General features: G+C 31.6%; 2 protein-coding genes across 4 annotated transcripts; both read left to right on the forward strand.

Annotated features, from left to right (window-relative positions):
• The first annotated feature begins 26,335 nt into the window (after window positions 1-26,335).
• Window positions 26,336-30,508, forward strand: LOC134248496 (kremen protein 2-like). The gene is made up of 5 exons (XM_062730890.1): window positions 26,336-26,530; window positions 27,536-27,663; window positions 28,175-28,325; window positions 29,840-30,019; window positions 30,369-30,508. Exons 1-5 carry the CDS (start codon window positions 26,380-26,382, stop codon window positions 30,377-30,379), a joined length of 621 nt encoding a protein of 206 aa, XP_062586874.1. The 5' UTR covers window positions 26,336-26,379; the 3' UTR covers window positions 30,380-30,508.
• Window positions 30,509-40,637: 10,129 nt separating this feature from the next.
• LOC134248494 (uncharacterized) lies at window positions 40,638-60,605 on the forward strand. 3 transcript variants are annotated; one of them, XM_062730887.1, is made up of 12 exons: window positions 40,638-40,777; window positions 43,194-43,355; window positions 43,472-43,591; window positions 44,167-44,319; window positions 48,315-48,434; window positions 49,479-49,606; window positions 50,069-50,219; window positions 57,262-57,441; window positions 57,802-57,941; window positions 58,254-58,290; window positions 60,005-60,119; window positions 60,294-60,604. In XM_062730887.1, the coding sequence occupies exons 1-12, from the start codon at window positions 40,720-40,722 to the stop codon at window positions 60,466-60,468; spliced, it is 1,539 nt and encodes a 512-aa protein (XP_062586871.1). In that variant the 5' UTR covers window positions 40,638-40,719; the 3' UTR covers window positions 60,469-60,604. The 3 variants fall into 3 exon arrangements, with proteins under 3 accessions (XP_062586871.1, XP_062586872.1, XP_062586873.1); XM_062730888.1 differs by having other exon boundaries at window positions 57,826-57,941; XM_062730889.1 differs by having other exon boundaries at window positions 40,649-40,781; window positions 60,294-60,605.
• The last annotated feature ends 361 nt before the right edge of the window (window positions 60,606-60,966 follow it).

Below are 60,966 nucleotides of genomic sequence, written 5' to 3' on the forward strand. Positions count from 1 at the left end.
ATAAAGTGCTCGGAATAAAATGATTATTTTCTATATAAAACAAGTCAAAAATTAATGAAAATTATATGCAACACAAATAAAAAGGCTATTATCGCTTTCTGATATTTAAAGTAACGCTTACTATATAGACATTGAAAATACTAAACTAAACCCGTAACAAGTATGTGTCAAAACTCGACGGAAAAAGCGACGTCGGCCGTCCGCACGGGGCAGCGTCCAATCAAAAAATTTTGTTTTAATACGGTTGTAACGACATAAGAAATAAACTATTTATAAAAACAACCTAAAATGATTTAAATATATTTAGTTTATTGATTTGAGATTAGTATATACGATTTTTCAACGGTGTGTACAAATTCAAAGACACTAAAAGAATTTAAAAACACATGTAATTTGCTGAAAATGGAGATTTCTATTCATGACGTTGTTATAAATCTAGCGCAGCGTCGGAGTTGGCTGTGCAATTTGTGTATATAAACTGTTTATGTTGGTGACGCTGATAATTTTTTGTGCATTGTTTTGAATTTTAAAAATTAATTTAATTATAATTTATACTTAAAGATTATTGATAGTACTTGAAAGTGTGTTGCCATAACAAATAAATGTAGTGTCTGTCCATGAACATGTGTTAAAATTCAAAATCCAAATGTTGACGTTATAATGAAACTAGCTTGACGTCAGACTGGTCCGTGCGCACTATTTGCGACCTTTGAAGACCCCGATTTTTACAAAAATATAAAGTTCCATCAATAAAAATCAAATCACTCTGACTTGGTTTTTCATAAGAAATAATTTGATATACAATAGATTTATATAGAATCATTTATTTTAACAAAAATGTCATTGTCCACGAACTTTTTGGACAACTCTCGTTCTTTCGGTTCATTATTTTTGTTGACTATGTTTTGACGGTAGGTACCATAGACGGGTGTAGTATGTAAGTTATTTTTAGCGTGAGATGTGAGTATAAAAGTGACCGGTTGGCCAGAGTGGTCAGATGAGGGAGCGGTAACAACACCAGCCGGATGCAACGTTTGTACTTGCCCTATACGTTCTTGGGGTGTGGCGAATACTACAATTTATAGGGACTGTTTAATTGTAGCCATTAGAATAAGGAAGGCTTGTTTGGACCGGCAAATTTTTCTCATTTTCTTACCTCACTAGCCGGTAAGCGTATTTGTTTTGTTGGTCATTTTTCACTGTTGTAAGTATGTTCTTTTGTTTGGTTTTTTCTATGTGAAAAGTTATTCTAGGGTTAGTTACATGTAAATGTATGATATTTTCAGTGCGTACAGTTTAGTTAGGCGTGAGGAGTGTTTGGTAAATTTACTTGATGAAGACCTATAAGAGACCTATACGTGGTGTGAAGTTTCAGTATGGAAGGTCATGCGGGTGCTGAGGGTGTATGGTTTTTAAGGACCTAGGACGTTCTTTCAAAGCCGGAGGGTGAGATCAGTGAGTCCGGGCCTCCAACTACCGTGGTGAATCATCTATTTTCGATTGTCCGCATGTGTGATTATCGGGGCAAATCAGCACGTGGTGGTGGGAGTCTTCCAGCGTGACTAGTGTCGTGATTAGTGAATATAGTGAATAAATTTTGTGAATAAAATTTGAGAAAAGATATTCCAAAAACTATTTTACAGATTATTTATTAAAGTGAACTTTTTTCTAATTTCTAATATAGAACAGCTATTTGTAAATATTTGTATCTGATACGGGAATTGAACAAAAAGACTGTTTATTAAGATATATGTGTAATTTATTTCTGTTTCATATTATTTTATTTCTTTTATTTCAGCCGTACAAAATTTCAAAGAACTCATTACATATGCCCAAAACGTTCAGATCGAGTATATAATTGTATTAGGAACGAAATATCAACTCTACAGGTAGCAGTGTTCATTTATGTCCACCAAATATTCTACTGACGTTAAAGATAAAGTAATTTTATCATATCAATATGAATTTTGTTTACTGAAAGAGACACCTTGAAGCACAATGGTAAAAATCGACAAATGTAGAATATTTGCATGACCCCTGTTAATTTTGTTCAATTCCTAAAATGTATAAGGTTTCAGAAAATTACAGATTTCAGAACCTAAAAATTCTATTTTTATGTAGAAAAATAAAAGTAAAAATAATTTCATTATGCCCCATAACGAATATTTGCTAAATACTTCCTCCTCCATTTTGCACTCACGCGCAAAAATGTTGAATAAATTTCCATGTAACCATGGTCTCAAGTACCTAGGAATGAATGTAAGTAGACCAAAAATGTTGATGCAATCTTTTTAAAACGTTGTAAGAACATGTAACTCACCTTTGCATGCTCCATTTGAATATTTACAAGTTTGAGCTAAAAATAAAAGTGGCGTGATCCTGACAAATATGAAAACAACGAAGCGGTACACCGTTATCGTATATACCGTATTATATACGAATATAAAGCATTTATTTTCCGGCACTTATTTTGTGCAGTTTTATCTAGCAGTTGAAACGTCATATCTTAGCCACATGCTCATAATTTTCAAAAGTCCTTCTCAGTATGCTACAGATATCGTAAAAGATTTTGACTCATTGTGTTTCTTTGCAATTTTTATTGTTATAAATAAGTGTCTTCCTTGAATGTTAAAGTCTGAAACATTGTTTAGTAATGTATGATATGGTTAAACTTCTTAAATCAACACACATATACGAACCCTCAGTCCCTCACACACACACCCTCACCAAACAATTATTTATAGATTTTTCACTATTCAGAAAAAGTCTATAAATGATCTAAGAGAGATGCACAAGATACATTAGAATGGTTTTAATATACAAATTTTATTGATGTAAGGGGTGTTAAGAAAGATTTCAAAGTAGTGCTTAACTAAAAAGGTGGATTTTTAAGTCTGACATAACCACAAGAGTGTACTTTAGATTTATAGCAATTCATTTCTTGTTAGAAGTTATAGGATTTTTCTTCAATATGAGAATAAATATAACATATCTAAAGCACCTGAATGACAGAAATGCTGGTCATTTTGAGTGGAAATAAAGGACAATTTACTTTTGTTACTTCTTACATATAGCTCATCTTGCATCAGACAAGCTGATGAGCCTAGGTAAATGTATAAGAATGATAGATCACTTTTCAAAAGAATAGGTTTGTCATTTTAAAATTTTTCACAGATTTGGTGATTTTTGCACAGAATTTGAAAGGATTTTTACCTGTATCCTTAATATATCTCACACATATGTGTAATCTCTATTTCTTCTGAATAGACTTTATCTGTTTTAATACCTGCCCTCTTTTTATTGATTCAACGAAAGACAGTAAAAACCATATCAGTAGCAAGAATGGACTCTGTAAACATGAAATATCACAAATTCTAAACATCTTCTCATCGTATTTCTTTTCGAAAATGTGGAACGAACTTTCTTAACACCTTTTCTATGCATGAATATCAATTTTTTTTGTAACGGAATGAATTCTTTGGATTCCTTTAGACATGAATGGCTATTATTATGCCTTATAAACATTAGCATTTTTTTATTTATTTATATTTCATAAAAATAAAAGTTCTCTTTTGTAATTGCGTTTGTTTTGTGAATTGTTTTTCGTTTTTAGATGATTTTGTCTGATTACTGGATCTGATTGTAAACTCCGGGATCGATCTGCGCTTTTAGCATGTGAGAGGTGTTAAGGTCCAGGGAAAATATTCCTCTAATTCCCTGGTCTTGACCAGACAGAGTTTATTAGGTAATCCATGTCCAAGTTCACATCTAGTCTCCCTAGAATTTATTTACTCTCCTCTCTTTCTGCATGTCCAGCGCATTACAGATTATGGGGAGTGGCCATGTTGCCCAACATGTATAAATGTATGTAACCAGAAAGAGACAAAATCCAGCTTTCCACTCTTTATTAAAGTAAACAATCCACTTGAACATCTATAATTACAATAAATAATTTAACAAAAGATACTAAACATAATTATAAATATAACTACTTATAAAATAAAAAAGTTTAACCTGTTAATAAAATAAGCCATGTGAAAATTTAATAATTTTGACCGAAACGCGCGCACGTCTACAAAATAATCTTACTTGTATAAATTTAAATGTAACCAGAAAGAGACAAAATCCAGCTTTCCACTGCAGAATTGTCTTACTGAGCTACATTTATACCCCCCTTGCGTGCCCTGCATATTTTAGTATTTCTTTCAAATTTGCAATAATTATTTTTAATCTGAATTTGAATTTGCAATTACTTTTATTCCTACCTTCAGTACTTTTTAATTTTCTAATGCACTTTTAAACATGTTAAAATAATTAACAATCTTTTGCAAAATCTTGAAATATTATTTTCCGTCGATAATTTATACAAACACTTGAACTCTGTTCACCCCCAATCTCCTTGGTTGCTTCTCCCTCCTAACGAAATACATCTTCCGATAATCAAGTAAACAACCATATTCTAACATGTCTAATGAATGGTATATTTTGGGAATCGTTCAGGTTAAAAGGTGACCCTAGTGGTTCAGACGCATCTGTTATCTCTCTAAGCTGAATAGTGCGGATACACAGAAATACATAATGTTACAATCTTATTTTTACAGAAATTTTTGTTATGATATACATATATATGCTTTTATACAAATTATTTAAACAAGTATAAGAATTATCTTGTCCAATAGATACTTATCTCTTGATATTGATTAAGGCAATAATACGCATCGCTTTAGATATCAATTGCTTGTGTCACAGGGTTAGCAGTTCTAATTAAGAGTACATGTATATATTGATCATCTTTCACTTTCTGCACACTATATACTCACATAATATGAAATTACATATTTTACAGCTTTCCATTTAAAATAAATTTTGAAATCGGTTCGTTTGTTTTAGATTTAACTTGTCTTCAAATCTGTTTTAAAGAGACTGTAAGATGATGGAACTAAAGACATACTTGTGTATTAATTCATAGTATCATACAGTGTATGTTTGGGGACCAGTTTCAGGCAGTAAATTTTTATGTTCATTATCTTTATCTTTTCGTTTGCAACAAGAACAACAGCTTTTTATATAACTGATCGATGACTGGTTTTCTTTTTCCTTTTTTCCTTTGTTTTTATCTGTATTTGCAGTCTTATGATCTGTTTTTAAATATTTTTCGTAAGCAATTTTTATTTCATGCTTTTGCATTTCCGTCAGATAATTATCCTTATTTCCTTTTAAGAATGCAGAAATTGCATAAGGGCCGACCAGAACTAATGCAAGTTCAATTATTTCTTTCGTGTGTATTGCCGATACACTTATACCAGTAGTGACAAAAATCTCGAGCAGGAATATACAACAAATTATTGCTACAAAGGATTTCATTATAAAGAAGTGCACTCCTTTTCTAGTTATAATTAGTTCACGAGAAACTGCATCATAAAGATCTTCTTCAATCAAATCATCGTATATTTCTTGGTGTGACACAGTCCTTTGTAAATCCTGAGTATTAGATGAAGTTGATGTCTTTTTTGATTGCAACTCAAATAAATATTGTAGTATTTCAGATTTAAGATTTACGATGTTAACGAGATATTTCAAAATGTAAGTGACTGTTGTTGCAACTATCAAAGTATACCTAAATAAATTAAGTCTAATCGGTAGAGTTACAAACATAAAGTAGGTTAATAACCTAAAAATAAATGTGGCAGATGAAAGCAAAGGGCGATAAACAAAAACATAGAAAAATACATATGCTAACATCTGTACAATACATGTAACAAATTTAATGAGACATTTCTTACAATTACTTTCATTTTTTTCCCCGCCTTGTCCTGTCTGATCTCCTTCTGTCTTAGCTTTATCCCTATCAGTACCAGTTTCTTCATTCGATAATTTTATCTCGCTCCCACTGGTGTTTGAGGAACCCATCCCCTGTTCATGTATATCCTCTTCTGTCGGTGCTTGCGTTCCACAAGCACCCCTTATTTTATGTCTGAGCAATTGCAACTTGGATATCGTTTTGTTTTTTAATTTAATGATTCCATTAAAGGTACACTCGGAAATAATGAAATGAGAAGCAAATGAAAAAATTGGAAAACAACTCAGAAATAAATGAATACAGAATTCTAAAGAAAAAACACATTTTTTTTTACAAGTATACCTAGGTTTTGTACAACACAAATCGCACATTCTTGACATCTTGCCCAATCTGGACATAAAACGATTGCTTAAACCATTGTATTCTCCTTCCGATATTGTAGGATTCGTTTCTTGATTAAATGCTCCTTCCGATGGCGTAGGATTCGTTTCTTGATTAGATGCTTCTTCCGATGTCGTAGGATTCGTTTCTTGATTATTCGTTTCTTGATTAGATGCTCCTTCAGATGTCGTAGGATTCGTTTCTTGATTAGATGCTCCTTCCGATGTCGTAGGATTCGTTTCTAGATTAGATGCTCCTTCCGATGTCGTAGGATTCGTTTCTTGATTAGATGCTCCTTTCGATGTCGTAGGACTCGTTTTATTTTTAGATTTCGTAGTTAAATCAAAGATAGTGAAATCATCTTCGACATAACTTCTGTAAACACATGGAATAAACAATATGAAGAACATAGATGAAATGAAACAGTAGATTAAATCTAGGGCAAAACCCAAGGTAATGTACTCTTCAGTCATAGCAGAAATTATTGGTTCACTAGTTCGGACAGTTTTAGCACTTTTTTCTATAATTGTAAGAAATCCAAAATACCGGGCAAATGTGCGATAAATTCCTATACACAGACTTATTATTCCAAGAATTAAAGACAACCTGCATTCTGGTTTCCGAGTATTACAGCAGCTGCAGCAACTGGAGCAATCTTTATAAAACAATTTCAAAATACATCGGTTTAGCCCACATGGCCGGTCAGACTTCTGATAAAAAAATTTTGTTTTATGTTCATTAAATTTTTTTAGGAAAGGGTTTGAGGAAAATGGAATAAATCTGTCGTCTTTGTTTTTCACATATTTTACATCCAGTGCAGAAAAAATCCAGACAACTTGAAGAGAAAGTAAATAACATAATATAGAACTAACATAAAATATATTCTTACTCATGACTTTACGGCTTTCATAGTCATTATTTGGAGAATAACACAACAAATCATATCCGAGCCAGATTGTAGTAATGTAGCATAAGGTTTCGCGCCAATAATCAATTTCAAATTGCCTTCTACACAAATAATGACCAGTATCACTGTTATTTAGTAAATCACTCCATAACAGAAACTGAATTTCTTGAATCGCTGTTTTCTTATCCAAAATGCACTTTGAGCTGTTAAGATACAGATTTAATTGAACTGACTTCTCCTCCTTGTCAACTTGGAATAGAAATAAAGATATCAAATCAAAATCAACCGGTAATTGAGCTAAAATTGTTTGAGATTTATCAATGATTTGCCAATACAGTAATTCTCCTGAAATTTCACCTGCTGGTATGACATCAGAGGAACTACGTATGTTGATATAAAAAATATAAGCAGACTCCATTTCTTTCATTTGTATTTCTCGTTTGAGTGACTTAATTTCGCTTGCATTGAAGAAGAAATGACAAACTGGTAAATCCGACATATTTCTAAATGAAGTGTGTTGACTTTTGGCTTCTTTTGAAATGCTTGGTATAACCTCATGTAGCAAATTTGTGTCTCTATGCATGGTTTGAGTTTTAAAAAAGTCAGAAAACGACTTGTTTACCTCTCTTTCTGTGGTATATTCACGAATTTTCGGATGCTGTGTTGCTGTGCGTCTTTCGATGTCCCTCTTATTACTGAATTTATCAAACAAGAATATCACTACAAGCTCAATCATTAAAACAACAATGACCATCATCCACAACCTTGCGTGACTTTTCATGTCTATAATAAAAAAAATTAAAGTATTCATGAAATCAGATTAAACTATTATACCCGGTAGTTATCGCCATGCAGACCTGTCTTCTAACAACACAAACTATCAATTATTATCAAAATAATTCTATAAGTATATTGTTCGCTTGAAAATCGGAAAAAGGTCTTATTTGACATTGTAATCATTACAAAAACCTTTACGGTAACTAATTCGGTAGAGCGCTCTCATGACAGGGGCGATAAAGATATGCCATTGCGCAATGACCCAAGTGCCGAGCAAAGGTCTAATTTTGAAGCCAATTAAAGTATATGGTGACGTCTCTATACACTTAACAAAAACTTTTAAGTGTTCATTCAAATATATGTATATAAGAACTTTTTATAGAATGGTATAATATTTTCAACAAATGAGATTTTTCAGCAATTTTTGAGAAAAAATCAAATACTGTAGACGTACTTTTTTCCACGGGGTCATAATTCCGCGGAATCTCAATTTCTGTTTAATCCACGGGTAGAAAATTACGCGGATTTTCTAGATTGTCACTATATGCCTTCCATTTATATTAAGTACGCTTGGACAAATTTCCGCGGAAAATTTGTGACCGCGTACATAGCGTAAATTAATACCACGCGGAAAAAAGTAATTCTACAGTATCTGCGATGAAAATTAATGTTCCATGATGAATCTTATACACAATAGATCTGTACTTTGCGGTTGGTGTTTTCTGTAATTAGCATATTTTTTTAGATCATTATCAATTTTAAAAAACAGTTTTTACATAAACACAAAACATTGGCTAAATGATCATTGAGAAAGATGTAGAGCCGTTGAAGTGTTGATATCTGGATAATCCTTGCACCTACGTTTTACTCACTTTCATTTTAGCTTTTAATTGTCCTTGATATTACTTTTAAAAATTATGAACAAGTATCAAAATACATTTTTCTATAGGGTTTGCGTCATTTTCATCGCTAATTAATCACAATGTTTAGGATTTGGACAAAATCAACCAAACTGGAAGTGACCTTGATCCTCGTCTGAGGCCAGGATTTTGAGTCACATGAGGTTGAAAGAGTGTTAAATTGTCCTGAAACAAGTTATAAAACAAGAAAACAAGTTCAATTGCAAAACAATAATTATCTGCTTATCCATAAAACTTCTTTACTCTTCATGTTGTGTGGATTTGAACGCTGTTCTAAAGAAATTTAGTGTAGTTGATCTTGATTCTGGTTACATCCACTCTTTACAATTATTTTTTGTGGCAAAAGTTTGCTTTCTAGACTTCTCCAAAGACTGAACTGCCTCCTCCCCGAATAAGAAATTAGGAACAAGACTTCTAATATTTAGAAAAAATGGCATATAAAACCATTTTGTCCATTGAAATAAATCTGTCTATGTGTCTATAAAACAGATATTTGATTGCTGTTAAGGATGACGTTTACTCAGGTTTCAGAAATCAGAAAGGAAATTTCATAAAGTATAATGTGTAAAATCAAAAATTGTTCTAAATGGATAAAATAACCAAGTTTTATCTCAATATCAATTTAAATATTCAATATTTTATTATATGAAGAAAATATACAGGAACAAAAGTCAATATATGGTAATGCAGAGGAAATTCGGACTAAATTTTTATTTTTTTTTTCATTTTTGTCAAAATTTTTATTTCTTGCAATATTAATCACAAAGTATAGGTTGCATATATTTTTAGACATCATTTTGCAAAAATTCTATGTGTTAAAGCTCAGAGATTATTTCAAATGATTTAATGCTATATAATAAAGAAATTCAAAAATATGTACACAACTATTCCAGACAACATACAATGTATATCAATAATTTGATCATTGACCCCATATGACGTTAATACCATGAGAATTAGGGCAACAAATTAACCTTAGGCTATAAATAATTAAGAGTTCTTGTCAGTCAGATTTTTGTAAATATTTGCTTTAAAAATGGTAAAAAATATAAATATGACAGAGGAAATTCGAACTGAAATAAGTATCATGTTTATGGCCCAAACTCTAATCAATTCTTTACGTGAAGCAACACTGTTCCATTGCTTTAATATGTCATTATTTAAAGAGTTTTGTTGCTTGTAATATTTTGTGAGTGAAGAAAAAATTTGTCACATCGTGGAAAATTTAGGTATTACCCGAGAAATAGGGTCACTAGTATGAAAAGTAGGTCATTGACCTAGTTGTTTGAAATTGAAATTTAGCTCAAAAATCATAGGTGTACAATGTGCAATAGTTGGTTTTTCGTTCTTATCAGGGGAATTTTTAGTCATCTGAGTAAAGGTTTACCTTAAGGTCAAGATCTAGTAAATGAAAGATGCCTGCAGATTTATCAAATTTGAGAGCTTTACAACTTTAGCTTGGTCAAATAAGGTATTTAGGGGGCATAATTTGTGGGTAAAGAAGATGAAAAACCATATCTTAAACTGTCGTTTTCATTGCAAAGTTAAGAAAACTAGTCATATATGAAAGTTTGTTATATTCGACAAAGGAAACGTATCAGAATCCCTACAGTCTCTCAGAAAATGACAATTTATATGTTCATGGCATCGTCTTTTAAATAATATCAAATTAAATATAGGTTTCTGGATTACTTTTAATGATTAAACCCGTACTTTCTAAAGAAACTTCGGGTATATTGTTGTTATGTCCGTCCGTCCGTCCGTCTGTCACACTTTTCTTCCCTGAACTCCTCCTACATTTTACACAGTACTCTAATCATCTTTTAGGAGATGGTTGTTGGTGTCATGTATATGTGCAATGTGCAGTAAGGTTTCGGAATTTTGATGTTTCCCCGGGGGGTCAAATGGGGGTCGAAAAATAACGTTTTTTATGCAAAAAGCCCCGTCTTCCCTGAACGCCTCCTTTAATTACACAGTAGCCTAATCATCTTTTAGGAAATGGTTGTTTTTGTCATGTAAATGTGCAGTAAGGGTTTGGAATTTTGATTTTGCCCAAGGGGGGTGGTGGCAATTAGGGGTTGAAAAATGTCATTTTTTATGCAAAAAGCTTTGTTTCCCCTGAACTCCTCCTACATTTTACCCAGTAGCTTCATCACCTTTTGGGAGATTGTTGGTGGTGTCATGTAGATATGCAGTAAGGTTTCTGAATTTTAATTTACACCGAGGGTTCTAATGGGGGTAAAAAAAAAACGACGTTTTTATGCAAAAAGCCCCGTCTTACCTGAATTCCCACATTTTTCACAGTAGCTTAATCAACTTTAGGGAGATAGTTGGTGGTGTCATGTTGATGTGCAGTAAGGTTTCGAAATTTTGATCTTGCCCTGGGGGGTCAAATGGGGGTCGAAAAATGACTTTTTTATGCAGATAGCTTCGCCTTTCCTGAAACCCTCCTACATTTTACACAGTAGCCTAATCACTTTAGGGAGATTGTTGGTGGTGTTATGTAGATGTGCAGTAAGATTTCGGAATTTTGATTTTGCCCCTGGGGGTCAAAGGGGGCTAAAAAATGACGTTTTGTATGCGAAAAGTCCCGTTTTCCCTGAACCCGTCCTACATTTTACTCAGTAGCCCAATCACCTTTTGGGAGATGGTTGGTGGTGTCATGCAGATGTGCAGTAAGGTTTCAGAATTTCTTTTTTGCCCCTGGGGTCAAATGGGGGTCGAGAAATGATGTTTATCATGCAAAAAGCCCCGTTTTCCCTGAATGAACTCCTCCTACATTTTACACAGTAGCTTAATCATCCTTTAGGAGATGGTTGTTGGTGTCATGTATATGTGTATGTGCAGTAATGTTTCGGAATTTTGATTTTTCCCCGGGGGGGGGGGGGGGGCAAATGGGGGTCGAAAAATAACGTTTTTTATGCAAAAAGCCCCGTCTTCCCTTAACTCCTCCTATATTTACACAGTAGCCTTATCATCTGTTAGAAAATGGTTGTTTTTGTCAGGTAGATGTGCAGTAAGGATTTGGAAATTTGATTTTGCCCCGGGGGGGATCAAATGGGGGTTTGAAATGCCGTTCTTTATGCAAAAAGCCGTGTTCCCTGAACTCCTCCTATATTTTACACATTTGCCTTATCATCTTTTAGGAGAGTTAAATATTTTGAAAATCAGGTAAAACATCAACATCAAGGGGTAAAAAATCATCGCATGCTGGGAAACATCTTGAATTCTTATGAGCAATTAATGTCAAATGTGAAAGTCATTATTTCTTCTTAATCAAAATTTATAAGCAACTGCTACATTTTTGAAAAGTAAGTTAAGCTTCAAGGTCAAGGTCACTGAGACAAAAGTCATGATTTATTTGGAAAGGTCTAATCACAGGTAATAATAATCATGCATGTATCATATGAATGCCCTAACTTTTCTCTTTCAAAATAATGAATTTAAAACATGTAATTTTTTTGCAAGTAGGTCAAACTTCAAGTTAATGGGTAAAAAAAACCCATGCCATTCTCACATTTAAATACAAATACATATGTTTAATATTAATGCTTTGTCTCTTTTCATTCAATAGATATGACCATGATGACCAAGGTTAAATTTATTGAGACAGATGGACAGACTGACATGCAAATGTACATATTTCTATGTGAATTGGTTAAAATTGGCCCAGTGGTTCCAGAGGAGAAGTTAAAAATGGTAAAACTTTCCAGACAAACAGATTGTCGGCAGACATAATGTGATACAAGGAAACAAGAAAAGCTCAAATTGAGTTTTTTGAAAGGGTTACCATGGTTACAGTATTTGAAAAGTTTTTTTCTTGCAATTTTTGAGAAGCTGAAAATGTATGATATTTATTCACTGTTAAAAAAATTGAACATTTCAGAAAACAACATGATTTAAAAAAAGCTAATCAAAGTGTTTTGAGTAGCAAAAATAAAGCTAGTAAACTTTTATAGCTAAGTGAACCTCAGAACTGAGTCAATTTTAAGATGCACAACCTTTTCAACTCTTAAATTAATTATTTTTAAAATATTTATATCATCATTTCTGATTCAAGGGAGAACAAGAGATTTGACCAACGTGTTCATGTTTTATATTTCTTTTTTGTTAATTTGATTGTTTATTGTGAAAACATCTCTCTCGGGAAATTTTTCTCTAATATGGAGACACCACCACTTTAAAATGTGTTTGTGAAAAACAGTTGCCCCCGTATTGCAGTTTATGGTGAAGGTTCAAGTTTTCTAAAACGTATATCAAACACAAAGGTCAAAGTCAAAGGGTTAAAATTGTTGGTACCAAAAGAAAGTCATGTCACAAGGAATACATGTGAAATACGAAATCCCTACTACTTCCTGTTCAAAAGTTAATTGCCGAGGTTATTTTTTTAAAGTGGGTCAAACTCTATGGTCAAGGTCAAACATATTTATACCTGTTGAAAGTTCACAATGAGTACGCATGTTAAGCATGAAAGCCCTAGCACCTACTGATCAAATTTAGGCCAAGTTTAAAGCTTGGTATTGTCCTTGTCAAAATGAGCAAAAATGCAAGGTTAATGTCAAGAGGTCAAAATTGGTGATACCCAAATAAAAGGTCTTGTTACAAGGAATTAACCTATGAAATATTGAAGCCATATGTAGCCAATCCCACTTAAAACTTATGGGCAAGGTTAAAGCAGAGGCATATAAGAGAGGGACCGCAGCACAGTTAAGGTTACAAAAAGGAGGCGGAGCCTAATTTGTACAGGAAAACTTGACTATGACATCATACGCAATATACATCATACAACATTTCTTTAAAATACCACAACATGAGTTTATCTGCTTATTTAACTAGTAAGGAATCATCAAACTACATAAAAACTTACTACAGCGTGTTGTTTTCCCGTTAGTTAAATCCCACATAACAAGTTATAAACAAGTCACTGATCGCAATACACTTTTCAATATGACGTCATTTCTTACAACGTGACTTAGTTTGTATGCAGTGGGAGACAGACTAAGTAATATTTTCTCAACTAAATATGATTGTATTCTCTAATTTAAAAAAATATTATTTACAGATATTCTATGGGCCAATAACTTGAGTTTAATGTCTTCTTCACTATTTTATTAATATATTTTCTGTACATTACGTATTTAATTGACACTGCCGTATATCTGTATGCAAGTACATCTGAGGGTAATGTGGGGGGTCTTAATAAATCAATCTAGTGCAAGGGCATACACTCTATGAATCAAAGTAAGCTTTTACATTTCAACTATAGAACTATTAAGGTATCTGAAAAGTGCTGCGATCCTGATGAAATCTTAAAAACAATTTAATTATATCAATATTTCATGCCGCCGACCAGCAAAAAATATAGCATTCGGTCAAACAAGTATAATTTTAACAATGGAATTGCAGAATTAAGACAGGATCGCATCACTTTTTAGAAACTACAATGCGTATTGAAAATATTTATACATGTATACTAAACTTGGAAATTTAACTTGGTTATGCCCTTGCACTGGTGATATTTATATGTAACATCAATGCTTCAAGTCAATGTGCTATAATCGCGTGACTGTCGCATCACATGACTAGTCTAAATATAAAATATAATCGTCCTCCATATGTAGTTATCAATCATAATTACAATTATCTGATATAAATAATGGACTGAAAATAATCGCCATCCCGATTACGAATACATTTTTAAATACCAAATTTAGTCGATATTTCCATTGCGCACCTTAACTGTATTGCGTCATTTTCGCTCCAAATTATCTTCATGTTTTCGCAGCGCCCTCAACGGGAGGCATAGAAAGACTTCCGGTCGTATTAGCTGCCGTGTGTTCTTCGCAGACTTTGGGGTAAATATTGCTAATATGTTGTATATTTTATTATTTGAAGCCTGTTCGTCAATGATAATTTACATAAGGTGGATATCTGTGATGTATTTTTGCAGCTATAACGAGATATTAAAAAAATAACATGTATGACATGAGACCATGCATCAAGATGTATACAGCATGTCGCTGTCGGTACAATATCATTAAATCTGAATAAAAATGTTCTCTTTTTGAAAAGATGCTTCTTTTATTTTCATAAACATTGTAGTCTCAGCCCCTTAAGAATCGGTGAGCAAGGGGGTAAAATTAGCAAGTATACAGGAACGTAGTTAATTTTTTTTTTAAAAGGGGGGGGGGGGTATGTACATTTTCAACTGTAAATATTTCATACCCCCACCCCCTTCAATACAATGCTTGTATGTGCTATTTAAACATTAGAATCTACCTTTGCTTTAATGTTTTCCTTAAATAGATATTTAAAGTCATATGTTTTTGGATTTTTTTGCTCAACTAAGATTTGTCCCCAAAAATGAAATTCCTTCCCACAGAAGGGGCCTGAGACTTTCTGAACATTTTAAAGACTTGATCATAGTATTGAGATCTATTATTTACTTTTTTTCTTTTTCCAAGAATGTATAATAAGCATGTTAATCTTAACATCATGTAAATATGAACTCTTGGTTGTAATCTCCAGGTACGAAATCACTCTCCTCAACAACAGACACAGATTTCACGCAGAGGAAAAAAAGAATGCTTAATATTTTATGTGAGAATTTATCCTGACCACCATAAATCTATTAAGTAAGTGGAATTTTCTCTCATTTATATCACAATGAATTTTAAAAAATGTATTATTTTGCTTCACGACTGTTAACATCAAAATTTGCATCAGGATCAATATAGAATATTACCTTGATTTAAAGAACGGTAGTCTTAATCATGTTCTTTCCGAGGGGATGCTCCGCCTTGCAGTGCCCTTGTTCATGGGGATTGTCGATCATTTTTAACTGCTTTTGCAGTGTTTTTTTAATAATAAATTTTAATGAATAATTATTATCCCAGGTTTTACAGGTATATTTCATTGGGCTATTAAATTCTTTTATTCATTGATTTTGCCTTTTTCATATTTTCAGATACTACAATACCTCTCTTGATTGATTCTACAAGATTCTGAATTTTTCCAAAAAGACCTTGACCTGTTTTAAGAGAGATCTAAGGATGAATAAGACAAAGAATAGTTGTTCAGTGAGCTGCGAAGCTTACAATTGTGTTGCTGCATCAAAAAACTGCACATAAACAAACATTGACATGTTGTGTGGTTTTTCAACATACTGCCTCTCTCCAGAGCATATGAAAAAAAAAATAGGACTTCAAAGAATTCAACAAATGAATATTCTATCCAAATGCTTGGATCATTGTAAATTCTGAGTAAAGAAATATGTGATGAACATTTCAAATTTCAATGTGATGAATAAAAAGTGAAATATACTACATGTACATATACAAGGCCTAAATGTATGACAATCAATCTAACTTAAACCTAGCCAATGCATATTTTTGTATTTTTGAACACCTAGTTTTTAGGCTCAAGTTAGCTTTTCTGATCACGTTTTGTCCGTTGTCAGTCCATCTTAACTTATCACATTTTCGACTTTTTCTCAAGAACCTCTGGAGGAATTTTAAGCAAACTTAGTACAAAGCATCCTTGGATGAAGAGGAGTTTAAATTAAAGTGAAGGGTGAAGTCCCCTCCCAAGGGGATATAATCAAGAAGAGACAAAAATAGGGTGGAGTCTTGAAAAAAACTTCTCAAGAACCACTGGGTCAGAAAGTAAAAACTTATGTGGAAGCATCCTGGGATAGTGTAGATTCTAAATTGTTCAAATCATGACCCCCGGGACTTGACCGGGGCCACAATAAAGAATCAAAATTTTACATAGAAGTATTTAGAAAAAAAAATTAACAATCTTCTGAAGTTGAAGAACCACTTGGGCTAAGATTAAATTATAGTTTGTTTGAAATTTCCCCCGCCTCATTGAAATGCCCCCTCTTGAAAAAAAAATTATTGACCAAAAGTAGGAAGATTTTTTTAAAATCATTTTTTTTTTACCCATTACATGTATCACATGCACCATACAAAACACTGAAATATAGTGTCATATCTATGTAAAATTAGTTTTTTTGTTGTTGATGGTAGATTTTTTTTTTAAAAGTCAGGTGTAACGAATGCGACGAGTACACCCTTGTATTGATGTATCGTAGATAATGCTATCGAAAATTGCGTGTGCCTATTTACGAGTCGTGTTCAGCTTTAATACAATTTTTAAGGTCTCATCCGAAGTATCACTGAATTTGACTTCTAATGCCGTGCGCTAGGCAAAGGAACGTTCAATACGTAGCTCGGTGAACGTTTTAGTCTTAAAGTGGCTGGACTGCTTTTTTTGTTTTTGATTTACAACCAACTTCATTGGTGTTGTATTTCACGTAAATAGCACTTTTGATTTCAAAGTCATATCGGAGAAGTATGAGTAAGACGGAAATTCTCATATTATAAAAGGATTTTTTATACCTTTAAAAACTGTTTCTATACAATACAATGTACAAATATATATAAAAAAGTCTAACATTTCTAATAGTTTGTTGAACGGGCATATTAAAATGAATGTTTGACCGCTAATTGAGATGTTGGACCTGTCGATGAGATGTTGGACCGCTTACGTCACAGAATGGACGGACATTAATCTCATTTTCATTTGTTGGGGTTCAACAGTGACGACAGAAAATACAAAATGCATGTATGTCAAAAAATAAAATAAAATAAGATGAAAGGTATAACAAAACATTCGTTGACTGAGTCGAGGGCAAAATGCGTTTAGTCCACCCTTGAACCAAACTGTATGACTTTGGACTATGGGCCTCAGGTAGACAGGTTGGTTTTGGGTCCGGAAAAACGCATGTTGCCTTCGAACTCAGTCAGTATATAGTGGTCATTAACTAGTAATATGTACAGCGTAAAGTCAAAAAAATGATAACTCTGTGATGTTTTATTTTTTTTTTTGTTTTCTTTTCTTTGCTCAAAAAACATAAATAGAGGACATGGATTGTAGAAATGTTATAACGTGTAGATATTTAACTTAGTATTGAATCCAGAGTTGGTTTGATTTAAAGATTTTTGAGAAAAAAGATATTGTATGCATATCTTTAGATCCAAATGTAAATTAACATTTCAACTCTGACAAAAAGGGCGTTCATTCTACAGATGCTTTTTTCATTTACATTGAGTTTTGTCACATGATGCTGTTACAAACATGATGCCAATTTCCATGATCACCAGTCTGGAAGATTTCAATTTTTAGTGTTGCACAAAAATGAAAGGAATTTAAGCAACATTTTCAAGTGTTCAAATTTTTTTCAAAATTTACTTTTTCCAGCAAATATAGCTACATGTAGAGTCTTAATTTCATTTGAAAAATCGATTACTGTCAGCCCTCTAATAAATTGCAACTTAAAAGCAGATATTATCTCTTGTAGATTCCTAAAAGGCTATGAGGAAAGAAAATATTTTTACATGGATAAATATTTCCTTGCAATTTCATGTATGTAAAATTGATTGATCTTTAGACAGAGGAAGAAAATTTAAAATGCTTAAAATAAAAATTCATAAGACAACGTTGAATTTCATATCCAAACACGGAAGTTTACAGGAGTCACATATTTGATAATTCATCAAACAACCGTGCTCACCCTAGCGCTGTCGCACTGTCAACATATTGCTTCAATACATCAGGACATTTAAATTCAAAATAATTGGGATGAATAATCAATATGCTTAGCGCTTCCCAGTACTTTCAGTGCTTTGATTTCGTTATTATTTTGTGTGATAGAAGGTTGAAAGCATTCTTATAAGTGTGTATTATATATACTTTGACTTGGTTCATTGCAGCCGATGCTTGAAGGGTCTGTAAGGCACAATAACAGCATTTGTGATGTCTCCTTTTATCACTACTGTGATATAGGATAATACGTACAGGTACTATCTCGTATTTTAAAGGGGCATAGACACAGTTTCAGCTAAAATTTCTAAATGTATTTTTCTATTTTTACAAATATTTAACTAGAGTCTTTCTAATGATCATCAAATATTTGAACGTCAGTTGTGTAAATACAAGGCAAATTTAGAGTTCCAAACCTTTGTTATGTAAACAAGGATAGTGTCATGTTTTTGTTTACACAGGTTAATATACTAATATATGTTCGTTCAAAGTAGATAATTTCAAATAAAAGTTAATCTTAAATACGATTCGACAGTTATTATTGATTTGCTGAACTTCATGTTGTTATAAATATGATATTTTCTAAATGTGAACAAAAACAAGGCACGAGCATTGTTTACATTTTGAAGAACTTTAAATTCTTTATCTTGTTTGTTAATCAACAAATGTTCTAATTTTGGCTAATCAATAGATGATGCCTTAGGCAAGAATTGTAAACATTAAAATTGGTTTTAAAATATCAGCTGAAACTGTACAGTCCCCTTTAATAGCTGAACACTAAGATATGTTGATACACGTTATAAATTAGGCAAAAAGTGAAATTTTATTTACACACAATTATATCAGTTATCACATCCTTTCCTAAACACAGACATACAATTTAATATATATTTTATCATCGTTCATATGTAGAAAATTTACCTTTAAAAACGGAAAATAGAAAAATCCTACCTATTCGGCAAACCAATTTGCACAAATTATATTTAGCTTTGCAACATTTCCTGTACTACAATGACAACCTTTGTTTCCCTTATATGGCTATTGTTATCAATGCGCGCAGCTGATCTTACCACGATCAATTGACCAATCGTTGAGTGAATATGATGTGTCCCCGTTTTGCACATATTAGTACATACATTTACATACCAATTACCAATTAGCAAGTTTTACAAATTATGTTTTGCTAAAAAAAAAAGAATAAGCAATTCAAAGATTACAGTTCCCTGTTTTCGGTGTCTTAGTGGATTAGAGTTGCCAATAGCAATGGTGATGGAATTTTTGAAAATTAAGTCAAACGTGAAGGTCAAAATCACGGGGACAGTTATCATAATACATTGGAATCATTTTGACACAGGTGACGCACTTGTCAAATATATCATACATATCTATATCATTCAAAAGTTATAACCAAAGTTTTTTTTTCTTTTGAAAATTAAATCGCTCATAAAGCCAAAGTCAATGGGTAATAATTCATACCATGCTCGGACACATTTTGTCACGGGTAACAAACAAAAAAAAATATAATTTTTGAAAAGTAGGTCAAACTTCAAGTCACGGAATAAAAAAAAAACATAGTACATTTTAAAAAGGTCTTGGTTCAAGTCATACACATACTTAATAAGAAAGCACTATTTTTTAATTCCATTCTTTTTTACAAATCTAGTTATATTATTTTTTTTAGAAATAGGGTAAAAATGTTACATGTATCATGATGTTTCTCAATAAAGTTTAATAAGCCATATCTTTGTGTGGTACAAAAGTTTGTTAAATATGATTTTGATTATATTTATTCATATCATTCACATTAATTTATATGCAATGCTTGATTCGGTATAAAACAATTTATTACATGCTTTTTCGGGAAAAATGGAGATTTCTTCAACCAAGAAAATGCTGATGCACTCGGGGATTCCATAGTTACTAAAGGACCAAGGGACAAAGTATTTCTGAATAGCACAATTAAAATATTGGTGATGAAGCGAAAAAGAATCCATAATAAAGCCGTAAAAATCAAAAACTCAACTTCACTTGGAAAAGTATATATACCTACGCAATCAAGTCGTAGATGGAATTAGAAAATTTAAGCAAAGTTTTTATGAACAGTACATACCAAAAAAAAACCAATACTACCTGGTAAATGGTAGAGAATCGTGAAATCAGTACCCAAATTAAATAATAAGTAGTGCCATTTGGAAACATTTACATTTACAGATAAATAAATATTAGATCAGTTACAAATCGCCAATCTATGTAATACGAGATGATGTTTTTCTTGAATCTAAAACGATTTTGCAAAAGTAATCAAAAACCCGCTGACAAAGTTGTTTTATATATCACTGAGCAATTGATCACGTCCTTTGGAAAATTGCCACAATACACCTGTTTATAAAATAAAGGAAATGCAGATTATGCCAATAACTATTGACCAATATCAATAACATCTGTTGTTTGCAAAAAATTATTGTTAAGCATCTGCATATTTTTACAATTAATTATATCAGTTTCAGTCTGCTTTTCAAACAGTTGATTCAACCACTTATCAATTAGTGGCAATCTATATTATTATGACTGTACATGCATCTGTTGTTTGCAGAAAAATTAATGTTAAGCATCTACACATTTTTGAAATAAATTATATGAGTTTCAGTCTGCTTTTCAAACAGGTGATTCAACCACTTATCAATTAGTTGAAATCTATATCATTATGACTGTGCACGAATATATTTTGCAAGCTTAGAAGTTTTATAGATGATGTGGAATTATGTAACTTAATTAAGCAAATAAACTTCCATCGTATTTTATATAATTAATTTGCTGTTTTTACATTTATTATTCTTTCCCTAATTTTTCTCATCAAACCCGTGATCCTTTGCAACTTTCCCCCATTTTTTTGCTTATTTTAATCAATATTGTGTTACTATATATTATTGATGATATGAATCTGTAACTATAAAAAATTATGAAGTATTATGTATAATGAACCCATGGTCAACTCTCAATCTTGGTTAACCTTCTCTCAGTTGTTATACCTGAAATAGTTAGTTTTTTTCGAAAAAATGTATAGTTAAAACAAACCTTTGCAATACACAAACAGTTTAACTTACATATAAGAAGAAGTGTCATTGCTTTACTTTAATAAACTCATTGTTTTTCAAAATGTTTTAATCAGGAGAATGTGCCTGCTTCGAAGGCCCCGTTTTTACAGAGACCATCTCATCAGACCATTGCAATAAATCATGTTATGATGTCGGAGATAAAGGAGCAATTATATTTTTAGAATGTGGACGAGGGTTATCCGTAAAGTTCGTGGGCAAGCTAAGAATTAAATAAAAGTTGCGTCATTGATATTTATTATTAGCATATTCCTAATCCTTTACTAAATGTGAACTATGAAATGTAACATCTGATTCAATTTCAAATGTTTAATTACAATTATGACTTCATAATTAGACTAGGAGCATGCCAAATTATACTAAAAAAATATTTTATCACGTTATAATTTATAAATTTCATTTGTATTTTATAAAACTCTGCAGAAATCTGAATGACTTTTACATTATGAGGTTAACAGAAGTTATCACTTCAAACCTGCAAAATTTGAACATTCAAAGTTGTAAAATGGATGAGCAAGCAAAGTTAGAACATACTAGAGAAACACCGACATCTTACGAACGAATGTAACCAAAAACGGGGATCAGTCATTGTAGTCTTTGTATTCACGGTTGCATTATTGAATTCTTCAATTTTATTGGAATTTCGATAGATAGAATCCCCACAAGATACCTCAAAGCCACGTCTTGTCGTAGTCGCTACCATGACGCGTGAATACATTTCAATGGACATTTAAACGAGCAAAGGGGTTCGAGAAGGGAAATGAAAAAGAAATTTTAAAATGTCATTCTGTAGCATGAAATAAAAAATAATAGTATGTGCGGATCTAGTAGGGGTCGTAAGGGGGGGAATTTACGAAGGACAGTCGGGACAATAAGGAGTTATGGTCTAAAACTGAATTGCAATATCCCAAAATCTTTATAGAAATTCTTGTTTAAAATACTATATGCTGCGAAAAAAAAATTAATATGGCTTTAATACACAGGTATTCTAGCCATATTATAAATCCATGGGGATGCCCATTCGTAATTTGTCAGTTGATAAAGCTTCTTCTTACAAACATGTATCTTAAAAATATTCATATAATTCTCACGGGTGCTAGTGGACAGGACCCCCCCCCCCCCCCCCCCACCCCCCCCCCCACCCCAACATTTTAGACCCAAAGCTATTTTTTTAAGATTTCGCTGTAAAAGCTAAAAGGCTTCTCGAGATATTGCTTGAAACAAAAGTGTAACAGACGGACAGACCGAATTTAAGGGTTCTTTCTACTTTTAATTAGACCTTTCTGAGAAGTTCGAAGAACCTTGAATCACATTGAGAAGCATATAATAAAAATTGTTGCATGAAAAGATATAATATTCAAGCTTCATTTAAAGACTTCTTGAATTAAATTATAAATTAAAGAGTTGTCCTTCCTGGCTGAGGGTCGGAGTCCCTTAATATCCCCAACTTTCGGGAGGGGGAGTCGGTGCAAAAATGGAAGTTTAGTGAGTTTTGTTTTTTTGACATAATTTGAGATATATGAGAGCAAGTTCCATATTAGCATGCCATAATAGTACCTCTGCCCCCTCCCCTCCCCAAACCCCTGGAAAATATATATAAATCCGGGTTAAAGATATTTTTGGCTTTCTTTCATTAATAACATCTACAATTTACAACAAACAAAATTGATACCTGCAGTTAAAAAGTTAGAGGTGATTTAAGATACTACGGGCATGATCTTTTTTTTTATAAAAAGTGAATACTATGTAATTTTTGGATTGTTCATATGAAATGCATTGTAAATATGTTAATTTATGAAAGAAGACAAATATGATTATCTTGGGACCCGGTATGTATATTGGAGGTGGGTATGGGTAGGTTGTCTGGTCTACATGCACTTTTGATTATTTAGCATATGTGTGCACATACTTTTGAAGGATGCCAAGACAACTAAGTGACAACTAAGTTTTCATATTATTCACACTTTTAAAAGTCCGGTATCTTTTTGTCTGTATTCTGGAATCAATCTTTTTCTTCTTTTACAACAGGATGGTGAATATATATTTATAGTTTTTCTATGTATATTGGACCTTCGGTCAAAATAACTCTGTGTGTGTGGCAAAAGTATAAAATGTATCTTCTATAATTTTATATTTTGACGATTCATGTATGGTTAACAAAACAATGACATTGAGGAGCATAACTTTAACACAAATGCCTTTACTAAGAAAAATGCACCACATAAATAAATATTTTCAACCTTTTTAATAATCCACATATATAAACAGATACACACCATGTACACACGTTCGTATATAGGAACGGGGTTGAGGGGCTGGAGATACCCCCCCACCCCCCCACAATGAAGTCGATAAATAAACAATGAATTATTATGGACAACTTAGCTACTGTATACTTGTGCTTCCTCAATAAAAAAAAATTTCATTTTAACTTCCTAAGGAATCGTTTGGTAGTGATTCTAAACTAAAATTGCTTGGTCTATGTCTGTTACAAATATAAAATAAAAGCAGCCAAAGATAATTTAGTTAAGATGGCAATTTAATACATCATTTAAGAAGATACTGTCTACCATGAATGCTCGTCTATTTCTTTGAAGTGATATTTTATTAAATAAAAAAAGAATCTCTCTCTCTCTCTCTCTCTCTCTCTCTCTCAATACAAGACATTTTAACTAACTATTTACTTGATTGCACGGATTTATTTTATTTATTGTAAACGTTTAATCACTGACGCATGACAAACGTGTTTCCTAATCCGTCTAAAGTATTATCATGGTGTATTTGCTTCTATTTGTTCGCTTTTTTTAAATTAAACATTGTAAGTGATTACAATAAATTTGACATAAGCAATTTTCAATTACAAAGTGGTTAAAACACTATCCATTCGATTTTGCACATATACTTATTTCTTCCGATTTTTAAAATTTTGTATGGGTGCAATCACTGGTCCCGAGGAAACAATCGAGATTCGGAAGTTAGGGCAAGTTACGTTCGCTCGTAAGATGTCGGTGTTTCTCTACTAAGACGGATTGGAATTGTTGAAAAAACGTTTTCGGAATAGGTGGAGCAGCAAGAAGTGATAAATTTTGCGAAGACATCGGATCAACACCTACAGAGACTAGTACACTTTGGAAATAATCGGGAAAACATAGTAAAAGAAATGTACATTAGTTAACAAGTGGCACATATTTTCGGAACGGTAAGGAACAGTTTACAGTATGACATGCGCGAAGGAAGACCATCATTCCGAGATACAGTCCTGTAAAAAATGAACTTCGTAGCGTGACTTTACCGTATTTCTGTAAATAAAATCGTTTTTACGCGAACAAAGGTTGGAGGATTGCTGGATATGAGAAAGACATTGTTAAGAAATATTATTTTACGTATGGAACCTGAACATTTTGTGCACACATTTATGACTGGTTAAAGCGACATATAAGAAATGTATTGAGTTAAACGCGGTGACTATATTGAGAAAATTTACATGTACTCGTATAATGCTTTTGACGTCGGGTAACGTCAAGAATATTCATTTTGAGTGCTTGGTATTAGTGTATGTCTTTTTTAATCTGATAAAAATATAACTATTTGTGCATTGTATTTGTTGAAAACTTGCATATTAATAACATGAAACATGAATTTAATGAAAAATAATAGTTTCATATATCATATCAATGTTTGTCAATAATTATCAATGTTGTCCACGACCTTAACGGACAATCTCGTACTAAGGTATTACAAATTCAGTTCCAGCATTTCAATTTAACAATCTAAGAATATTTACACTGTATGAATTTTTTTCATTCTATTTACATGTATAAATCTTTTTTGATATCCATCATTTTTTTTTTACAATTTTAATGAAATATATTATGGCCCATTTTTAATTGTTGTAACATTTTCATTTATGAAAACAGTCTTTCTTAGGTTAATTTTAAGAACATTAACAAAAACTTGAAAAGTTTGATTTATGGCTACTGTATCTCTACTTGGCAATAATCATAAGGTTGAATATACATTGAAACAATATAGCATGCTAGAAATCTGTATTTTTTTTCATTTCAATTATGTCTGACTTTATTCAGAAGAGTTCTGGGTTTTCATATGTTTAACATTATAGTAAAGAGATTACAGACAAGAAAATAGAATTTAAAGATAATCTTATATATATCTATATTTCAGTTTTAATATCTCATTGTACCCCAGTCTGCCTGGAGGTCATGATTTGAAAAAAAAGCTTGATCTTCACTACATTGGTTACTTCCGTAAAAGTACAACTACGATATAATAATTTGCTTTTTTTGGAAAGCTATTTTTAAAGTTTCGTACAGTATGCACTGTATTCCAGTATAACCGTTTATTATTCATTGTGGTGTTTGCCCTTCCACCAGTAGTCATGATTTAAAAATTTACAAACAGGGGATGCTTACATTTAAATATGACTAAACATTGTTTTTCATTTTTGAGAGTTTTTATCCTGTTTGCTCTTGCTGTGTCAACTTCCTACCTCTGGGGTCAAGATTCGAAAAAATGATTCTACGACAAACATAGAAGTTATTACATAAATATAATTTTTTCTTTCCAATTGGTTATTAAGAAGATTTTTAAAGAGTGATATTAAATATTTATCAATACTTAATTATATACCCTCAAAAGGAGGTGTGACTTCATTTTTACAAACTTAAATCCCTTCATACAAGGGTGCTTTGGAGTTAATTCGGATGAAATTGGCTATGTTGTTCCTGAGAAGTTGAATACGTGAACAATTTTCAAACGACTGACAGCAGACGACGGGCGCACTTCGATCGGAGGAGTTCACTATAGCCTCCTGCTAAGATGAGCTGAAAAGTTCTGTTTCAAATAACAATTTTATAAATGTTAACAATAATATTTCTTTCAATATCTATAGAAGCTGACAGAGTAAAAAGAGGGGCAACACGTCTTGCAGTAAACTGTGGTTCCGTGCAGAAGTTTTCATATTCTTCGGATTGTTCTGAGTCATACTTAGGAACCTGTGTCTATAAAGGTAATGTCCAAGTACACGTACATATCTTATAAAAACAAAGAACATAAAAGATTGGAATAAGAGATTCCTTTGCATGCACCATTCTCTATGAACACCAGTATGTCTAGCTTGTTAGGTACTCGAATCCTTTAAAAGGTCGCATCATTTCTCAATATTTCATAGCGTAGCAACTTTTCACATAGATATGACCGGTTTTGGTCATACAAAACTGAAAATTTACACCACTGGGAGTTCCCTGGGAGGAAGGCTTACAGAATTACTATGAGTTTCCTATACCTGGTAGTAAAATAAAAACACATGTTAGCATATATCTGTCATATATTCTATTAAACAAAGGTGGAAATCAACATGCGAAAATTTCCCTGTGTACAGTATTTACAGCTCAGCTTTCTTAATTTCAATTTTGCCTTCACTTATAATGTATAACAAATATCACTCTACGATCTATGTATGGTGGCATCTAATGTTGACAAAAAATTATATGGGTGGCATAATTGTTCAACAATATCGATCAAATAATCCGCAATTCTAAAAAATATGTATTTCAATTGAATTCTGATTTTCAAGTAAATAAAAATTGTTAAACCCTATACAGAATTTTTCTACAGTAGGAGTGATCTGCCATTTGGTCTTAATATCAATACATAGAAATTTTCAGACTATTACTCAGTTTGTAATCAATTAAATTATTCTTACCATTTTAAAGGACTTAAATTAATCAATTAATTGAACATGTTAATTTCATGTATCTTATCAATGGATGTAATCTTATACAAAAGTTATTTCTGTTCATTAATACATAGTTGTTTTTAAACATTTTTCATTGGTGTAAAAGCCATGTACCATATATGAAAATTGAATAGATAAGCTTTAACTTTACACTTTTATTCAATGTAATTTTCTTAATTTCCAAAAACATTGTGCACTGATGTAGAGAGGGTCCTTAAAGAATTACATAGCAATTCCATATGAATGTTCCATTGATTTCGTTCCTGTCTTTTATAGAGTATCTAGGATGCTTTGAAGACAAGCCAAAACGAACCTTATCTGGAAGCAGCCGTCACGATGACTCTGAATTGACTGTAGAAAGCTGTAGGAAGTTTTGTGCAGATTACCAATTTTACGGAGTTGAGGTTTGCATTTTGACCCCTGCTTTTACGGGGGACAATATATTTCATTCATCTGTCATTCCGTCTGTTAGTCATTCCGTCCCTTTGAAAAACTTTAACCTTGGTCATGACGAAAAGATATGACTTCTCCTTTCACTTATACATTACCTGCGACAAGACCTTACCAAATATACAATGATTTTTTACCGTGATTTTGACCTTCAAGGTTTTCCTTTTTTTAAAATTTATTTTATCTTAATGTTTTAATTTTTACCCGTTGATCTTGATCTTCATGTTTGACCTAGTTTTCAAAAATTTAAACTTTAAGTTGGTTAAAACTTTTCAATGGTATTTTAGCAGCCGTTCACATCTGACACAATATACCAAAAAATATTACATCCCATTCAAGACATCCAAATCAGTGGATCACAATTCTTTGAACTTGCTTGTTTGTTCAATTGAGTTATGAGACGTTTTTTCAGTTATGAGAAATACGTATTCCCATTAAGAATTATGAGATTTCTTTTATTTACAGTTTGGCAAAGAATGCTTTTGCAGGAATTTTTTTACATCATTTATCAAAAAGCCTGAATGTGAATGTAATGTGAAATGTAGTGGAAACAAAACGCAAACTTGTGGTGATTTCTACAGGATCAACATCTACAGTAATGCTAACTACGAGACAGGTATATATTTTTTCAAAAAAATCTGAAAGACGTGTTTTGCATTTATCCCACTTTCCAGCTTAATTTAAATTTTGTTGGTGTATTCATTTTTTTTTTTTCGAATTCATTCACTGACAAAAAGGTTGAAGAATGAAATATTTTATCAGAGAGGAATGCTTTCTACCTTACATTATCTGTTTTTCTTTGTGGGGTTTATATTTCTTAGGATCCGTTCTGAATCATGATATAGGTTTCACAGATTTTATCTTTAATAAAATCAGAACTTAATTTCAAAAGGCCATTGAAGCATTACAAATTTTGGGCATGCTTTTGCGTATCGAATCAAGTAAGACATATAAACTAAACATATGCATATAACAATGGTATATTGACATTTAAATAAGGGAAGGTGACCTTAGGAAATTTCACTTGATCACTATATAATGTTTCATAGCAGGTTGCCATTAACGTCTATTACTTGTAAAATATCCAAATATAAAACATATGTGCCAGGCACTGCTGTATCCCTTTTTTAGGCTCAAAGGGATGTATGAAAATGAATTTTATTTTTTGATAAAACATCGTGGATACATCTTAATGTTGAATTGTGGATGCATGTTAATGTTAACTGAAAGGACACATGACGTAATCTGATATTTTCCCATGATGAGGTTTTTAAAATATATATATTATACTACCTATGAATACAAAGTACTTCTGTACTGTAATAACGGGACGCAGTTTGTCCAAACGGGATTCTATCAGATTGTTGGAAGACTTAATCTCAAAAACATACATAGACAAAATCTAACAAAAAAAACTTAAGCATATATTTTTATATCAACTTTGGAGTATCAATTTTTAAAAAAAAATGAAACTTATAAAAATTAATATATATTTTCAAATGACTTATGACAAGTTAAGCAAATTTGCTAGCTCATTTCTCTTGAAAAAGCAATGTCTATTTTATCAGAAATCCCGACCTTTCATTACGAGTTACATATTATCTAGTAGGGTGAAAATCTACAAATAGGCAAGTCAAAAAAATACATTTACATTAGATTAATAGAAAATAAAATAAGAGTTTATTTTTATTATTATTATTATTTTTAAGAGGGGGATAAGTGTGACAAAATTGTATGATCATGTTACAGATTTGAGTTTATATATGTGTAGGTTATTGGCTTTATTTTCATAAAAGTTGTAACACCAAGAACTCGGGACATTTCAATAGTAATACAAAGCAAGTAATGAATTGACATGTCTCCCCATCCTAAGGATCATCTGTAAGTTAAATGTTAAATGGAATCAAAAGTTAAATGGAATCCATACTTTGTGCTTAACACCTTATTTTCATTTTAAAAAAAAATATGAGAAAAAATCTCGACTACCTCAAATATGCAATTACGATTTTTACTGTTGAATTTTTTGATTGGTGGAAATATATTTACCTGAATTGTCTCAGTTTTTTTCATTATCTCTCCCCATTTTTTCATGTGGACTTTTATATTTTCACATAAATATTAATCAAGCAGAGATAAAAACAAACTGGACATCATCAATGCAGATTTGTAAAACAAGGACTCCCTCGTCTTACTTAATTGGAAACGTCTCCCTGACTGACGCCACTTTGGCTTGTAAACAATTACAAAGGAAAAAGAGAGGGCCATCCTGGCTTAGCATCGCAAAAGAAATGTATAGTGGGTATGATCGAGGTAAGAAAGCTATAATTTATTATTATATTTTCTTTTTTTTACCACTACACCATTCCTACTACTTTTTTTAATCTTATGAATGTCAAACATGAGATTATATTACCCCCTTTGATAATAATTGAAATGTAAATGGCGTAAACGATTAAATATATTTTCAGTACAGGCATACAATTTATACTTGACAAGATGGATACGTATATAAGTACTCTGACATTTGTTCGACGTCTTTGTGATATCAGAGGAAAGAAATGGAGCAAAAATGCAACATTGTCGAATTTTTTTATCCAGCAAACAATTATGGATTAAATATTTTCATCACAAATAATATCTACAACATGAATTTTATTAGCTGTTCTATAGAAACCCGGCTTAATTTTCTGACAGGTGTTGCTGTTGAAATCCAAGAAAAACAAACGTTTCATCAGTGCCAAAAATGCAACCGGACTGGCTGTGAATTTGTCGATTGTTTTGAAAAGCTTGATAATTTAGTTTGTGAAAAGTTAATGTAAAATTGTATTTCAGAATTCTTTTTTTTTAAAATTTTATTCTTTCCTTATTAATAAGAATCTATAAATTACCAACATTCACATTTCAAAACGTTCATGAAAACTTACGTCCCTTATTGTTTCCGATTTTCATTACCTTTTTTTTAGATAACATACATTTTCCGATAAGCAAATATGATTTTAATTAAAATTGAAAAGCATATGTAATGTGCTATGGTTTTGCGTGAACTACATTTGGTCAATCAATTTATCAATCTATCTACTTTTGGATATATTTTTTCAGGACTCAGGTTTTGAAATACCTCAAAGGAAAGCGACAGGTTAGCAGCCAAACATCGTTTCTGATCTGTATTTGTAATAAAGGTTTAAAGATCTTCAAATCAGAGAAATGCTTGTCAAATATTCATCATTTATTCCTTTTTGAAAAAATTATATTTTGTACAAGCACGAATATTCGTTGTAAAGAATGATCAACGAAATTAAATCCCACGCAGATTTTTTAATTGGGTTTACTTTCAAAACAATTAATTAAGCTTTAAAGATCTTCAAATTAGAGAAATGCTTGTCCAATATTTATTATTTTTTTTTGAAAAAAAAATTATATTTTGTAAGAACACAAATATTCGTTGTAAACAATGTACAAGCACAAATATTCGTTGTTAACAATGTACAAGCTTATCCCTCAAACATTTGACAAACTGCTTTGCATATGTTGTGAAATCTAATACCTATCCTATGCAATTGGAGAAAAACTCGGATTTGATCCCTTGTCATACATTTTATTTGAATTATTGTACTTATATTAACGTCAATTTAACTTTGATTGACGTGCCCTTTTAAAAATTAGTCTTATTACATGTATATATGTAACCGATAACATCTTTTAACTACCAAAAATTGAACATAGGTACATTAAAAGCTCTTGGTTTGCATTTTCACATTAGTTATCAAATTAGAAATGTATATGTGTGTGAATCGAGTAGGGACATGAACAGAATTTGGTGTTTACTTCGCATATCTATTAATATGAACATGCAGAAAAAATACATTTTATTATTGGAGAGAGAGAGAGAGAGAGAGAGAGAGAGTTTTAAAACAGTGTATGGAATAATTATAATTGTCAATAAACCCCTCCCTCCTAAATCGTTACACCTGCCGGTATAAATTAATAGTTTTTTTATGTAATTAGATATTGTTTCTTTGTCAGTTTTTTTTATCTTTTCAATTCTTTGAGGCAACGAAGTAAAATTAAAGCTCCTCATATATTTTATATATTTTTGTTTTCCAAATTAAATTTTAGAATAATGCTCATGATATCTGGTGAAGGTATTTATACTAAATTCAATTAATTGGTAATACAAGGAAAATGTATCATAAAATGGTTTAGAAGGTAGGTAGGTTTTTAATATAGGTGTACGTTTGTTTCCCTTTCAATATAACTTTATCTTTTTTGTCGTGAAATTTCTTGCCTAAAAATACGTAACTACATAAGTAAGTTATCTGCTTGAATTATCAGACTAACATTTTCCGTTTTTTAAAGTTCTTCAATCTTGTGTTTGGATAAGATCTTACGTCTTAAACTAAATTTAAAAATTTACTTATATACAAAAAATGATTTTAATATAAAAGGTAACAATTTTTGCCACATTTTTTCTAAATTAAGTTCCAGGTTATCTTTGAAAAATCCACTGAAGTGTTATAACTTAAAGTTTCTACATAACTAAATTTTCAGATTCCTTGAATAACCAAGGACTGCTGACCGGAGTGATGATTTATGGTATACCAGTCGTTATATTAACTGGGATCGTCATCTTCTTAATCATCTATATTATAAGAAGTAAGAAAAGGTACAATGTTGCTTTGAATATATTTTGTTGTTTATTTCGGAATTTTGTACCAAATAAATGGAAGGGTAATGTTGGAAATGTTAGAAATCCATCAAATCAGAATAAATAACCCTCAGTTACGCTGATTTAATATCCAATATTTTATTCAATGGCATTCATTTCTTTTCAGAACGCGTTCTTCTGACAATAACAAGAACTATACAAGCAAATTTTCAACTGTTGTAGAAACCGGTCGTCCATCGTCAGCCTATACCATATTAAATCCAGGTCAAGTAAATGACATAAATGAACAGCATTACACCAGATTATCGAATGTTTCTGAGTATATTGAGATTCACTAATTGTTCGTGGTCACATGTACATTGACAATTTTGTTAAATAATGCAGCTAAGATGAAAGTTGTTTTAATAAAAATGAAGATAGAAAAAATAAGGATGAGAAAAGAGACAAACTAGACAAGAGGGAAAGTTTTTGACTTTTATTTGGAAAATATTGAATAATAAACTTTTATTTCACCCTTAGTTAGGTTCCTTTGTAATGCTTCACTCTGCATAATCAATGATCGTCTGAACCCTTGCCTGGATTTACGCATGGAGCAACAAAGATAAATATTTTGTTTTTACTTTTTCTGTAACGATATACTCGCTTTTTGCATTTTAAATACAGTAAAAAATTAAAGGTTATATCAAAGTCCTTGGGATCTGTAAATTTAATTGGTTATAATTAAATCCGCAATTTGTTTTATCCGGACCAAGAATTCGTATAACTACAGTGTATGCCGGTATAAAGCAAATTTGCAATATACATGTTTTCTAGTAAGTATCACTATCAAATATTTTAGGGAAGCCATTATTCCAAATAACATTTTGTAAAGCTGAGGTTTTCCGATGAAATGAATTTTATTAACAAATACCTAATGAAAAGAATATCAGTTCGATTTTTCAAATTTTGGGATCTTTGAAAATTCGTCATAAAAATTTAAAGATGTAAATTTCATTAAATTAGATAACCTTTAGGGTATTCAAAATCCGTTTCATATAACACTATGATTAGTGGTTCAGTTGCCAATTAGATCTCAAAAACACTCATGCAAAACAGTAAAATTTCAAATGATGGAGAGACCTGATATATTATAATACATATGTCTTAGTAACAATCAGTTCTAAGATATTTTGAGGACGAAATATGACGTACCTTTCGAAAGCACCTTCTTGTAGGTAATAAATACTGTGTAGTAGTTAATAAAAGTTTACTAAATTTTGCTATAGTTTCACGTTTTTACTTAATATTAAGTAATTCAGTGTTTTAATGCAGTAATATAAAAAAGCCATATTTATTAATAAAGGTATTTATTCTACTTTAATTGCAACAATCGTATATTCACATACTATTTATTAATTTTACATTACTTATATCGCATTTAAGTTATTTGTTCTTTGAAATATCAATGAATAAATGAACAAATTATTTGAAAAAATTAGAAAATTCATATTAAATCAAAGTGAAAAGGGCTTTTCTTGAGATGATGTATGAGTTTCTTAAGTTAGTTATATAACATTCTTGATAATTAGGTAGAAAGAATGATGTCCATCGTGTTTTCAGGGAACAATTTCATAATTAAGCACCCTTCCTGACTTGATCAAAATGTTCATCGAATAAGTATGAAATAAATGGAGATATCAAACAGCATTCAAGCTCAAAAATCTATTTTTCAAAAATGTAGACAAAAAAAGGAGCAGAGAATACCTCCAAAACATAAGAGGTGAGATCAGGTGCCATGGAGGAATGAGCATTACCTGCTAGACCCGTCACACCGGACCCGTTGTGTGCTCCTTGTCATGATTGGAAAATAACGGGAAAAAAACAGTCGTCAATTCACTGTTTAAACAATGGACTAACAATAAGTATGAGAAACATCAGTCAGCATTTCATTAAATGATTGTATTTGCTGACAGGGTCATTGTATCGATCATAGAGCTTACAAAATGATGACTTTTGTTAAACGAGACTGCTGTTATTCTTGTTTCATCAATTTGTTTGTCAAAAATTTTCCCCTTATTAGAAATTGTTTAAACGAAGAACATGGTTTTTCATATCGAATCAGCTAAGATATATAAAATCCGTTTGCAGTTGATGAAGGTATTTTGCTGCATAGATAACTTAAAGGGTCGTTGACCATTTAAAACTTAAAGTTCTCGCGTTTATCATAAATCCTGGTTAAGTCAAAAGCTGACTGATGTTTCTCATACTAATTGTTACTCTAATACTTACATACAGAATTGAAGACAGATTTTTCCGTTATTTCCCGATTATGACAGGGAGCACACGGCGGGTGTGACCGGTCGGCAGGGATGCTCACTCCTCCATGGCACATGAGCCCACCTCCGATGATTTGGAGGTCCGCGTTTGCTCTGTTTCTATTTTGTATTGTTTAAAGACTTTTGATCTTGAATACTTTAAATTCCTAAATAAAGTAATGGATTTAATCATCGTGTGAGAAGCGCCGCACGCGAAATTATATCACTCGCCTTTATTTTTAGGTTGCTAAAATTTATGTAAAATCTCTTGATCAACCGTCAATTCGTGAATCATTATTCTTGAGATTTGACGTTGAAGATCCAATTCGCAATAATAAGTACTCGCGAAAAATAATGAATCTACAGTACTGTTCGTTATCTCCATATGTTTAATTTTTCATTAAAACAAATGAGGCATTAATTCTCTCAGACTTAAACCTTAAAATGATTCATCGTTAAGTTTTTTTGCTTAAAATTTATAAATTTTCAGTTCTTTAAAAACAATAAACCCATTAATGCCTTTTGGTATAACGTGAGATATTAGAGATAGAGAGGAATGGAAAGTTTTTAACTCTTTAAAGTCTTTTGTAAAGTTGATGTTTTTAGAAAACAGATTTATCAACAATGTTATATTTTCATCTTATTCTCGATTTTTACATTTAAAGATGAAATCATTTTTAAAACACCTTCACGATCCTGATTTTGCGATTTGAATTTAAAATGCAACTCAAAGCGGGAGTACAAAATCAACAAGGAGCCAATTTATTAATCCATCAAACATTCCAAAATTAAGAAGTTTGCATCTCAGTTGTCTAATAATTTAAACTCTATTCAAATTAATATAAATGGTTTTCTGCATAATAAATTGTATTTCTAGAACAAAATGGACTTTTTAACTGAAGGAAAAGCCGAGGAAAACAGAGGAAGCATGATACCTGTAAATAATATTCCAGTTACCCAAAAGAAAATGAAATATTATCTTGCCCACTTAAAACAGTGTTGTTCAGGAAACTTAAAGGGAAAATATAACAAAGAAAAATACTAATGAAGAAGAAGGGTATAAGAAATAATTTTGTGTTTTTCGTGAAAAAAATATTAAAAATAATTAAAATTACATTTTATTACATTGAAAGATTGGATTAATTCAAATCCTTATAATTTATGTAAAGAAATACTGAAAATGTATTATATTTAACATGTATGATATTTGGCGGAAAATAATTTTTGAATAATTTGTCGTAGATGTGTTTCGTACATTTCTTCATTTTCTTAATTATGTGTATACATGCAGGACCGTTAGCATTGTACTTGATTTGGTGGTTGCTGGGATCCGCCAAAGCCCCTAAAAAGAATACACAGCCAAATTTAACACGTTTACAATATTTAGGAGAAATTTTATCTGGTATCCCATACCACCTACTCGAACAAAAGACTCTATCACTTATCACTTATCACAATACTTATTTAAGGAAATCTGGTATTACTTGTATAAGACCTAGAAATTCAAATACAATTATTATACCTGACAGCCAAAATATTTGCGATTTGCATGTCGAGCACATATAGTGTCTGTCCCTAACAAAAAAATACTATAGTTAACTATAGTAAACTATAGTTACTTAAAACTTTGATTTACAATAGTGATAACTTTGACACTTTGAAAAACTTTATAGAAAAATTTGACACTTTGAAAAACTTTGTCGAAACTTTGACACTTTCAAAAACTTTGACAAAAACTTCGACGCTTTGAAAAACTTTGTCGAAAACTTTGACACTTTGAGAAACTTTGGCGAAAACTTTGACACTCTGAAAAACTTTGGAAAAAATTTTGAAACTTTAATTTACTATAGTTAACTATAGTAAACTATAGTTAACTATAGTTTTTTTGTTAGGGGTGTAACCTTCAATGGTTTCATATATATGCGGTTTCCTCTGTGTTGACACATTGACATAATTTGGCCTTCAAAATTATAAAAATCTCTTTGGTATATTCAAAATATAATTATAAGCAATTTTTAGCATTTTGTATTACGACGTGTATCATGTATCCAAAACATAGAAATATTTCAATCTCACCCTTTATGATGGGAATCTGAAATATCAAACAAATGCTAGAATAGTTTAAATCAATAGATACATGGATTTTGAACACCTTAAATAATACTAAAAGGAACAAGGAAATTTTAAAACAAAGAATTATGGTCCCCTGCTATCTATGTCCTTGAGAGTAGGACGTTATCATTGTATCAAATCTTGTCACAGGTAATGCACATTTTGAAATATGAAAGCCCTATCTCTTCTCAATTAAACGTTGTAAGGATGTAAATCACTGATGACTTTTTAATAGGTCTGATGATAAATATTGTTAAGTAAAAGAATCTAAAAATGTATTTTTTTTCTTTCTTTAATCATGATTCAATATTCAAGAAATTTTGACAAGGGCAATAACTCCTTCTGAGGTATAGTCATTCTTTATTGTACTTCTAATGTAAAATAGTTTTCCTGATATTCAAACTTCAAAACTTTCCTAAAAGTACCAAGTATTTTGGAACTTTCAGCATTAGAATTTTGCATTTGAACCAGTTTGTACATGATTTTTAGAATATTGTTCATAAAAAAATTGCGATTTTTTATGTTGACATATACCTCTGTTAATATGCGATATTCGTATATCTCCCATTTTAAATAACATGACAACCTATACCTTTTGCATTAACTGGTAAATTTAAACTACATTAAATGAAAATAACTACAGTTTTAATTTTGTACTTTGAACCATTAAAATTGTAAGTGTGGAAAAACATTAAATGCAAATATATATATTGGTACGCAAAGTAAGGTCTCCTCCTGTTTAGAAGATTTGGCCAAGGATACGTTTTTGAAAATTAGGTCAAACTCGAAGGTCATCTGAACTGTTCAAACGTAATCATCAAGGTTATAGTATTTAAAATGTACGTAAAACTTTAAATTTCCACGGTCAAAAGGTCATAGTTATTGGTATCCAATAAAAGTTCATGCATCAAAAATTTAAACGTGAAATATGAAAGCCCTAGTGTCTACCGTTCAAACATTAAGGCCAAAGTAAAAGTTTGGAATTTTAGTGTCAAAGTGGGTCAAACTCCAGTTTAAAAGGTCAAATTAGATGGAAGGTCTTGCCACATATACATGTATGAGTTGCGTCAAGCGAAAAGGGACTTTCGTGACAAAATTTTCGAAAGTCTTTTTTTTACCGATTCTGAAAGAGCTAGTTTTTCTGAATATTTTGACATCAAATTTTTTATTGTATACCTTCTAAATTTTAATTCAAACTCAAAATGAAAGCAATGCAATTTTAACCAGATAACGCTATAAAACATTGACTAATGTCACATAACGTTATTGATATTTGGAACGTTATTATTGTATTAGTAAAAAATAATTTTATCTACATGTACCTAAGTTTTTCAATGTCTTTCCCCCCACATTTTAGCATTTATATGATCGTATGCATTGTAAAATAGCGATAAGGCTGTTAAAAACACGTTTCATATATCTGTATATGTAGGCCAATATTGAAATAATAAAGAAAGTTGTAAGTTTTCAAAGAATATATTCTACGACACCATTTCATCTTTTTTTCTACAACATGAACATAAGCATGCTTTAATCTCTGAGAAATTAGTATTTCAAAGGATCCTTCACAAGGGGATAGATTGATGCATGTGTACAAAACCAAACAAGTTCCTACTCTAAAGTTATCTCGCAAGGCATTCGTAACAACACGGATATTTTCCACGGGAGAAAAACAATATATGGTCACGAAAATGAACGAGTATTTACGATTGTGTTCAAGGGAGTAAAATGAATAATTTTTGTTCATGTAGTAAGGTCTTAACTAAGGATTGATCCCGGTCAAAGTTTTATTATATTCCTTTCGCTATAATCAGCTATCTCATGATCGGGAAAACCGAAAACATCCGTCGTCAAATTAGTAAATAAATAATGGACTAGCAATAAGAATGAAAAAAAAACGTCAGTCGGCATTTGACTCAGTGCATTTAGCTATAATATTTTATACATTTGTTTTTGTCTTGCAATTTACATGTACCTAAGACAACATGCCATTTTAAGTCCAAAATTAAAAAAAAAACATTACATTGAAAACCTCCTATTATTTTGGCCTGTCTCACCTTTGGAGTTAAAATTATGTTGAATTTATTACCGACTTCCAATATTATCTCACATTCTTTGTTTCTTTACTCACTCTGCCAATATCAGATCCGATGGAGTTCAAAATGTGTATTCTAAGTACATGTGTATGGCGCAGAATTAAATCTTGGTCAGTTTACTCAGATATTTAAAATTTTGTGGAGCAGTGTCATTCGGAAACCCTTGAGGAGGGTAGATGCAATTAGTATCAATACATGAAACGCGGAAATCATTTTTCCTTACGACAGGAAGATTAAGACTCGAACAGATTAAAATATCTATGCTACATGTATCATTTTTTCCGGTATAGTTAAACAGTAACTACAAGTACATGCAACATAGACGTATTATGCAGGCGAACTAAAATGCAAAGTTGAGATCTTTTTTTATTTCAACAGGAAGATTAAAACTCTAGATTCATATATGTATGCTACCATTTTTTCCGGGATAATTAAACAATTATACATTTTCTTTTGTTGATGCATGTACAGTGCCGATTAATCAGAGCATATCATAGGAATTGGAAAGACTGTTTTCAATCAATAATTCCCAATATTCTAAACATAGTGATTGCTATCTATATTTCATAGTTGATTGCAATCTCAAAAGCCTTTTGCATTGATTGCAGTATTACTTCTTAATAAGAATAAGCAGTAATTTTGATTTTAAAATGCTATCGTTTATAATGATTTATGTCGAAAGTAAACATTAATTATTTTGACGTAAAATCCATGTAAATGTTCCTATCTTTTTATCCATTAACCACCTCTTCATTACTTTTAAAGATATATATTTGTTTGAAGACAAGTTTATATTTTTGACCATGCAATCCAAGGTTCGAGGGTATATGATTTTTGTCATGTCTGTCTGTTTGTCTGTTAATCTGTTTATATGTTTATCCGCAAAATCTTTGCCCGTTATGTTTGATAGATTGGAACTATGACTTTCATTTTCTCACATATGTATTCCTTGAGATAAGAACCCACTTTGGGAATCAACATATTTGACCTCTTGTCATTGAAGTTTGGCCATTTTTATCAAACTTCGAGCTAGGCCATAGCTTTTGAACAGTTAGTTTTAAGGCTTTCATTACTCAATGGTGTATTTCTTGTGACAAGACCTTCCTCTTTTTAAAAAAAAAAGACTTAAACTACAGTTATAACTTTTGAATGGTTGATGAAAGGGTTTTCATGCCTCATAGGTGTATTTCGTGTGACAAAACTTCCCATCGGATACCAACATATACAGTAAATACTTTATGACCTTGACTTTTACCATCCTTTGAAAAACATTCACCTTATACATTACTTCTGAAAGGTTGGTAGTATGGCTTTCATATTTCACAAGTGTATTTCTTAATATAAAACTTATCTTTGAGCACCATTAATTTTGACCTTTGACATTGACCTTGATACCAATACTGCGTTTTTAAAACTTGAATCTTCGCCAAAACGTATTTATGTTTGGAGCTAAGATTTTCACATTTTTCAGTTACTCTCCCTGTGACATGACTTATCTTTGCTTTGACATTTTTTTATCTTTTGACCTTAGGGTTTAAATTACAATTTAGAAACTTTAACCTTTGTCATGAGCTGACAAACGGGGATATCAGTGTTTCATAAACACATCTTGTTCATATATCAAAGACAAAATTTAATGTGCATCATAGCACACCAATAGAATTTTAGAAGTATATTGCATTCTGAATAACGGAAGATTGTTCATAACACTCACGCATAATTGTATCATTTTTTTATCTTTAAGTGCATATTTTTTCGACTTCCTGGTTTAAACATGTACTAATAATGTACTTTCTATACAAGTCAGTTTAACTTCTGTTTATTTTAGAGAAAAATAAGTAAATGAAGATACGGGATAAAAAGTTTGTTCTTGTGTGCTTTTCCTTAGTGATATATAATGGTTGGTAAGCCTTTTTATTTAATTTTTTATCTAATTTCAAAATATCATTTTTGAGAAAAGAATTCTTAATTTAGGACTCTTTATATACAATGTTTTTTTACATTCACGTAGCAAAAAATAAAGAATAAGTCAAAACAAAGTCCTAAAATTAGAAAAAGATATACATTGTAGCTTTTTAAAGAAGATGTAGTGCACATCAATGATAAGAAAATCCATATTATATTTATTATATAGGTATTTTGAATGAATTTATTCTATCTAGGGTACATATAATACGTACTTATTCACAATGGAATAAAAAGGCCTTCACGGAATGATATGTACAATGTGACTTAATTATATTGAAGACCCGCTAAGAAATAAAAGTAAAATATGCATATTTAAACTTAATCGTCAAGCAATGGTCAATTCAAGTATCTTATCAAATTGTCTTTGAATTCCATGTTCACAACTGTCTACAGTATGGATTACGAATTAATAAAGATCAAAATTCCTGCGATATTGAGTTAAATTGAATTTTAAAAAAATACGTTTGAATTCTTTAACAACAAGTATTAATTATTTCGCCTTAAATGCTAGCCGTCACGTGATTTGTATGAAGCAGAAGTTGCTGAAAATTGAAGCATTCAAGGAATGTAATGTTTTAATTGAGGTCTGTTACATCTGACATTCCAGCTCAAGAGGTGTAGATAAGAGTCGTTTTTATGGAATTTAATCCTAAGAACATCCTATAAATGACTGAACTCTTGTATACGATTTAGAGGCTCATTGTTCAATTAAATGGAGGAGAATCTCGTAAAAACATCCTTAATCAATCATAAATTCAAAAATCAACAATAATATAAATATGTATTAGAAGCATTATTTTCGTTGTAATATAAAAGTTTTGATATCAAAATAATATTTTTAATTAAGAATAACTGAATAAGAACATTAATAATCTATTATTCTTATAACCTGACAAGTGATTTAATATTCCTACATATCCCACTATGTAATTATAAGGATTTATTTGATAAATACGTATATCTAAAGACATACACATTATGGTCGCAAATTTCTGCCCCTACATGCAAGATAAATTACAAAGTATGTCAACATGCAATTCAATTATGTCTACATGTATACTACTTATGTTGATATTAAGGTTGCCAATCTTTTTAAAGAATCTAATTTTTATTAGTAGTAATCTTACTTACCAAATCTAGTATACCACATAATACAAACAAGATGCAACATAATTATGCTAACATGCAAGCTCATTATTAATGTGAACATGCAAGATACATGTATATATGCCAACTTGCAACCTATTTAATTATGATAACATGCAACATACATAAATATGTACGCATGAAACTTATCTCTGTCAATATGGAAATACTTTTTATCCACATGTGATTTACAATTTTACATGTAAATACTTTATGTAAACATGCAAAATAACAATTTGCTTTTCAACATACATATCTCTCATATTGACATAATTAACTCGTATGATAACATTAGACTGCATGTCAACATAATCATTTAGCATCTAGCCTGTATTATGTCATACATTATGGTGTTATGTATAACATTTCCAATATCAAACTTGGATTCTCTAAATAGATTCGTAACTTGCATGTCAACATAATTATACAAAAATAATAAATCTTGACATAAAAAAATCGCATGTCTACATAGTTATAATGTACGTTAACTTTATTTATCTTGCATGTAGCGGACAGAAATTTGCCACCATAAAACATAAAATTAGAATAATACATTTGTGACAATCCCAGTGTTTTTTTTTTAACACAATATGCAAGATTCCTAAGTAGGCTGCAAACAATCAAACTATCTATTTAAATTTTTATTTCGAATGTTTTTTTTTCTTTCTATAAGTTTAACAAAATTATTAAACACTGCCTCATAGATATACGTACTAAAATTACTCTTAGACTAATTGATGGTTATTTGGTCACCAAATTTCTTTATCTAGAGAACTTTTTAATTCGCAATATTTGTGTAAAATATGGCAAATTTAAGGGATATATGTGTATATTTTTCCTTTTCTTTTTTCAATGCAATATATAGCTAGTCTATCAGAAAATGATAGCCAATGCCTTCTTCAAGGGCTTCTAATTATAAGACGATATGAAACTTGGACTGATTAAGACACAAACGAAGTGACGATTAAATTGTTTTGCTCTTAAGAATAAGCTTCATTTAATTTTTATCCCCCAAGAAAATCTTTCTTAACAGATTTTATTGCAGTCGTGAAATCTGAGGTTTTTGAACAAAAAATGAAATGACACATTTCTTCACTTTGTTAAGGAAAAGAAACGAATATGTATTTTTTCAATGCTTGTTTGACATTTTAGAAAAGAGTATATATAAATATATTTTACATCATAGATTTTTTATTATCTAGTTGATATTACCAACTGCATACAAAACTCATGGAACTGGTTTGAAGCTCAACAACATTGCAGCGATTCTAATGACACCCTAAAAACCAGTGGTGTAACTTTGAACTCTGATCAGCACTGGACTGGTGTTTACCGGCGATATTCACCCTGGATTAAACTTTTAGGTATTTTACGTGACTCTGCGGCTCAACTTTTGGTCATATTACATTTTTTTACAAAAAAGAAGTGTCAGATGACATAGTTTACTGTCATTACAATGATGTCGTTTTCCTCTTTTTAGGGTGTTATGATTCTAAAGTCGTCAGTGAACATAGAACGTTCAATTTTTTTTTCAACGTTACATCGGCAGGTTTTTGTCAAGAGATATGTGCAACTGTAAATTCAACTCATTTTGGAATTCAGATATCCTTTATATATGATATGACATGGATACAGTCAAAATGTTAAATCAAACTGTGTGTGTCCCGATGTAAAGTAGATTTTTTGTCATGGTCATCAGCGGCATAAAAGAAAAAATGGTCAAATTGTATACCGATCAATAACGTACACACATACACATGTAAATTCGAAATGATGCCAACCCTTTTTCTTTTTTTAAATTCTGGTAAATAGAATCGTTGAAACTCAGACGCATAAGCGGATAGAGATAAATCGTGTAAAATAGCTACCTGTTCAAAAACAGCTCAAAATCATAATTACCAAGATGTTCAAAAATAAACCCAGGTAAAAATTTATTTCATAACCTTTGGTCTCAAATAGTCACCAATAAAAATGCACCCAGGGACAACCTTCAACCCAGGTCAATCCTCTACGTCACATCTGAAATAGTTATTTTTTCTCAATGAAATATATGATCTAGAACAGTACTTTTTGCAATACATATGTCATTTTGTATTTCACAAATACTTTTTAAATTTACATATAAGAAGTGTCATTGCCTTACTTCAATGAATTCATTGTTTTTCAAAATGTTTTAGTCAGGAGAATGTGTCTGCTTTGAAGGCTCCGTTTTTCCAGAGACCCTCTCATCAGATCTGTGCAATAAATCATGTTATGATGTTGGAGATAAAGGAGCAATTAAGTTTTTGGAATGTGGGGGTCCGAATGCATATACTGTATATACTTCAGGTATTTCAAATTCACTTCTAGTATTTCTATTTAACAATCTAAGAATATTTACATTATATGATTCTTTTTATTTCATTGTATCCAAACTTTTTTTTGTTTCCCATCATATTTTAAAATTTTAATGAAAGACATTATGGTCCATTTTTAATTGCCGTGGCATTTTCATTAGAATGCAAAACATCCCTCTTGGATGTCAATGTTCGTTAACATTGACATAAGATTGTACATTTTGTTCTTTGGTTATTGTATGGGCAGCAGAAAGGGCAAAAATTACCATAATGAGAAAACAAACAATTATTTTAATTTCAATGACCATAAAACTTAACAAATGATATAGAATGTATTATCAACAGACCTTTTCGCAGAACAAATATACATTAAAGCATAACCAACGAACAAGTACGTAACAAACATATATGAATGCAAAACCAGCGATCATCTTTGCAGTACAAACGTACATAAAACACGACAAACGAAAAAAACTTAACCAACGTGCACGCGGTACATCTAGTCTTCCCGACTCCAGGCTCCCGACGGTCTCGGATTTTTTTTTTAAATTTCTTTTTTGTCGGTGCACAGAAACTCTTCAAACTTCTCAGGCACATTTTCTTTTTAAAATGAATTCAATAATATTTAAAAACTTAAACAAATGTGCGCATTTATTACTGAATCGATATCAGCAGTATCACCTTCCAAAAAGCGGTAAATGTGATACTCCGTTATAAATATTAAACCGAAAACGGACATCGATACAGAGAGACGTAAGTGTCGTAGATAGAAAAGGTGCATGGACACAGATTTGAAGTTAATATTTTCTGTATAATATTACGACATATATATTTTAATAGCATTTCACACAAAAAATATATTAAAAATCTTATTTCTTCTAAAAGTTATTAAAATTTCAAATTTTTAGACGGGTTTGATTGACAAATCCTAGCTTGCACTCTCACAAATTTTAATTTAATTCTTAATACCTAGGAAAAGTGGCAATCTTGTTTCATTAACTTTAAGACGAAATAAAATTAACTTCAAATCTGCGTCCATGTATCTTTAAAGATATTAAAGGTATTAATACTGAGAAGATATTTCTTCTCAAAAAGATTGAATTAGTATTTCAGTGAAAATTGGTGGTGTTAATAAAATAAATGAACAATTTAATTCTATAAAAAAATCATGACATCAAAATGAGTTGATTTCAAAAAAGATTTGTCATCAAAATCTTCATAAAAATAGCTAAATCTAACATTGTACTTATGGTAAAATAATGCAAAATGAAAGTACTGCATCGTTATATATTGACCTAGCATCGTTTTTGAAAGGAGGGGGTAACCAGAGAGAAAAAATTCAATCTGGCTGAAAAAAAGATTTTAAAAACTTTACAAGCAAAACAGAAAGGAAATTAAAATGATATAGCCCAAACTCGAAAATCCCATGTGTGTGAGTGAGGGTGTGTGTGTGTGGGGGGGGGGGTGGTCTAGGTTCAACTTCTTTCAGTATCAATTTTTTCCCTAATATACATGTACTACAGAACCCTTTTTTGACCTTACTCTTAAAATTGAGAATTGTTGCTACGTACCTGTCATATGATATGCCACTGTAAAGTTATCATAATAGATTCTTGTAATATTTAAAGAATCTGGGAAAACCAACTTATGTAACAACAACAACAAAAAATTGACGAAACGGCCTTCAGGAGAATGAGATTATTTTTTTTTACTTTTTATGTAAATTCTGTTCTTTCATTTTAAATTTTTAAGATAAATCACCCCCCCCCCCAAAAAAAAGGAAAAAATTAAAAGGGGATCCGAGGTAGAACCACGTCTATGTTGTATAGCCTGGGAACATAAACATAATGTGGCAAAGAGTTCTGTACAAAAAAATGTGTAGGGAATTTCTGTGCATACAAATTATCTAGCATGTAAATAAGGGTTTTCATTTATTAAAAAAACATAAACTGTACCTCAGTTTGTTGTTTTTAATCGCTATTCTACGAAAACATCGGTGTCCTTTTTTCAGTGGTTTTCGCATTTATAGCTGAATACTAGATTTACCGCTTTTGGCAGATGATACAGTTTGATTCAGTAAAAAATACACAAATTTGTTAAAGTTTTTATATATTAATGAATTTTTTAAACCTAGAAATTTGTCTGAGAAGTGTGAAGACTTTCTGTGCGCCGACAAAAAAGAAATCGCAAAAAAAAAAAAAAACGGGACCGTCAGGAGCCTGGAGTCGGGAAGACTAGATGTACCGCGTGCACGTTGGTTAAGTTTTTTTCGTTTGTCGTGTTTTTATGTACGTTTGTACTGCAAAGATTGTCGTTGGTTTTGCATTCATGTATGTTTGTTACGTACGTGTTCGTTGGTTTTGTTTTAATGTATATTTGTTCTGCGAAAAGGTCTGTTGATTATACATTGTATATCATTTGTTAAGTTTTTATGGTCATTGAAATTAAAATAATTGTTTGTTTTCTCATTATGGTAATTTTTGCCCTTTCCGCTGCCCATATTATTGTCACTTTACTTGGCAATAAATATAAGGTAGAATATACATTGAAACAATATAGCATGTTATATACATGTACCTGTAACTATTTCCATTTTCAATTACGTCGGACATAACTCCGACGAATTCTAAGACTTTATATGTCTAGCATCATAGTAAAGAAATAAGAAACAAGAGAATAACCAGAGCAGTGGTTAGAGCGTTTGCTCTCAGACGCGGGGACGTTGATTTTTTGAATTTATATTGCGGGCTGGGATGCAATGTGGGACATGGACACCTGTCATTTAGATGAGACCGTATAAACAGAGGTCCCGTGTCACAGTAGGTTCTGATTCAAAATAGAGCGTTAATTTCTGCTTAAATTCTGAAAGTTTCGAGTACAGGTCTTAACTTGCATATATCCAAGGCCAGCGTCAAGTAATGGCGTCTCAGTATCATTAAAAATTCTCATGATATTTAAGCAAACAAAGAAACAAACAGATAGACAAAAATCCAATGGGTAAGATCTACCTGAGTTACTATGACCCAACTGTTCTCCTTTTTTTTTTAGATTTTCAGGCTTCATTTTTACTATTTAAAATTTTGACAATACATTATAGCCCTAAAGTACTCCTGGGATTCATTAATTGAATAATTTTAAATATATTATACCTGTAGCTTAGGTGTTTCTATACAACCATGACTATAAACTAGTTTATTATTCATCAGTGATTTTTTTTTAAAAAGCCTATATATTTCTATGTCGATTTTGTTCTCCCTTTGTGCCACAGTCTATCCCAGGTCATGATTTAAAGCAAAAAAGCTTAAATTTACATTACCTTGGTTTCTTCCATAAAATTACAGCTACCATATAATAATTTGCTGTTCTTGGAAATATAATATATTTTCTAAAGTTTGATAGTATATGCTGTAATCCAATATAAAACAATTATTGTTCATTGTAGCTTTTACTCTCCTCCTAGTTGTCATGATTTGAAAATTTCCAATTTATAGAAAACCAGGATGCTTTCTTTTAAATATATCATCTTTTTTGATAAGAATAGTTTTAGAAGATTTTTGTTGTTTGCTCCTTTTAATTCTACACCTAACCCTGGATTCAAGATTTGAAGGAAAAAATGATTCTACGAATATATGGAAGTGTATCAAATATTTTTTTTTCTTCCCCAGTGGTTATTTAGAAGATTTTTAAAGGGTGATATAAGATATTTATCAATACTAAATTATATACCCTCAAATGGAGGTGTGACTCTTTATTTAAACAAACTTAATTTCCTTCATACAAGGGTGCATTGGAGCCAAATTGGATTAATTTGGCCTAGTTGCTCTTGAGATGTTGAATACGTGAACAAATTACAAACGATTGATAGAGGGCATGCGCACTTTGAACGGAAGAGTTCACTTGAGCCTCCTGCTTATGTGAGCGGAAAATTTCTGTTTCAAATATCAATTTTATGAATGTAAACAATACAATTTCTTTCAAAATTTATAGAAGCCGACAAAGTAAAAAGAGGGGGATCATGTCTTGCAGTAAACTGTGGTGGTTCTGTGCAGGGCTTTTCATACTCTTCAAATTGTTCTGAGTCATACTTTGGAGCCTGTGTCTATAAAGGTAATGTCCAAGTACATGTACATATATTATAAAAACAAAGAACATAAATAGTTGGAATAAAAGATACCTTTGCATGCCCCATTCTCTATAAACACCAGTATATCTAGCTTGTAAGTTAATCAAATATATAGAAATCTTATAAATAGTCAAATCATTTCTCAATATTGCATAGCGTAGCAACTTCTCAATAGATATGACCAATTTTTGTCAGAAAAAACTGAAAATTTACACCACTAGGAGTTCCCTGGAAGGAAGGTTTACACAAATTACTTTGAGTTCCTATACCTGGAATACAAATAAAAACACATGTTAACATACGCAGGACGTTCAATAAATAATGTCATTAGCTCGATGGCATACAACATAGTAGTCATATGACATAAAGCTTGACTTTCTCTGATTAGTGAATCTTTAATCAATTGATAACAGTTGTGTGACCACTTCTCATCGAATTATTTCATCGTAGGAAACTGGAAAACAAGGGCTATTCGAGACACTGCATTAAAAATGAATGGTCAAGAATCAATAAAAATGAGAGTAAAATTAAACGCTTAATTAAAGCAGTTGTAAAACTTGTTAATATTCCAAAAATATAAACTGAAATATGTGAAAGTTACAGCAACCAATGCCTGTTTTATAGACAGATAAACATGTAGATTTCAATAAACAAAAATTATGTAATGGGCATCAAAAATTGGTACCGTCCTTGGCAACAGTTACTTACAACAACTGATGTAAATTTTCGAAATTTCAACAAATTTCACTGATTATGTATTATTGACTTTAAGACACATAGCAAAATTGATAGAAATCATTTTGGGGATAGTTCATACTTTTTTAAATAAACTTTTTATATTAAAAATTTTTAATACTCAACGGTCACCATATATTTTTAAAAATGAGTTAAAACGACAGCGTGTAGGAATATCCATAGAGCTAACCAAAAAACGTCTTATCAGTTCTACTGTCTTATCAAAAGTCTTTAAAGAACTCCAAAGCAAATCCAAATAAACTTTCTATTGATTTCGTTTCTGTCTTTTACAGAATATCTAGGATGTTTTAAAGACCAGCCAAATCGAACCTTATCTGGAATCAACCGTATAGGAGACTTTACTTTGACTGTAGAAAGCTGTAGGGAGTTTTGTACGGACTACCAGTTCTATGGAGTTATGGTTCGCATTTTCATCCTCTGCTTTTACAGGGGATATTTTATTTAATTTCTTTCTCAATCTGTCTGTCAGATTTTCTGTCTCTTTCAAAAAATGTAACCTTGGTCACTTTAATAATTATCTTTTACTGTACATTACCTGCGACAAGACCTTACCAAATATTTTATGATGTTTGACCCTGTGAACTTGACCTTCACGATTTTCCTTTTAAAAAAAAATACTTTTTTAATCTTAATGCATTTTACCTTCATCTTTAACCTTATATTGAAAAAATTTAACTTTGGTGAAAACTTATGAATGATATTTAAGAAACCGTAAATTATTACATCTCATCCAAGACTCTGAAAACCAATGGATCACAATTCTTTGAACTTGCTTGATTACTCACTTGTGTTATTATACATTTTTTCAGTGAGGAGAAATACGTATTTCCACTGAGAACTTTGAGATTTCTTTTACTTATAGTTTGGTGGAGAATGCTTTTGCGGGAATTTTTTTACATCATTTATCAAAAAGCCTGAAAGAGAATGTAATATGAAGTGTAATGGGGACACAAGGCAAACTTGTGGTGGTGCCGACCGGATCAACATCTACAGTAATTTAAATTACGAGACAGGTATTCTTCAAGAAAATCTGCAAGCATTTTCTTTACATGATCCTACTTTCCAGCTTAACTGAAGAAGTAGGCAATGTATAACATAGTTTTTATTTGCTAAAGGAATATTATAATATTCCTTTCATTTTCCAATCCTGTATATATTCTGTTGATGAATTCATTTTTTTACTCTTTCATATCCATTCACTGACAAAAATACTCGAACAGTGAAATATTTTATTAGCGAGGAATGATTTCTCTGATTTACATTATCTCATTTTTCCTGTAGCGTTTATTTTTCTTAAGATACGTTCTGAATCATGATGTCGTTTTCACAGATATTATCTTTAATGAAATCAGTACTCAATCTCAAAAGTCCATTAAAACATTACAAATTTTGGGCATGTTTTTGCGTATCGAATCAAGTAAGACATATAAACTAAACATATGCAGATAACAATGGTATATTGCTTTTTAAATAAAGGAAGATGACCATAGGAAATTTCACTTTATCACATATATAATGTTTCATAGTAGGTTGCCATTAATTAACGTCTATTTCTTGTAAAATATCCAAATACGAAACATATGTGCCAGGCTCTGTGGTATCCTTTTTGAGCTCAAAGGGATGTATGAAAATGAAATTCTTGTTGATAAAACATCGTGGATACATCTAAACGTTGAATTGAGGACGCATCTACATGTTGACTTAAAGCACCACTTCAAGAGACTTGATATTTTCCCATGAAGAGGTTTTTTAGAATACATTATGCTACTTATGAATACAAAATAGTTCTGTACTTTAAAAACGGGACGCAGTTAACCCAGAAGGGATTCTAACAGATGGTTGGAAGATTTAATCTCAAAAAACACACATAGACAAAATTTAACAAAAAACTTAAGCATATTTTTGAAATCAATTTTGGAGTATCAATTTTAACTCTTTGCCCCTTGCGCATTCTATGACGTAATAGTAGCATTACATTTGTTACTTTTTGATTACGTTATCCTTTTCCCCGCAGCGCATTTGCGATAACGTGCTGATAAGACGTGTTTATTTGCACGGTGTAAGTATCAGCTGTTGCGGTACATGTATACTAGTCAAAATTACTAACGCCCCAGACGATATTTTTAAAAGCATTACCTTTAAACGCAATTATGTTGACTAAACCTTTATGTAAGATGAAGGAAAAATAAATAAACAAATAAATTTCATTTTTATTCCATCAAAATCTATTGCTATGCTTGATGAAAATTAAGTTCCGGTATAGGTACCCTGCAATTCAAAATTCTTAACATTCAGTACCGAGTATGTCCCCCATTTGCACGAATGACAGCAAGACATTCTCATAGAGTTCACATAATTGTGCAGAAATCTTTGAGGGAGGTTATTCCATGTGTTAACAAGATCCCTTTCCAGTACCACCAAATTCTGCTGCTTGGGAATCTGTCTTATCCTTCTGTCTGGCTCGTCCCACACATGTTCAATAGGATTGAGATCCGGACTACATGGGGGCCAGTCGAGTAAACGGATGTTGTGTCCCTGCAGCATCTGTTGTGTAGTTCTGGCAGTGTGGGGAGTGGCGTTGTCCTGCATTAGCATCATTCCTCTATTGGCTCTGATGTGAGGAATTGCTTCCGGCTGAAGGATGTCGGTCTGATACCGAGCAGCATTCAGGTTTCCTCGGATTGGAAGTATCCTGATTTTCGTGTGTAACGACACACCCGCCCATACCATTATCGATCCACCACCAAACTGCCCTCTTTTCCCTCACACAGGCGTCAGTGTACCGCTCACCCGTTCTTCGATACACCCGGCTTCGTCCGTCAGATCGTCGCAAGTTGAACCTGGACTCGTCCGTAAAGAGTACACGGCCCCAGTCTGCCCTTGTGAATCTGAGGTGGCGCCTTGCCCAAGCCAAACGGAGCTGCCTGTGCCTGTCCGACAAAACTAAGCCTACATATGCTCTCCTGGCACGCAGTCCACCCTCCCTTAGTCTGTTGCGCACAGTTTGGTCACTCAGGCTTGCCATGCGTTCCCATTGTTTGTCGCGCCGTTCTGCGTGCTGTACGATGTCTGTTCCTAAGATGCGCAACTCTAATGTAGTTGTCCTTTTGGCGTGTCGTCACTCGACGTTTCGGTCTTCGGGGTAGATCATCTGTACTTCCGGTTTTATTGAATTTCCGAACGAGCATTAGTATGGTTTTATGGTCTCGGTTGAAAGTTCTAGCAACCTGAAAAAGTTTTAATCAATTTATTTAGCTTTTTTATTAGTTTCTAAATGTTGGAAGAAAAAAAATTGTACAAAGCGAAAAGAAACACACCTCCCGTGAACTGCTCCCGGCTTGGACCATGCCAAATGCTCTTGCGCGTTCTTGTGCAGACATATGCGTCTCATTTTCTCCCAAACTTTGACTGTTTTTTAAGATGATCTTGAGACAGAGAACACGTGGAAAAAACCGTTTTGAAAAACACACCCGAAAACCATTTCGAACTCGTACTTCACGCTTTTCAACAAAAGCGGTCACGGCTGAATAATTTCTAATTGAATTCGATTTTTTTTCAATCGCAGACATGAAAGGGTACATACAGCAGACGATGTTTTTAAGGACTTTAATATTAACATAACTGTTTCTTTAATTTTCAAAAAATAAAAGTGGGGCGTTAGAAATTTTGACAAGTATATATATATCGCCCTAGTATTTATGCAACCAACTGTAAAATGAATTCAAGTATTTTGTTGATGATCTAATCCTGTGTTTAAATAATTCTTTTATGTGGTCTTTTACAAACCTAATATATCATATCATAGCTTACAAGTAAAATTTATAATAGATTTTAAATCTAAATCTAAAACTTCGTTCAAAATAATTTTATGAGTTTCCAGACAGGGTATCATTTCTTATGCTCGGGTTAAAATGACTAACAACGATACTTCCCCCCTCCACCACCTTTTTTTTTTTAAATTTCTTAAGTCACAAGCATAAGCATTTTATCAAAACTTGCAGAATCTTTCAATTATAAATAAAAATAGAAATGAAGTCTAGAAGAGAAGGATTATCACTTGAGAAAAATTTTATAACAGTATTTTATAGATTTTTTAGGACAAAAAAAAGGAGTTGTAGCTTTCGGCACATTTAACTTGATTTATATGTTCGATAGTTGTTTTTTTTTTATTTAAAAATTTTACTGGAATATCGCTTCATTTCTATAGAACAATACAATTTAGCATACTGTCGATGGAATACATTTGAATTTTTAAAATGCATAAAGTAAAAATTTAACTGATCAAATCTTCTTATTCATATTTTGGCCGATGAACGGATGAAATACTGCCGTTGGACCGGCATTAAGATAATCAGTCTTAAATTAGCGGTGTATATCTATAGCCAATTGTTTCCGATCCGACATCTAGTGCATGGTGGAGATGTGAATCAATCGGGATCTTAATTTACACCTACAGGTACATGTGGACTAAATGGTTTAAAAATAAAAAAAATTGGGAGGAGGGGCTAGAGCCAAAAAGTGAATAAATTGATAAATAAAAAGAAAAAAATCGAAAAGAAGTATTTCTTTGGAATGGAATTTTTTAAAACACTTTTAAAAACAATAGAATAGTTTACAAAAGAGTCTAAGAACTCCTCGGACGTAGCGATCAGTACTCGACATTTTACCGATGTTGTCCGATATTTCATAGTTTATTGGCAATTTTTAGTTAACTTTTATTTTCCGACATTTATGAAAAAGTAAAACTGGGACTGAAAACTTTCCTAACTGAAAATCAAAATGAACAATAAATTATTGACATTAATTCAAAGTAATAAAAGTAGAAGCTTAGCTGCAGATCTGTATCTCTCCGAAAAAATATACTGACAGACCGGAGAGCTATAGTGCCTCCCATTGTAAAACTGTATATTTATTACGCACAAAAAGTTGCGCTTAGTTTTGGGTTAATTCTTCCAAATTCTTACCTCAATCGCTAAAAAGATAGATTTAAAAAAAATTTCTTACTCCTCTATGAAGTACTCTTGTATTTTACATCGGCACAAATTGTGTTGGACCGAATTATCAAGGCAAACGAAATGGCATTATAAATAGACAAAATTTTCGATGATCTCAATTTCAGGGCCAGGAGGGCTATTGACAACATAAGGAGTTGTTGTTGTGGAAACAGCGAAAGAATATGTTAGGAACACACGGTTACTAATATTTTGAGATGACAGTTTAAAACACGGAGAAATAAATCGTGAAACAGCACACTTTTTCGTGCGCAATAAATATACAGTTTTTTCAATGGGTGGCACCTCTCCGGTCTGTCAATATATTTTTCGGAGAGTTACAGTTATGCAGCTAGTAAAAGCTTTGCTTCGTTTTTAAAGAAAACCATGTAAAATCTGAGATCAGTATCATGTGTCTCCGACCAAGTTAAAGCACTGATATAATATAATTCAAGTGTACTTGTTTTTTCCTTACTTATCGATTATTTATAAACTTGGTAGACATGCCCCCCCCCCCCCCAAAAAAAAAAAACAAACAAACAAACAAACAAACCGGAAACACAAACAATGACGGAAATGCTGAGCATCATTCCTGAGATTATATCAATGAAGTACATAATTTATAATCAGTTCTTCTATATGGCAAGCTGTTGATCGAGAAATAAAATGTTATGCAGAAATTCTGAATATACAGGTAATTCCGGAGATAGATGTTGTAAATAATTTAGATCGCTGTTGGTCAAAGATTTCTATCCTTCCCCCCCCCCCAAAAATGGAGTTTTTTTTACCGCCTGTATGCATTGCTTCTCATAAAATGTATATTTTGCACTCCCCTTTTAATACAGTCACAACTTAACTGTCCATTCACAAGGTGGATATCAATCAAATGTTTTTTTTTGTGTATAACATAGACATATACTGCTGGAAGAATCACATCAAACCATATCGTTGTCCTCTTATGGAGGTTTACTCCCCTAGTTTTTCTTAAACCTATCATTGCTAGTGTATGCAGTGTTAACAAACTTGAACCTACTGTTTTACCCTAGTGTGTTTGTCCGTTTGTCTAACTGTTTGTGTAGCTGTTCGTAACAAAGTTTTGGTCGTAGATTTTGCAACAACTACTCCACACAGACTCTTGAAATTTTAGTACATTCTTCACTGAGGAATTCTATATCGTAGGATCTATTCTTTTTTTAAATCCGATGTCAACTGCCTGTTAATCCGTGCGTCTGTCGTTCAATACATAACACATTTCCGTCGCTTTTTTCCCGCAATTACGTGTATTGCAGATGCTTGATATATTAGCACATACTTTATTGTGGCATGCCATATGATGGGATTTATTTTTGTATGAATCTGATGTCAACTTCCTATTTGTCCGTGTAATGCCAGTAACTGAACTTAAATTTTAATTAAGATAGCAGTGTATATTCACCTGATATAGGGGTATTACTAGCGATCATTGGCTCACAGACTTGTTGTTTGTCAAGTCCAGTTTTAAAAAATATCAAACAAGCATGTAGTATACTTGCATAAAATTTTCCAATACCTTGTTTTATGCATATACATGTACGTATATTTTTAAAAATCAATACATACGAGTAAGTGCAACACTTTTTTTTTCGAATATTGGACACGTTGACTTGATAACGAAATCATTCAAATTTAAACTAACCTACATCATCTTTTTCAACATGATATTGTCGTTTCTTTAGGTTTTTTCCCTTTCAAGTGTGTATGTATTTTTTTTATTGCTGTGTAAGGCGGAAACAATAAGGCTGTACTTTTACGAATCTGAATTTAAATCGAACAAGAAATAAGATTAAATGTATTTAAAACAAAGCTTTATTCTATGAACAAAACCTCATTTCTCATCAGCTGTATGCGTATGTATTAACTTCAATATTCCTTTGTAATTTTATACGTTCCTTCTGTCGATTTCTGCACGAGCTTTTATCAAACAATATACATAAAAAAACCATTTGTGAATTTGATAAATTCTGGATTAAGGGTTCCATCTCACACAAGATTGAGGGACTTCCACATCACTAAACCAGTGGATCAAGTGGTGAGCTTATTTAGTGTCAAAAGAAAGACATTCTTATATTGTCTAGCAACCCAAGTTTCGTCAAATAAATCGAAGGACTCGGACATATTAAATGGAGGGAAAAATATTCGTATTTGCGAAATCTATTAGAATGGAATTACGAAAATTATTATCTAAATCATTTATTATCCTACCATGAAAACCTAACGCGTAATCAGAGCAGAAAGCGTCAAAAACCAAATGAGCGTTTAAGTGCGTGATTGCGGGGCAAAAGTATATGCGTTAAAATGCATGATTGCGGGGCAACGGTATATGCGTTAAAATGCGTGATTGCGGGGATGGGGGTTAAAAAAATGTAACTTTAAAAAATAAATATGAGTTTTCAAATGACCTTTGACAAGTTAAACAAATTTACAAGTTCATTTTTCTTGAAAAAGCGATGTCTTTGTTATCAGAAATCCCGACTTTTTATTCTGCGTTGGGAATGATTGATTAAAATGTGAAAGTATTTTTTAATTATGAGTTACATATTATCTAGTGTAAAATCTACATAGACAAGTCACTAAATACATTTACATTAGATTAATAGAAAATAAATAGAGTTTATATATATTTTTTTATGAGGGGGATAAGTGTGACAATATTGTATGATCATGTTACAGATTGGAGTTTATCTATGTGTAGCTTAATGGCTTCATAAAAGTTATTACACCAAGACCTCGGGACATTTCAATAGTAATACACATCAAGTAATAAATTGACATGTCTTCCCATCATAAGAATCATCTGTAAGTTAAATGGAATACATACTTTGTGCTTAACACATTATTTCAATTTTAAAAGAAAAAACATGAGAAAAAATCTCGACTACCTCAGATATGCAATTACAATTTTTATTGTTGAATATTTTGATTGGTGGATGCAAATTTACCTGAATTGTCTCAGTTTTCATTATTTCCCCCCATTTTTTCATGTCGACTTTTGCGTAATGCTTACACATGAATATTAATCAATCAGAGATAAAAACAAACTGGACATCATCAATGCAGATTTGTAAAACAAGGTCTCCCTCGTCTTACTTAATTGGAAACGTCTCCCTGACTGACGCCACTTTAGCTTGTAAACAATTGCAAAGGAGACAGAGAGGGATATCCTGGCTAAGCATCGCAAAAGAAATGTGTACTGGGTTTGATCGAGGTAAGAAAGCTATAATTTATTTTTATCTTTTCTTCTTTTTACCACTACACCATTCCTACTACGTTTGTTTTTGATCTTTTGAATGTAAAACATGAGATTGTATTATCCCCTTTGATAATAATTGAAATGTAAATGGCGTTAACGATTAAATATATTTGCAGTACAGGCATACAAATTATACTTGACAAGATGTATACGTATATAAGTACTTTGACATTTGTTCGATTTCTTTGTGATATCAGAGGAGACAAATGGAGCAAAAAAGCAACATTGTCGAATTTTTTTTATTAAGCAAACAATTATGGATTAAATATTTTCATCACAAATAATACAACATGCATTTTATTAGCATTTTTATAGAGACCCAGCTTAAATTTCTGACAGGTGTTGCTGTTAAAATCCAAGAAAAAGAAACGTTTCACCAGTGCCAAAAATGCAACCGGACTGGCTGTGAATTTGTCGATTGTTTTGAAAAGCTTGATTATTTAATTTGTGAAAAGGTATTGTAAAAATGTATTTCAGAATTTTTTTTTTTTTTTTTCATTCTTTCCTCATTAATAAGAATCTATAACTTACCAACAATCACATTTCAGAGAAGACATAAAAGAACAAAACATTCATGAAAGTTTATGTCCCTTATTGCTTCCGATTTTCATTAACTTTTTTTAGATAACATACATTTTTTCAATAAGCAAATATGATTTTAATTAAAATTGAAAAGCATAAGTATGTAATGTGCTATGGTTTTGCGTGAATAACATTTGGTCAAACAATTTATCAATCTATTTCACTTTTGGATAATTTTTTTTCAGGACTCAGGTTTTGAAATACCTCAAAGGAAAGCGACAGGTAAGCAGCCAAACATAGTTTTTGATCTGTATGTGTAATTAAGCTTTAAAGATCTTCAAATCAGAGAAATGCTTGTCAAATATTCATCATTAATTCCTTTTTAAAAAAATCTAAATTTTGAAAAAGGACATATTCGTTGTTAACAATGTACAAGCACGAATATTCGTTGTACACAATGATAAACGAAATTAAATCCCACGCATTTTTTTTTTATTGGGTTTACTTTCAAAACAATTAATTATGCTTTAAAGATATTCAAATTAGAGAAATGCTTGTCCAATATTTATTACTTCCTTTTTGAAAAAAATTATATTTTGTAAAAGCACAAATATTCGTTGTTAACAATGTACAAGTTTATCTCTCAAACATTTGACAAGCTGCTTTGTATATGTTGTGAAATCTAATACCTATCCTGTACAAGTGAAGAAAAAATTGGATTTGATCCCTTGTCATTCATGTGTTTGCATGGTGATCATTCAGAATGTGATGAATGGTGCAAGTAGAAAGAAAACCCGCAAGAATACCGTCCAAAGAATTTACCATACGATCAATACTTAACTGTAAAAAACTACTCCCAAGATTTTAAACATTTATTTAAACATTCTCTCCAAAATGTCTGACAACCTTGTGAACATTGCAATCACCCAGGTAGTTAGAACAATTACAATTAGGCTAACGTTACACCGTTTACAAATATTACTAAATCTATGTGTGTCTTTTTTTCTAGCTCGGTTTCTGTTTCAAACATTTTATTGGAAACATTGTACTTATAAACGTTAATTTAACTTTGATTGGCGTGCCTTCTTATAAGTCAGTCTTATTAGATATGTAACCGATAACATCTTTTAATTTCCAAAGACTGAGCATAGATTCATTAAAAGCTCCTGGTTTGCATTTGCACATTGGTTAGCAAATTAGAAGTGTATGTGTGTGTGAATCGAGTAGGAACAGGGTGGAATTTGGTGTTTACTTCGTATATCTATTATTATGAACATGCAGAAACAATACATTCTATTATTGGAGAGAGAAAGAGAGAGAGAGAGAGAGAGAGAGAGAGAGAGAGAGAGAGAGATTTAAATCAGTATATGTAATCATTATAACTGTCAATAAATCCCTCCGTGCAATATTCTTACACTTGCCGGTATAAATCAATAGTTTTTTTCTGAAATTATATGTTGTTCCTTTGTCAGATTTTTTTTTTATCTTTTCAATTCTTTGAGCCCTCGAAGTAAAATTTAAGCCCCTCAAAGATATTTTGTATATTTTTTTCCCAAAATAAATTTTAGAATTATGCGCATGATATCTGGTGAAGGTATTGATACTAAATTCAAATGTCTGGTTTTACAAGGTATCATAAAATGGTTTAAAAGGTAGATGGCTTGTTGATATAAGTGTACGTGTGTTTTCCTTTTAGTTTTACTTTATCATTTTATGTCGTGAAATTTCTTGTCTATAAAATAGGTTATGACATAAGTAAGTTATCTGATTTTTCATTATAAGAATAATATATTCCGTTTTTTAAAGTTCCCCAATCTTGTGTTTAAAAAAGATCTTACGTCTGAAACTGAATAGAAAACTACTAGCATATAAAATGATTCTAATTTTAAAAAGTAACAATTTTTGTCACATTTATTTCTAAATAAAATTCCAGGTTATCTTTGAAAAATCCACTGAAGTCTTATATTTCAAAGTTTCTACATTACTAAATTTTCAGATTCCTTGAATAACCAAGGACTGCTGACTGGAGTGGTAATCTGTGGTATACTAGTCGTTATATTAACTGGAATCGTCATCTTCTTAATCATCTATATTATAAGAATTAAGGAAAGGTACAGTATTGCTTTGAATATATTTTGTTGTTTATTTCGAAATTTTGTACTAAATGAATGGAAGGGTAATCTTGGAAATGCTAGAAATCCATCAAATCAGAATATATAACCCTCAGTTAAGCTGATTGAATATCCGATATTTAAATCAATGACATTCATTTTTTTTTTTTACAGAACACATTCTTCTGACAATAACAAGAAGAACTATACAAGCAATTCATCAACTGTTGTGGTAACCGGTCGTCCAACGTCAGCCTATACCACATTAAATCCAAGTCAAGTAAATGACACAAATGAACAGCATTACACCGGATTATCGAATGTTTCTGAGTGTATTGAGATTCACTAATTATTCGTGGTCACATGTACATTGACAATTTTGTTAAATAATGCAGCTTAGATGAAAGTTGTTTTAATAAAAATGAAGATAGAAAAAATAAGGAGGAGAAAAGAGACAAACTAGACAAGAGGGAAAGTTTTTGACTTTTATTTGGAAAATATTGAATAATAAACTTTTATTTCACCCTTAGTTAGGTTTCTTTGTAATGCTTCACTCTACATAATCAATTATCGTCTGAACCCTTGCCTGGATTTACGCATGGAGCAACAAAGATAACTATTTTGTTTTTACTTTTTCTGTAACGATATACTCGCTTTTTGCATTTTAAATACAGTAAAAAATTAAAGGTTATATCAAAGTCCTTGGGATCTGTAAATTTAATTGGTTATAATTAAATCTGCAATTTGTTTTATCCGGACCAAGAATTCGTATAACTACAGTGTATGCCGGTATAAAGCAAATTTGCAATAACATGTTTTCTAGACAGACCCTAAACCGTGTATACAG

The sequence above is a fragment of the Saccostrea cucullata genome, unplaced genomic scaffold (genome assembly GCF_032062105.1).
Source record: "Saccostrea cucullata isolate Sc308-1 unplaced genomic scaffold, CSIRO_AGI_Scuc_v1 ctg1937, whole genome shotgun sequence".
NCBI classification, from domain to species: domain Eukaryota; kingdom Metazoa; phylum Mollusca; class Bivalvia; order Ostreida; family Ostreidae; genus Saccostrea; species Saccostrea cuccullata.

Coding starts and splice junctions, on each gene's coding strand:
- LOC134248496 (XM_062730890.1), top strand. CDS start 26,380: ATGTTAACAATAATATTTCTTTCAATATCTATAGAAGCTGACAGAGTA. Junction 26,531..27,535: donor AGGAACCTGTGTCTATAAAG/GTAATGTCCAAG, acceptor TGTCTTTTATAG/AGTATCTAGGATGCTTTGAA. Junction 27,664..28,174: donor ACCAATTTTACGGAGTTGAG/GTTTGCATTTTG, acceptor TTTTATTTACAG/TTTGGCAAAGAATGCTTTTG.
- LOC134248494 (XM_062730887.1), top strand. CDS start 40,720: ATGAAGATACGGGATAAAAAGTTTGTTCTTGTGTGCTTTTCCTTAGTG. Junction 40,778..43,193: donor TTCCTTAGTGATATATAATG/GTTGGTAAGCCT, acceptor TTTATTATCTAG/TTGATATTACCAACTGCATA. Junction 49,607..50,068: donor ACCAGTTCTATGGAGTTATG/GTTCGCATTTTC, acceptor TTTTACTTATAG/TTTGGTGGAGAATGCTTTTG.